This window comes from Choloepus didactylus, chromosome 3 (genome assembly GCF_015220235.1).
Source record: "Choloepus didactylus isolate mChoDid1 chromosome 3, mChoDid1.pri, whole genome shotgun sequence".
NCBI classification, from domain to species: domain Eukaryota; kingdom Metazoa; phylum Chordata; class Mammalia; order Pilosa; family Megalonychidae; genus Choloepus; species Choloepus didactylus.
In genome coordinates, this window is record NC_051309.1 from 117,686,639 (window position 1) to 117,744,156 (window position 57,518).

Sequence of the window (57,518 nt, forward strand, 5' to 3'; positions counted from 1 at the left end):
TCTCTTAACACACCTCTTCTTGCCTTCACCAGCTATAGTGACCTCCTTGTTTCTGGAAAACTCCAAGCACACTTTAGCCTTGGGGTCTTTACACTTGCTATTTCCTCTGCTTACTTGCCCCAGTATTTACAAGCCTTCCAGATGTTTGCTCAAGAGAGGCCTTCCTTATACACACATACACACAGAGAAACACAGATAGCAATCTTTACCTACATTTGTTTGTTTTTGATCCATCTTCTCACAGCAGAAAGTAAGCTTCCTTTTGTTTAACACCAGTGTCTAAAACAGTGCATGATAAATAGTATGTGCTCAATAAATATTTGTTGAATGAATGTATCCACTCAATAAAATACCAGGCAGTTGCACAAAAAGGATGAGTTAAATAAAAACTCATTGACAGGACAAGATTCTCAAAACACACTGTTCAGTGAAAAGAGCAGGTTATTGAACCAAATGCACAGTATGATGCCATATACGGGGGGTGGATCTATATACACACATATGAAATCTGGAAGAATTTTTGGTTATCTCCAAGAGGTAGAAAGGCAAATCTCAGTGTGTGTGTTGGGTGTGTGTGTGTGTGTGCACACACGAATTTAATAAGGAATTTGGCCTCCAAAAAGAGATCTGGCCTTTGTCCCAACTCCTGAGGAGTAACCTCAAAATCCTTGGAATTTTGGGAGTGATGGATGTGTCTTTTTATTCATGGTGGCCCCCCACACTTGATAGTTGATGCTAAGGGATGACTCAGGGTGGGAAACGCCCCACCTATAATCTCAGGGTGGGAACCTGGCCGTCTCAGAAAGGCCAACCATGTGATTAGGGGGTTGGGGCTTTGAGCCAGGGAATCTCAGCCCCACCCAGGAGAGGAGGTTACTGTAGATTGAGTTCAACCACATGAGCATTGAATCGCTCAATCATACCTATGTAATGAAACCCCATTGAAAACTCAAGACAATGAAGTTGGGGGTGAGCTTCCTTGGTTGGTAATACACATTGATGTGCCAGGTGGGTACCATGTCCTGACTCCACAGAGTTCACTGGATCCTTGGGTTTAAGACCCTCCCAGACTTCCCCCTATGTGTCTCTCCTTTGGATCCTTAATTACTTGTATCCTTTTTGCTATAATAAAACTGTAATGATAAGTATAGCGCTTTCCTGAGTTCTGTGAGTCATTCTACTGAATTATCTAACCTAAGGAGGGGGGACGGGAAGGGTGGGAACCCCTGAATTTGAATTTGTAGCTAGTCAGTCAGAAGTGCAGGAGGCCAGGGAACCCCTGAGCTGGGGGCTGATGTCTGAAGAGAGGGCAGCCTTTGGAGAACTGTGCTCTCAGCTTCGAACTTCGTCTGACTCCTAGCAAGGCTTGTGTGCCAGTTTGAATACATTGTGTCCCCCAAACGCCATTACCTTTGATGTAATCTTGTGTGGGCCGATGTTATCAGTGTTGATTAGATTGTAATTCTTTGAGTGCTTCTATGGAGATGAGCCCCACCCAACTTTGGGTGATGACTCTAATTGGATAATTTCCATGAAGTGTTGGCCTGCCCACTGGCTGAGCCTTGATCAGTGGAACCATATAAATGAGCTGACAGGCAGAGGGAACTCAGTGCAGCTGTGAGTGATGTTTTGAAGAGGCACTACAGCCAAGAGGGACACTTTGAAGAAAGCACAGGAACTGCAGATGAGAGACAGTTTGATGAGGGCCATTGAAAGCAGACTCTTGCTCTGGAGAAGCTAAGGGAGGACAAATACCCCAAGTGCAACTAAGAGTGACATTTTTGAGGAACTGCAGCCTAGAGAGGAACATCCTGGGAGAAAGCCATTTTGAAACCAGAAGTTTGGAGCAGATGCCAGCCATGTGCCTTTCCAGTTAACACAGGTTTTCCGGACACCATTGGCCATCCTCCAGTGAAGGTACCTGATTGCTGATGTGTTACTTTGGACACTTTATGGCCATAAGACTATAACTGTGTAACCAAATAAACCCCATTTTATAAAAGCCAATCCATCTCTGGTGTTTTGCATTCTGGCAGCATTAGCAAACTAGATAGAAATGTGCAACAATTCTACTTCTTTGATATTTATCCTACTAAAATAATCAAAGATGTGTATATTGCATATTGTTCATAATAGCAAAAATTTAAAATTACCTAAGTGTCAACAATAGGTGATTAGTCAAATAAATTTTGGAATACTTCTTAGATAATAGTCTAGATTTCTTAAACTGAAGGTCAAGTAATCGATGACCCACAGGCTAAATCCGGTTGCCATCTCTTTTTATAAGTAGTTTTATTGGAAAATAGCCATGCCCACTGATTAACATTTTGTCTTTGGCTGCTTTGCCACCACACCAACAGAGTTGTATAATCGTAACAGAAAATATATTGGCTGCAGAGCCTAAAATATTTACTATTGGGCCTTCACAGAAATAGGTTTCTGACTATAACATAGTAATTAAAAATAATTTATGGGGGAGTGACCTGGTAAATGTTAATGATATATTTTATGCAAATATTTATAAATATGTGAATTTGCAAATATAAATATTTGTAAAGATTTTAAATTATATATATTTATTTGCACACAATTATGTATAATGTATGAAAGTCTAAAAGGATATATATAGAAACATTAAAAGTAATTACCTCTGAATGGTAAGAATAAAGGGATTATCATTTCTTTAATTTTCTGCAAGTTCAAATTTTCCACAAAAAACACACTATGTATTACTATTTTAAAAATCAGTTCAGAAAATTGACTTTCAAATGTCTGGTTTGCCTTCAATATATTCTTGCCTAAGGGAGGTAACATTCCAATGTCCTTCATTACACCTGACTCCTTGTGTGACTTAGAAAAGAGGTTTCCTTTATAGACAAAGAGCCAAGCATGCTTAAATACACAAGGAAATTATAGCCTGTGTTAATTTTTTGAGGCAATGGGCTTATAATTTACTTTGCAAATATACTTTTTACTTCAAATTTTATTCACTAGAGGCGGGGCAAGATGGCAGACTGGTGAGCTGTAAGTTTTAGTTACTCCTCCAGGAAAGTAGGTAAAAAGCCAGGAACTGCGTGGACTGGACACCACAGAGCAATCTGACTTTGGGCATACTTCATACAACACTCACGAAAATGTCAAACTGCTGAGATAAGCGAAATCTGTAAGTTTTTGCGGCCAGGGGACCCGCGCCCCTCCCTGCCAGGCTCAGTCCTGTGGGAGGAGGGGCTGTCAGCTCCGGGAAGGAGAAGGGAGAACTGCAGTGGCAGCCCTTCTCGGAAACTCATTCTACTGATCCATACTCCAACCATAGATAGACTGAGACCAGACACCAGAGAATCTGAGAGCTGCCAGCCCAGCAGAGAGGAGACAGGCATAGAAAAAAAAAAAAATAACACGAAAAACTCCAAAATAAAAGCAGAGGATTTTTGGAGTTCTGCTGAACACAGAAAGGGGAAGGGCGGAGCTCAGGCCTTGAGGCGCATATGCAAATCCCGAAGAAAAGCTGATCTCTCTGCCCTGTGGACCTTTCCTTAATGGCCCTGGTTGCTTTGTCTATTAGCATTTCAATAACCCATTAGATCTCTGAGGAGGGCCCTGTTTGTTTGTTTGTTTGTTTGTTTTTAAACCTTTTTTCTTTTTCTAAAACAATTACTCTAAGAAGCCCAATACAGAAAGCTTCAAAGAATTGCAATTTGGGCATGTCAAGTCAAGAGCAGAACTAAGAGAGCTCTGAGACAAAAGGCAATAATCCAGCGGCTGAGAAAATTCACTAAACACCACAACTTCCCAAGAAAAGGGGGGTGTCTGCTCACAGCCACCATCCTGGTGGACAGGAAACACTCTTGCCCATCGCCAGCCCCATAGCCCAGAGCTGCCCCAGACAACCCAGTGTGACGGAAGTGCTTCAAATAACAGGCACACACCACAAAACTGGGCGTGGACATTAGCCTTCCCTGCAACCTCAGCTGATTGTCCCAGAGCTGGGAAGGTGGAGCAGTGTGAATTAACAAAAACCCATTCAGCCATCATTTCAGCAGACTGGGAGCCTCCCTACACAGCCCAGCAGCCCAGAACTGCCCTGGGGGGATGGCACTCACCTGTGACATAGCACAGTCATCCCTCAACAGAGGACCCGGGGTGCACAGCCTGGAAGAGGGGCCCACTTGCAAGTCTCAGGAGCCATACGCCAATACCAAAGACTTGTGGATCAGTGGCAGAGACAAACTGTGGCAGGACTGAACTGAAGGATTAGACTATTGCAGCAGCTTTAAAACTCTAGGATCACCAGGGAGATTTGATTGTTAGGGCCACCCCCCCTCCCCGACTGCCCAGAAACACGCCCCACATACAGGGCAGGCAACACCAACTACACACGCAAGCTTGGTACACCAATTGGGCCCCACAAGACTCACTCCCCCACTCACCAAAAAGGCTAAGCAGGGGAGAACTGGCTTGTGGAGAACAGGTGGCTCGTGGATGCCACCTGCTGGTTAGTTAGAGAAAGTGTACTCCACGAAGCTGTAGATCTGATAAATTGGAGATAAGGCTTTCAATAGGTCTACAAACCCTAAAAGAACCCTATCAAGTTCAGCAAATGCCACGAGGCCAAAAACAACAGAAAATTATAAAGCATATGAAAAAACCAGACGATATGGATAACCCAAGCCCAAGCACCCAAATCAAAAGATGAGAAGAGACACAGCACCTAGAGCAGCTACTCAAAGAACTAAAGATGAACAATGAGACCATAGTATGGGATATGAAGGAAATCAAGAAGACTCTAGAAGAGCATAAAGAAGACATTGCAAGACTAAATAAAAAAAATGGATGATCTTATGGAAATTAAAGAAACTGTTGACCAAATTAAAAAGATTCTGGACACTCATAGTACAAGACTAGAGGAAGCTGAACAACGAATCAGTGACCTGGAAGATGACAGAATGGAAAATGAAAGCATAAGAGAAAGAATGGGGAAAAAAATTGAAAACATCGAAATGGACCTCAGGGATATGATAGATAATATGAAACGTCCAAATATAAGACTCATTGGTGTCCCAGAAGGGGAAGAAAAGGGTAAAGGTCTAGGAAGAGTATTCAAAGAAATTGTTGGGGAAAACTTCCCAAATTTTCTAAACAACATAAATACACAAATCATAAATGCTCAGCGAACTCCAAATAGAATAAATCCAAATAAACCCACTCCGAGACATATACTGATCACACTGTCAAACATAGAAGAGAAGGAGCAAGTTCTGAAAGCAGCAAGAGAAAAGCAATTCACCACATACAAAGGAAACAGCATAAGACTAAGTAGTGACTACTCAGCAGCCACCATGGAGGCGAGAAGGCAGTGGCATGATATATTTAAAATTCTGAGTGAGAGGAATTTCCAGCCAAGAATACTTTATCCAGCAAAGCTCTCCTTCAAATTTGAGGGAGAGCTTAAATTTTTCACAGACAAAGAAATGCTGAGAGAATTTGCTAACAAGAGACCTGCCCTACTGGAGATACTAAAGGGAGCCCTACCGACAGAGAAACAAAGAAAGGAGAGAGATATGGAGAAAGGTTCAATACTAAAGAGATTCGGTATGGGTACAATAAAGTATATTAATAGACAGAGGGGAAAAATATGACAAACATAAACCAAAGGATAAGATGGCTGATTCAAGAAATGCCTTCACAGTTATAACGTTGAATGTAAATGGATTAAACTCCCCAATTAAAAGATATAGATTTGCAGAATGGATCAAAAAAAATGAACCATCAATATGTTGCATACAAGAGACTCATCTTAGACACAGGGACACAAAGAAACTGAAAGTGAAAGGATGGAAAAAAATATTTCATGCAAGCTACAGCCAAAAGAAAGCAGGTGTAGCAATATTAATCTCAGATAAAATAGACTTCAAATGCAGGGATGTTTTGAGAGACAAAGAAGGCCACTACGTACTAATAAAAGGGGCAATTCAGCAAGAAGAAATAACAATCGTAAATGTCTATGCACCCAATCAAGGTGCCACAAAATACATGAGAGAAACACTGGCAAAACTAAAGGAAGCAATTGATGTTTCCACAATAATTGTGGGAGACTTCAACACAGCACTCTCTCCTATAGATAGATCAACCAGACAGAAGACCAATAAGGAAATCGAAAACCTAAACAATCTGATACATGAATTAGATGTAACAGACATATACAGGACATTACATCCCAAATCACCAGGATACACATACTTTTCTAGTGCTCACGGAACTTTCTCCAGAATAGATCATATGCTGGGACATAAAACAAGCCTCAATAAATTTAAAAAGATTGAAATTATTCAAAGCACATTCTCTGACCACAATGGAATACAATTAGAAGTCAATAACCATCAGAGACTTAGAAAATTCACAAATACCTGGAGGTTAAACAACACACTCCTAAACAATCAGTGGGTTAAAGAAGAAATAGCAAGAGAAATTGCTAAATATATAGAGACGAATGAAAATGAGAACACAACATACCAAAACCTATAGGATGCAGCAAAAGCAGTGCTGAGGGGGAAATTTATAGGACTAAATGCATATATTAAAAAGGAAGAAAGAGCCAAAATCAAAGAACTAATGGATCAACTGAAGAAGCTAGAAAATGAACAGCAAACCAATCCTAAACCAAGTAGAAGAAAAGAAATAACAAGGATTAAAGCAGAAATAAATGACATGGAGAACAAAAAAACAATAGAGAGGATAAATATCACCAAAAGTTGGTTCTTTGAGAAGATCAACAAGATTGACAAGCCCCTAGCTAGACTGACAAAATCAAAAAGAGAGAAGACCCATATAAACAAAATAATGAATGAAAAAGGTGACATAACTGCAGATCCTGAAGAAATTAAAAAAAATTATAAGAGGATATTATGAACAACTGTATGGCAACAAACTGGATAATGTAGAAGAAATGGACAATTTCCTGGAAACATATGAACAACCTAGACTGACCAGAGAAGAAATAGAAGACCTCAACCAACCCATCACAAGCAAAGAGATCCAATCAGTCATCAAAAATCTTCCCACAAATAAATGCCCAGGGCCAGATGGCTTCACAGGGGAATTCTACCAAACTTTCCAGAAAGAACTGACACCAATCTTACTCAAACTCTTTCAAAACATTGAAAAAAATGGAACACTACCTAACTCATTTTATGAAGCTAACATCAATCTAATACCAAAACCAGGCAAAGATGCTACAAAAAAGGAAAACTACCGGCCAATCTCCCTAATGAATATAGATGCAAAAATCCTCAACAAAATACTTGCAAATCGAATCCAAAGACACATTAAAAAAATCATACACCATGACCAAGTGGGGTTCATTCCAGGCATGCAAGGATGGTTCAACATAAGAAAAACAATCAATGTATTACAACACATTAAAAACTCGAAAGGGAAAAATCAATTGATCATCTCAATAGATGCTGAAAAAGCATTTGACAAAATCCAACATCCCTTTTTGATAAAAACACTTCAAAAGGTAGGAATTGAAGGAAACTTCCTCAACATGATAAAGAGCATATATGAAAAACCCACAGCCAGCATAGTACTCAATGGTGAGAGACTGAAAGCCTTCCCTCTAAGATCAGGAAGAAGACAAGGATGCCCGCTGTCACCACTGTTATTCAACATTGTGCTGGAAGTGCTAGCCAGGGCAATCCGGCAAGACAAAGAAATAAAAGGCATCCAAATTGGAAAAGAACAAGTAAAACTGTCATTGTTTGCAGATAATATGATCTTATATCTAGAAAACCCTGAGAAATCAACGATACACCTACTAGAGCTAATAAACAAATTTAGCAAAGTAGCGGGATACAAGATTAATGCACATAAGTCAGTAATGTTTCTATATGCTAGAAATGAACAAACTGAAGAGACACTCAAGAAAAAGATACCATTTTCAATAGCAACTAAAAAAATCAAGTACCTAGGAATAAACTTAACCAAAGATGTAAAAGACCTATACAAAGAAAACTACATAACTCTACTAAAAGAAATAGAAGGGGACCTTAAAAGATGGAAAAATATTCCATGTTTATGGATAGGAAGGCTAATTGTCATTAAGATGTCAATTCTACCCAAACTCATCTACAGATTCAATGCAATCCCAATCAAAATTCCAACATCCTACTTTGCAGACTTGGAAAAGCTAGTTATCAAATTTATTTGGAAAGGGAAGATGCCTCGAATTGCCAAAGACACTCTAAAAAAGAAAAACGAAGTGGGAGGACTTACACTCCCTGACTTTGAAGCTTATTATAAAGCCACAGTTGCCAAAACAGCATGGTACTGGCACAAAGATAGACATATAGATCAATGGAATCGAATTGAGAATTCGGAGATAGACCCTCAGATCTATGGCCAACTGATCTTTGATAAGGCCCCCAAAGTCACCGAACTGAGCCATAATGGTCTTTTCAACAAATGGGGCTGGGAGAGTTGGATATCCATATCCAAAAGAATGAAAGAGGACCCCTACCTCACCCCCTACACAAAAATTAACTCAAAATGGACCAAAGATCTCAATATAAAAGAAAGTACCATAAAACTCCTAGAAGATAATGTAGGAAAACATCTTCAAGACCTTGTATTAGGCGGCCACTTCCTAGACTTTACACCCAAAGCACAAGCAACAAAAGAGAAAATAGATAAATGGGAACTCCTCAAGCTTAGAAGTTTCTGCACCTCAAAGGAATTTCTCAAAAAGGTAAAGAGGCAGCCAACTCAATGGGAAAAAATTTTTGGACACCATGTATCTGACAAAAGACTGATATCTTGCATATACAAAGAAATCCTACAACTCAATGACAATAGTACAGACAGCCCAATTATAAAATGGGCAAAAGATATGAAAAGACAGTTCTCTGAAGAGGAAATACAAATGGCCAAGAAACACATGAAAAAATGTTCAGCTTCACTAGCTATTAGAGAGATGCAAATTAAGACCACAATGAGATACCATCTAACACCGGTTAGAATGGCTGCCATTAAACAAACAGGAAACTACAAATGCTGGAGGGGATGTGGAGAAATTGGAACTCTTATTCATTGTTGGTGGGACTGTATAATGGTTCAGCCACTCTGGAAGTCAGTCTGGCAGTTCCTTAGAAAACTAGATATAGAGCTACCATTCGATCCAGCAATTGCACTTCTCGGTATATACCCGGAAGATCGGAAAGCAGTGACACGAACAGATATCTGCACGCCAATGTTCATAGCAGCATTATTCACAATTGCCAAGAGATGGAAACAACCCAAATGTCCTTCAACAGATGAGTGGATAAATAAAATGTGATATATACACACGATGGAATACTACGCGGCAGTAAGAAGGAACGATCTCGTGAAACATATGACAACATGGATGAACCTTGAAGACATAATGCTGAGCGAAATAAGCCAGGCACAAAAAGAGAAATATTATATGCTACCACTAATGTGAACTTTGAAAAATGTAAAACAAATGGTTTATAATGTAGAATGTAGGGGAACTAGCAGTAGAGAGCAATTAAGGAAGGGGGAACAATAATCCAAGAAGAACAGATAAGCTATTTAACGTTCTGGGGATGCCCAGAAATGACTATGGTCTGTTAATTTCTGATGGATATAGTAGGAACAAGTTCACAGAAATGTTGCTATATTATGTAGCTTTCTTGGGGTAAAGTAGGAACATGTTGGAAGTTAAGCAGTTATCTTAGGTTAGTTGTCTTTTTCTTACTCCCTTGTTATGGTCTCTTTGAAATGTTCTTTCATTGTATGTTTGTTTTCTTTTTAACTTTTTTTTTCATACAGTTGATTTAAAAAAGAAGGGAAAGTTTAAAAAAAAAAAAAAAGAAAAACAAGGAAAAAAAAAAGATGTAGTGCCCCCTTGAGGAGCCTGTTGAGAATGCAGGGTATTCGCCTACCCCACCTCCATGGTTGCTAACATGACCACAGACATAGGGGACTGGTGGTTTGATGGGTTGAGCCCTCTACCATAAGTTTTACCCTTGGGAAGACGGTTGCTGCAAAGGAGAGGCTAGGCCTCCCTATATTTGTGCCTAAGAGTCTCCTCCTGAATGCCTCTTTGTTGCTCAGATGTGGCCCTCTCTCTCTGGCTAAGCCAACTTGAAAGGTGAAATCACTGCCCTCCCCCCTATGTGGGATCATACACCCAGGGGAGTGAATCTCCCTGGCAACGTGGAATATGACTCCCGGGGAGGAATGTAAACCCGGCATCGTGGGACGGAGAACATCTTCTTGACCAAAAGGGGGATGTGAAAAAAAATGAAATAAGCTTCAGTGGCAGAGAGATTCCAAAACGAGCCGAGAGATCACTCTGGTGGGCACTCTTACGCATACTTTAGACAACCCTTTTTAGGTTCTAAAGAATTGGGGTAGCTGGTGGTGGATACCTGAAAGTATCAAACTACAACCCAGAACCCATGAATCTCGAAGACAGTTGTATAAAAATGTAGTTTATGAGGGGTGACAAAGGGATTGGGAAAGCCATAAGGACCAAACTCCACTTTGTCTAGTTTATGGATGGATGTGTAGAAAAGTAGGGGAAGGAAACAAACAGACAAAGGTACCCAGTGTTCTTTTTTACTTCAATTGCTCTTTTTCACTCTAATTATTATTCTTGTTATTTTTGTGTGTGTGCTAATAAAGGTGTCAGGGATTGATTTAGGTGAATGTACAACTATGTAATGGTACTGTAAACAATCGAAAGTACAATTTGTTTTGTATGACTGCGTGGTATGTGAATATATCTCAATAAAATGATGATTAAAAAAAAAATTTTATTGACTAGCCATGTTTTTAATCAGAGGCCAAGTTCAAAGTCCTGAAAATCAACCTAAGATGGAGAATGTTAGGGGCTGGGTGAATCTCAGAATTCCTGTGTTACAACCCCTCAACTTTGCCAGATGAAGAAAACAAGTGAGAAAATTTAACAACTTGCTCATGGCAACCCAGTTAAGTTTGGGTATAGATCCCCTGTGTGGTTTCCATGACAGCTTCTGCAAAATAAAGGGAAGTAAAGGAGGGAGCATTAAAGAACAACAAAAATTTCAGCATAAATTTGGCCTACATAAAAATCAAACATCAGGAATTGGTAACAATAAAGCCAGGCTAACTGAAGTAAGAGTATTTTTAATGCAATTTTATTGAGATATATTCCCACACCATACAATCCAACCAAAGTATGCAATCAATGGCTCACAGTGTCATCACATAGTTGTGCATTCACCACCACAATCTGTGTTTATTTTTAAAGAGGAACGTTACTTTTTAACCACTTTTTCTTCTGCTTCTCTGTTTACATACTAAACCATTAATCAACTTTGTTACTATAACAATATATCATTTAACGGCTACTGCAGGCACACATCTTCAAACCTGCCAGGTCTTACTTCTCCGAGTCTCTCCCACCTCCCCTGAGATACTGTTTTTTATCATTTAGATTTGTTTCACTGAGATAGGATATATCAACAGTGAAATGTACTGTTCCAAAGTATATAGTTCCAAAGTGTACGGTTCCAAAGGTGTAGTTCCAAAGTTCAATCAGTTTTGACAAATGCTTATTCCCAAGTAACCTACATCCCGATCAAGATGTAGATTTCTATCACTCCAGAAAATTCTCATGTCCCTTCCCAGTCAACCCCTGCCCAGCACTATTCTGATTTCTATCACCATGGATTAGTTTTGCTGTTTTAGAATTTCATATACATATAATCGTTCAGTATGTACCCTTTCCTCAGCATAATGTGTGTGCGTGTTTTGTTTTGTTTGAGATTCATTCAAAAATTACCGATATTGGCATGTATCAGTAATTCATTCCTTTTTTATTGCTGAATAACATTCTACTAAATAACTGTATCACAGTTGTTTTTTTCTTCTATTCTTTTCTTAAAGGATACCTTGACTACTTTTTTAATTATGGCATTAAAAAATAATTGTCTCAATTCCAGCACCATTTTGTCCAAATAAAAAGACATTTTGGGAATTGAATTTTTTTACTTTTTAGTTTCCATGGATGCTCAAGCAAATACCATGCAACAGGCTGGCGTAAACAATGGGAATTTATTAGCTCACAGTTTTAAGGTTAAGAGAAAGTCCAAATCAAGGCATCATCAAGGTGATGCTTTCTTCCTAAAGGATGACATTCAGGCTGGTTGCTGGTGATCCTTGGTCCTTGGTTCCTCTGTCTCATGGCAATACACATGGTGGCTTCTTTTGGCCTCTCCTTTTCCTTCCCAATTCCATTGGATTTCAGCTTTTTGCTTCCTGTGGCTTTCTCTTTATGAATTTCATTTCACTTATGAAGGACTCCAGTAATAGGATTAAGATCCATCCTGACTGAAGTGAGACACACCTTAACTGAAGTAACCTCATCAAAAAGTCCTACTTAAATGGATTCACACCCACAGGAATGGATTAAGTTTAAGAACATGTTTTTCTGGGGTATAAACAGCTCCAAACTACCACCTTACTTTTGAGATTCTGTCTTCCATTGACATTTAGATTTTTCAGATGTCTTTTCTCCCTTCATCTCCTCTCCATGTATACCACAGTACATACATGTAACAGGACAATAATGAAGTGGGTGTTCTGCTTTGCTAGAGCTGCTGATATGCAAAATACCAGAAATGAATTGGCTTTTATAAAGGGGGTTTATTTGGTTACAAATTTATTGTTCTACAGTCATGAAAGTGTCCAAACTAAGGCATTAACAATACGGTACCTTCACTGGAGAACAGTGATGGTGTACGGAAAACCTTTGTGCTGGCTTCTGCTCCAGGGTTCTGGTTTCAAAATGCCTTTCTCACAGGACATTTCCTTCTAAGTGTCTGAAGGTATCCTCTTAGTTTCTCAAAGGCAAACTCTGGGCTACCAAAAGTCTAGTTTCAACGGCCATTTCCAAAATGTCTCTCTCAGCTGCGGCACTGAGCTCTTTCTGTCTGAGCTCTTAGAGGGCTCCAGTAAACTAATCAAGACCCATGCTGAATGGGCAGGGCCACCCCTCCATGGAAATAATCTACTCAGAAGGTTCCAACCTAATCAACACTAATACATCTGCCCCCACAAGATTGCATCAAAAACATGGCTTTTTCTGGGGGACATACTATATCCAAACTGGCACAGTGGGCAATATTGAACATGAGCAAGTTTTTTATTGATCATCCACGGTATAAAGGCTGAATATACAGAACGATTTAATATCCTGCCAGTCTCAAAATCTATACTTGAAAAGGGCTGGTAAAGCTGCCAGGGATGAAAAAGGGGCAGCAAAGTGCCAATCTGTAGAGAGAGGTCACTCTGGTGGGCACTCTTACGCACACTTTAGACAATCCTTTTTCGGTTCTAAAGAATTGGGGTAGCTGGTGGTGGATACCTGAAACTATCAAACTACAACCCAGAACCCATGAATCTCGAAGACAATTGTATAAAAATGTAGCTTATGAGGGGTGACAATGGGATTGGGAAAGCCATAAGGACCACACTCCACTTTGTCTAGTTTATGGATGGATGAGTAGAAAAATAGGGGAAGGAAACAAACAGACAAAGGTACCCAGTGTTCTTTTTTACTTCAATTGCTCTTTTTCACTTTAATTACTATTCTTGTTATTTTTGGGTGTGTGCTAATGAAGGTATCAGGGATTGATTTAGGTGATGAATGCACAACTATGTAATGGTACTGTGAACAATCGAATGTATGATTTGTTTTGTATGACTGCGTGGTATGTGAATATATCTCAATAAAATGAAGATTAAAAAAAAAGTATTATTAGGGTCCGAATGTTTATTATAATTACGTACTTATTAAGCATTAACTAAATGCTAGACATTGTCCTGATTATTTCATTTAATCCTTACTCTTGATGTATCCCAATTTCAGATGAGGAGGCTCAGATAGTACACAAAGAATTACTTATTTTATAGGAGACACTCAAAGGAGTATATGAGAAGCAAATTATAGGAACTTAAAGGAAATGAAAGGGTTAATTTTTAGATGGCTAGTGGAATTGTAAGAGTTGTGAGGCATTTACCTCCAGGGAATTACAGACCAGCTGGACAACTGCAGTTTTACAAATAGAGTAATTTAACACTACTCCTGGTAACAAAATAAAAGTACTTAGATATTTTGGATATACTGTTACCAATGATTTTGGCCAAAAGCCATGTAGTGCAAGAAGGATTTCAATGGGAAAGTGAGTGGTTTAAAATAATCTTTGGGGCCTCAATAAAAATGATTTTTTTTCCCTTAATGCTCTCCTTGTCTTCCTTCCACTTCTCCCTGCCCCAACGACCTTTTAGTATTCTCTTTTACTACTACTAATTATTATCTTATTTACCTATTTAAAATAGGAAGGATGGAGCATAAAGTATTCCAGTGTCTGGCAAGAAAACCCTGAATGTAATTTGAGGAAATTCACCCCTAAAAGCACTGATTAGCTATGTGGCTTTATGTTTAAAATAATTTATCCATAGTGTTATAAACAATGAAGCTTTCTATCTGCCTCAGAGGTTTACTGAAAGAAAATAAGAGAATATTTGGAAAAAAATGCTATGATTTGAATTATATCCTGCACAGTAAAGCAGGTGTCTATTAGGGTTGTTAAATTAGTCACATCTTCAAATATTTTAAGTGCATTTTTTAATTTAAGCAGCTTGTAAGGAAAGATGTTAATGGCTCCTATTTTAGAAAGCAAGGCTATGAAGAGAAATCAGGTGACATGTTGAAGACCATATCTGCAAACAAGTGGTTTAAATTTTAAAATTCTCTTCTTTAGAATTCAAAAAAGAAGAAAAGTAACTTGGCAATTGATGGCAAATTATAGTAGAGATGAGTTGTTTCTTTTCCTTTTGTTTTGTTTCTGGTAAGCTTAAAATAACTAGTGAAGAGCATGGCAAAAATAGTACTAGGAGTACAACGTGGACTTGAAATTCAAGATAGCCTACTGGCATCACTTATTTATAGAAAAAATTACAATGTATCAGAATGAATAAAGAGGACTCAATGCTTTTATAAGAACAGATTGTTGTTCGTAATTTTTTAATTGTGTGGAGGAAAATTGTGCCGATCAGAAGAAACCTGGGCAATGAACATATTTGTTCATTATTATCTATTAGGTTGACTCATGAAACTGACCTTTTAGTAGAAAAAAATGGTCAAAGATAGACAATTCCACCTGTCTACCTAATATAAAGGGAAACCAGAAGATTTAGCCTGTATAAGATGGAAACGGAAGTACCCAGGGAGGGGCCGTTATCACAGAAATTAAAGTACTTTGTTATACATTACACACTTACTATCTTAGCCTCAACATTTCACGTTTGTAATACAGTAATAATAGAGTCGCCCCTCCCCCACCTGATTAATTTTCCTCTCATACTATTAGACGCTTATTCCCCCAAACAAATTCGTGTTTTTCAATACCTGGATTACAGCTTCTGTTTTATACTACGCAGAAATGTTCTCTTAACGTTCTCCCTTTGCATAAAGGGTTTTTTTTTCTGCCTCTGGCAAGTTCTAAAAGCTGCCCTGGGTCCCCCACGATCCTTTCCGCAGCGTTGGCTGCCTACACCAACAAATTCTACATCTCGTTGATTTCCCATCATCCTGCTGCCTCTGGGTGAAGGAAATGGTCCGTTCTTCCTGCGAATCCTGCTTTGGAAAAGAAATAACCCTGTATTTTTGCAACCGCGTCCTACAGCAAAGTGACGGCGGCGTCTCCCCTTCCCGATCCTCTTTTCGGGGTAGGGTGGGATCTTCACGCTCCCAGGTCAAGGCAGAGATGCTAGTGTTGAGGCTGAGTCATCTCAGGGGCTTGTTCACCGTAGTCTCTCTGGGACCGTGCAAAACTTGGCACGGTTTATGCGCTCAATCACCATTCGTTCGTCAACTGATTATTGACTCAAGGAAATCCGACAGCCAATCAAAGCGCAGGGTTTATGTTGCAAGCATCTTTGTCTTACGCTCGGTCACCACTAACCCCGACCCCGAAGAGGGGCACAAAAGAGTTTCAGAGGCAAACTTCTGGACTGCGCACTCTCCTCTTTGGCTGACCTCTCCTGCCGGGTGGCGGGGCGCTTACCCCAGCTCCGCTCAGGCGTTGCTGATTGGAGGGGAGGCGGGAAGAATGCGGTAGTTGCAGCCAATCCGCCGCGGCCCCTGCCTCGGGCTTCTCCACCCCGGACTTTCCACTGTGGAGTAGGCAGCAGGCGGCCGCAGGCGGGTGTGTGCGTGCTTGTCTCTTGCGGTCGGCTAGGAGAGCCCAAGGGTTGCGGGTGTAGACGTCCTCCCCGGTGCACTAGCCATGGCCTCTACCGGGGGCCCGCCCTGGCCTCTGAGCCTTCTGGGCGCGCCTCTGGGGCTGCTGCCGCAGGATCCTACCGGTGGCGCGCTGCTGCTTTTCGGCCTCGCAGTGCTGCTCGGCTGGCGCTGGCTGCAGTGGGACCGGGAGCGGAACATCCCCCCTGGGCCCAGGCCCTGGCCACTGGTGGGCAACTTTGGTCACGTGCTGCTGCCGCCCTTCCTCCGGCGGTACAGCTGGGTGTACCGCAAGGCGAGGGTCGCAGAGCTGGAGACCGCGGCCCTGTGCCCGCAGATGCTCCTGGACAACCTAGCCCGCTTGTACGGCAACGTGTTCAGCTTATTCATCGGCCACTACCTGGTGGTATTCCTCAACGACTTCCACAGCGTGCGCGAGGCGCTGGTGCAGCAGGCCGAAGTCTTCAGCGACCGCCCGCGGGTGCCTCTCACCTCCATCATAACCAAGGGAAAGGGTGAGCAGGGTTGCGGGCGGGCTGTGTGATCGCGCGATGCCAGGGATGAGACTCCAGGTGCGCCCGGGCTGCGGCTCCAGCCACCCCTTCCAGGCGCGCTCAGCCTTTTCAGCCTCACACCCGCATCCTGCGCCTAAGAGGGGTAGTGGTGGCGGCGCCTCCCCTTCGGGATACCTCTAAGATCCCATCATGGATGCGTGACTTGTTCAGATTCCTGGATCAGGCGTAGGAAGCCCACTGGGAAATTGAGAGGGGATGGACGAAAAGGTGTGAAGCCAGGTTCCATTCTTCCTGAAGTATTTGCTACTTCCCAGACGGATCCTTCGCCCTTCAGATTGTGGCCCCGGTGAGAAACTTTGGTGTCACTGGAAAGAGGGAGTGATATTCTTCCACCGTTAGTTTTGAGTGCAAGAGTTTGAGATCTTTTCCTTTGAGACAGAAGGTCCAGAAACTCTGAGCCCTGTTAGCAAACCTAATACACTGGTTTTATAGCCTCTGTGATTCTGGCTTATGAGAGTCTAAAACTGGGCTTTTGTGCAGGTTGGAAAACATATCTGCTGCAGTGGAAAATCAAATTTGCCCTTTCCTTAACTCTTCGCTTTTTTTTTTCTTTTTCTTTTTCTCTTTTTGTCAGTCCCTTTGCCTTCTTGCCTGGGATAGGTCCCAGACTTCTTTGTCCAGGTCACTCCTCCCCATCAGGTGTCAGTTTAAATGTCTTTTCCTCAGGGAATCCTTTTATTGCTGACTCTCCAAGTAGGCTAGGCTCCCTTAAGAGCCAATTTCATTGCACTATGTACTTTTCCTTCCCTGTACTTATCAAAACTGAGGTTACATAATTTTGTAACTTCAGCCTGAATGTGGGTCTTCACCACTAGACTGACTTCTAGGGACAAAATTATTATTTGTCCTGCCTGGCAACATAGTAGGAGCTCAACAAGTATTTATTAAGTAAATGAGCTGCTACTTCCCAACCCTGTAATGTGGCATAAGGAGAGCCAGGCTTTTTAGCATCTGATAAGGCCAGCATTTTGCATCAGGATTTTAGACACGTAATAGTAATGGTGATCATAATAATGCTCTAAATGTCCCACTGAGAAATAAATGTCACTGTTCGTACCCTCACCCACTCCCAATGCCTTCATACATGCTGCTGCTTCTACCTAGAATTCTCTTCCAATCTCTTCACTGTCTGGAGAACTCCTATCCACTTTTTAAATTGTGCTTAGGTGTCATCTCTTTGAGAAAATGTTCTTTGAGCTTCCCTTCTCTTTATGATATCACTGTTCCATCACAAGCTGCACTCCCCCTCATCCCCTTTCCAGTTAATCAGGTCTTGTCAATTCCTACAAATATATGTCCTGCATCCATCTACGTCTCCCCATCTCCACAGACACCACCCTCATCCAAGCTACCATCATTTCTCACCTAATACTTCAAGAAGTGTCTTAAGCAGCCTGCCTGCTTCCACTCTAATCTTTTATTCACACAGCAGCTAGAAAGAGCTATTTTAAAAATTATGAATTAAATCATGTCACTCCCCTGCTGAAATTAATTGCTTCTAACTCTATAATTGTCCTATTGTGCCCTGAAGGATCTCGCCCCGTCCGCCTTTCTGATTTTATCTCGTTCTACTCTCCCTTTACTTGTACGTTTCAACCTGGCCTTTCTGTCCTAGATGTGCTAAGCTGATTCTTGCCAAGCTTGTACCTGCCTCAAACTATAGTGTTTGTCTTCCTTGGACCTGGAATAATTTTTCACTTGGCCAACTCCTTGTCATTCCTCAGGACTTGAAATCCAGTTGTCCCCTTTTAGTCCTGTGTTAGTCATTGCCCAGTACCACACCTTATTTCATTCATTGAGCACTTTGAAAGTACTTAGTCTGTCCTACCCCTGCTTGCTACTAGAATGTAAGCTCCCTGAGGACAAGGATTTTGCTCATCTTGTTAACCACTGTACTCCCACTGCTTGTCACACAGGAGGTAATCAAGAAATGAATGAATACGTGCATGTATGCATCTTTTGCTGCACTTATCACATTGTATTGTAATTTGTGTTGCACATCTCATTAGACTTCTTGAAGGTAAGAATTAAATGTTCTTCCTTCATGTCCTAATAGCACAGTGCCCAAATGTTAACACAGTAAATGTTTGTCAAGAATCTATATTAAGGCAATCTCTAAGCATTAGTTGGATCACTGTTTATCCTTAGCTCTCTATTTAGGATGGGGGCTGGGAGCCTGAGGTAACTTGGTGCTTCAGTATCTCAACAGAAACATTCATTCCTCTAAGAGACAGTTAGGATTTGTTAGGCAACGCTGCTCTGATACTCTAAGAGATATGTGCTGAGTGAATGTGCCATGAAAGAATTTCTGTGTCTTGTGAAGATGACTGACAAGAGAAGGTAAAGCAAGAACCATATGTCACAAAGAAAATAGTTATGGACTTAACTTGGAATAACCATTGCTCAGCTGAGAAAGAAAATAGAGATAGTTAAGGAATTTATTTTTTAATTAAATTTTTTTGATAGCAAGAATAAAAGGGGAAAAATGTGAGTTTATTTCAAGATGCCCATCAATGGATGAAGTAGCAGAAGATTTAAGAGTAGGCTTCAAACAAACCATAACAAAGGAGTAAGAAAAAGACAGCTAACCTAAAATAACTACTTTACTTCCAACATGTTGTTTGAAATGTTTTTTTTATTAATTTTTTGATATAGTTAATTAAAAAGAAGAAGTTAATTAAAAAAAAAATGAAAAAATATCTAGAGCCCCCTGAGGAGCTGGTGGAGAAGGCAGAGGTATTGGGCTTCCCACCTCGATGGTTCCTGATGGGCTCACAAGACATAGGGGACTGGTGGTTTGATGGGCTGAGCCCTCTACCACAGGACTTGCCCTTGGGAAGACTGTTGCTGTAAAGGAGAGGCTAGGCCTCCCTATAATTGTGCCTAAGAACCTTCTCCTGAATGCCTCTTTGTTGCTCAGATGTGGCCCTCTCTCTCTGGCTAAGCCAACTTGAAAGGTGAAATCACTGCCCTCCCCCCTACGTGGGATCAGACACCCAGGGGAGTGAATCTCCCTGGCAATGTGGAATATGACTCCTGGGGAGGAATCTAGACCCGGCATCGTGGGATGGAGAACATCTTCTTGACCAAAAGGGGAATGTGAAAGGAAATGAAATAAGCTTCAGTGGCAGAGAGATTCCAAAAGGAGCCGAGAGGTCACTCTGGTGGGCACTCTTACGCACAATATAGACAACGCTTTTTAGGTTCTAATGAATCGGAATAGCTAGCAGCAAATACCTGAAACTATCAAACTACAACCCAGAACCCTTGAATCTTGAAGATGATTGTATAACAATTTAGCTTATGAGGGGTGGCAATGTGATTGGGAAAGCCATATGGACCACATTCCCCTTTGTCCAGTACATGGATGGATGAGTAGAAAAATGGGGGCAAAAAAAAAAAAAGCACCCAGTGCTCTTTTTTACTTTAATTGTCACTTTAGATTTTCACTTTAATTTTTATTCTTATTACTTTTGTGTGTGTGGTAATGAAAATGTTCAAAAATTAATTTTGGTGATGAACGCACAACTATGTAATGGTACTGTGAACAATTGAATGTATGCTTTGTATGACTGCATGGTATGTGAATATATCTCAATAAAATTGAATTAAAAAAAAAAAGAGTAGGCTTCACAGACTGAGAAATGGACAGCACAGTTACCTTGGAGAAGTGAGGCTGTTGGAGCTAAGGCCTAGGTGCTGAGGTTAGCAAGAGTTAAGGACAGCCGGAGGCAGCTTTGGCTACTGTTTTCATTGGTAAAAGAGTAAAAAGTGAAATTGCCCTGAAACAAGAGGCATGGGCCATAATAGAAAAGACGTAATTAGGGATTAAAGATCAATAACTTTGTTAAATATTGAACGCAAGGTATTTTTGAAGAATTTCCTGTCAGAAGCTAGCAGAGAAAGGGATATTTCATAAACTGTGCATAGAAAGGCTATGAATAATTAGTTTGGCATATTTGCCAAAATGTTCTAGAACATGGAAAGGTTATTATATTTGGATTTTTCAAAATTTCATGATTTGGTCAGTATTCTTTTAAATCCATAAAAACTATGGTAAGCCAGATAGGCCATAAAGATATTCAACACCAGCTATGATCAACAACCTCATTAATCTACCCGATTCTTTTCCTGGGCAGGAAGAGAAAATCAGAGGCAAGGCTACTAAAGCAGTGCTTCAGTCTAAGTGTGGTCTATTTCTTATAAAAGATTTGTGCACATCACATTTGTTTGAAATGCAATTTTATTGAGATATATTCACATACCATACAAACCATCCGAAGTATGCAATCAATGCACATCACATTTTTATTATAAAATACTTCAAATATAAAGTTCAGAGAGCAATATAAACTCATTTATCTACCACTCAGATATTTTTAAGGTCTATATAGCAGGATTTTTGCCTGTTTTATTCTCTGTTTTATCACAGTGTCTAGAATAGTGATTAGTTATAGTAGATGTTTAATAGATATTGTTCAATCATTAACTTTTGCTTCTATTAAAATTTTCACTTAATTTATTTGAAAATATTTGAAAGACATTAAATATTATGCTTCCAATATTTCACATAGTTTTTAATGACTACAATAACATTCCATCCCCTATCCATTCCCCTATTGCTGGACATTTGTAACTTCTATTGTCTTTCTGTTATAAACAAATACTGTGGCAAATATATTTATAACATATAGCAGAATCTTCACATATACCTCAGATTAATTTTACAGGATAATGCCTAGAAGTGGCCAAAGAATTAATTATATGGCTTTTTTTTTTTCATTTTTTCAATAATGTAAGATAAGATACATACATAAAAGTGACAACTTTCCAAGTGCATTTAACAAGTAGTTAGCAAATTTCAAAGAATATTGTAGGTTATAATTCCAGTTTCAGATATTTCTTTATTATGAAATATATATACAAAAAGGTAATATCTTTCAAAGTATGATTTAACAAATAGATATATAGGAAATTTCTAAAGTTATGAGTTATAGTACTATAGTTTTAGCCATTTCCTTATTGTGAAATATAACATATATACAAAAAGGTATAGCTTTCAAATTACCATTTAACAGGTAGCTATAGAACAAATTTCAAAGGATGCTATGGGTTACAGTTCCACCATTTCATTTCTTTCCTTCTAGCTATTCTAACACCATAACAACTAAGAAAAAGAAAATTATTTGAAGATTCAGTATTCATTGCCCTTTGTTAAATTCTATTTTGTCTGTTGCTACCCCTTCCTCTAGTTCAGTCACTTTCCCAGTCTTCAGGGATGCCTAGGCAGTGACCACCCTAACCTGTTCATGTTGAAAAGGGGTGTCAACTTTATGAGCAAAGGGGACACATCTAGTTGATGTTCTTGAAGAGGCTGTTGCCTCTGGGTTTGGGGGCTTAGCTAGCATATGAGCACTCTGAAGGATCTAAGTTTCTGATGAATAAACTTAGTGAGTGAAACCTTTTTTAGAGTTTCAGATAGGGATCCAGGTATTCTTTAAGGTTTTTGGGACTGTTGTTCATTTGGGCCTATCTATTGTGGTCATTTGGCATATGTAGGTGAGGCTTGCATATGAGTAACCTCCAGGACAATCTCCTGACTGTATATGAATTCTCTTAGCCACTAAAACCTAATTTTGTTGCCTTTCTTTTCCCCCTTCTGGTCAAAAAGCATTCTCAATCCCTCGGTGCCAGGGTCAGGCTCATTTCTGGAATCCATGTCCCATGTCGCCAGAAAACTCATTCATCTTGGGTGTCCTGTCTGACATTGGTGGGGAGGGTGATGAATTTATTTGCAGAGTTAGGCTTAGAGAAAGAAAGTCCACATTTGAGCAACAAAAGAGGTTCTCTGGAGGTGACGCCTAGGCATAGCAACAGGTGAGCTTAGCCTCCTCTCTACAGCCATTAGTTTCACCTGAGCAAGCCTCAATATCGAGGGCTTGACTTATAAAGTAGGGGGTTCCTAAGTTCACATAGCATATGTTATATCCACAATAATCCATCCATATCTCACATTATCATCACTTAGTTGTACAATCCTCATCACTCTCCATTTTAAACAATTCTTGTGACCCAAAACATCTCATAGCTCTTGTCAGCCCTTAATTATTTGTCCCTAATATTTGTGTAGTACTAGTATGGTATTCCTATTAATTATAGTCCCTAGTGTGCAATATGTAGATTTTTCCCATATACCCTTCTGATGTCAACTCTCTGTGCTGGTGTCATACCTTAGAATTATATCATGCAAGCTCCTATCTATATTTGTGGTGCTGATCTGTGGGAAACAGGCCTTTAAACAACTCCTTTCAATCCTATTCTCAATACAACTCTGATACTTTTAATCCCATTACCATACCTTTGAATTCACCATCGTTAACATTTCTGAACATATTAGATTATCATTCCCCCTCACTAGCTTCTATCACTAGGGCCCCAATTTTCTTGTAAGGCATTGATTTTACATTGTTCAGATAGTTCATAGAAGTCCACCAGTCAGATTTGCTTCCAGATCCATAAACAATAGGTAACTTTATTTGGTATGTTTTTATTAAAACTTAAATATCAGTGCTACACGCCGCTGGCATCCTCACAGAGGCATCTGCTCCCGCCGGCTTGGAGAGCCCGGTGGCCGGGCTGCAGGTGCTGGTGCCCCACCCACCTCTGCTCTCTGCCTGGGGCTGCCCAAAGCCTCACTGGAGAGCAGCGTCAGGTGGCCCCGGGCCTCTTTCCTTCTTTCTTGCAGTAGCCAAGCACGTAGTAGGTGCCTGGTAGACATCCTAGAACTTAAAAAACTGAAAAGGCCTAAATTTAGGGGATAATGCTAAGGGACACTGTGAAAGGGTGGAATGACAGCCAGTCAGATTTCTGTAGCAGTAACCAAGAAAAGAAGAAGAGATGGTTTGGGGAGAAGATGAAGATGATTTGGAAAAGGTGATGGATTTAAGTGATCTGCCCACCTTACTTTGCTTGCAGTGTCCATGAAGCAATGTTTAAAGTACAAGAGAAGGAAAGATTTGAAGCACTTTTTACCCTCTATGAAGACCAGGTTACATTTCAATTGTTTACAAGCTTTAGAAAAGTTGGAATAAATTTCAGCAAACCTGAAGCAGCAGCAAGAGCTCAAATAGAACTTCATGAAACAGACCTACAGGAAAAAGCTGAAGCTGTGTTTTGCACAGATACAGATGTCCAGTGAAACACTAGGATGTAATGCCTGTTACAAGTAATGGTTTATTCTGTGCTGTTTCCAAATTGGATCCAGGAGAGAGATGTGAACTACATGAAGAAACGAAATCAACCCAAGTGCGGTGTGTTCACGTCTGTGAAAGTGAAATTGAAGAAGAAAACACAAAAATCCCAAACAGAAAATTACCCAGACAAGGCACCCTGAACCTCCAATCACAGCACTGAATCAGACCCAGACCTTCGGTTGTGCACTGTGAGGCCTCTGATTCTGCATACGAGGCAGCTGCCCTTGGTGGGCTTCTGTAGTGGAGATGGTGCCCCTTCCCTGATGCATTGCTGCTGAGAGCGTCCGTGAGACTGAGTGAATGAAACACAGGGTTGCTTTTCACCAGACCTCTACTGCAAACATGATAGTATAGAGTAGCGAAAGACTTTACTTGTTCAAACATTTTAACTGATATTCTAAACAGCATTTTAAAGAATGAGCCCCCAATGTGGCAACTCTTGACCGTTTTTAAATGGTAGTAAGTTCGGGTAATGGTTCCCCGCCCTCCCCTTCCCCCACACAGTGTTAGTTTCTCCAATTCTGTTTAGCATGAGGCACCAAAAACTGGAACTATAGTTATACTCAGCCAGTACAGTACTATTTTTATGAATTTAAAAATAGTCTTACAATTTTAATAATCTAGTGTAGGTATTTTTGTACTGGTATATTATCTTTTAATCTATTGATCACTATATTAAATTTTGCAGGAAAAGAAATCTGAAATATAGAATAATTCATAGAAAATTATTTTTCTCAAGTTTTTTGTTTTGTTTTGTTTTGTTTTTTTGTTTGTTTTTTTAGCTTTGGGGAAGAAATGCAAAATTCACTTTGACCATCAGAAGCAAATGGCACACATCTAGGTGCATGTTGTTCTCTTCCCTGTAATTCTTTCTTGGAAGTTGGAGGAAAGTGATGCACAGACCTCTATTCCTCATGAGGCCTCCCTCCCAGAGCTAGGCTGCCCAGAAAGAGCTGTTACCTTGAAAGCAGGCACATCGCTCGTGAACTTGACTGCTTGTGATTTCAGGTGGCTGCTGTGTTCTGCCATTTACCACTTTATTACAGTTTTTTATCCTATTACCTTTCCCAATGTTGTGTTAACCACTAGTTCTTGAGTTTTTCTATGCTGTATATTCTTTGCCGATGTCATTCATTGACTTTAGGTTAGAAAAGATAATAAGATTTTCTGAAAACCATTTAAAAATTATCCATTAAAAAATTTTTCAGCTTACTTTGAAGGAAAAGTTACGCACATTATTTTTCTATGGGCTAAGGAAAGGGGGAGATCACTTATTCAGTCATACTTTCTTTTTGGTGAAATTTTTTACCCTGACTTGAAGTCAGTGTTTTTAACTAAAACAGTTGTTTCTCACTCATGTTTCAGATTGCATATTTGAGCCTCCTAAAGTAGGAGTAGCATTTTTAAAATTCTTTGTGGACTATGCAGACGTTGAAGACCCTTTTATAGAAAAGCCTTATAAACTTAGAATACTTGCTTTTGATCAGGTGGGACAGCTGGCTTCCTACTCATTATGCTGTTTTTTTGTTTTTTTGTATGGCAAATGTCTGGGGTATGTGAAGGAGTTGGGATGTATGTGGAGGAGTCGGAATGTATGTGGAGCAGTTGCACGTTTGAGTTAGAACTAATAAGCCAATGTGGCTGCCGTTAAAAGAAAGAAAAATGCAGAAATTCAGGCCATGGTATTGGGTACATCTTTGGTGCCGTGTTATTGTGTATTAGTTGTTCTTGTATAGTACAATTTATTTGAGGGTTTAAACTACATTGCAAAAAACTTTGTTTATATATTTTTCTTACCCTTAAATACTCTGAAATGGTAAACTCTTTTCTTTTTATATATATCTACCACTGTTAAACTTAATGTAAACTCAGTCAAAATCTATCATGCCATAAGCAATTTATTGAGTTTAGATCGTCGTTTGGCAGTTGAACTGCCAACCACTTAATACATTTACCCTGTAGGTCTGAACTCAACATTGTGCCAATTTTTGATCTTATCTAGTTGCACTAACTTGTCATTGCAGGAAGGAGTCTGTATATCAGGAAATAAAGGTATTTTTGACAGTTGGGAATTTTTAAAATATCCTTCTAGGTAATCTTGATTCCTTATAATTTTCTAAGTGATCAAAACCCATTATTTTTATTTGGTGTAGCTTTCATTCTCTACCTGCCAATTAAAGAATATTCTATCCTTAACACAAAAAACTTTTTTTTTTAAGTCAAGCAGTGCAAATTACCTGATATTTTTCTTTATCCTTTTTCTGGGGGTGGCAGGGGGTGAGGGAGGTATTGAAAAATGAAGAAAAATTTAAGAAAAATGTAAACCTGATTGTTGATGCCTTACCTTGGACACTTTATGGCCTTAAGACTGTAACTGTGTAACCAAATAAATTCCCTTTATAAAAGCCAATCCATTTCTGGTATTTCACATCCTGGCAGCTTTAGCAAACTGGAACAGGAGGTGAAAGCAAATTTTGAAGAAGTCTAAAAGTAGGACTGGATCAGTCAGTACTGGTTACGTCAAAGGGGAACAAGATGCAAAATGAAATTAAGAAATGAGGATAAATAGAAAATGAAAGTTCACCTCGGGAATTTGAAAATGTATGAGGAAAACAGGATAACTGAATATGCAGTGAAATATGTATTTGGAATAGTTACATGCTCTTATCAAGAGGGCCTGACTTTCCATTAATAGGAACGATTTTATGACCTTATGCAAGGAAAGGGGCAAATGTATCAGTGCAGAACACTTTCTCTGCTTCGGGAGGGAGAAAATGTATATGTGATCAATGTAGAATTGAATCAAATTTGATGTTTAAATAATTTCATTATTATAGTAATACATGCTTGTTGAAAAACGTAACACATGGAAAAGGGAAAAAAGATTAAAAATCATGTGTAATCGGTATTATTTTTAGACAGACATTATTGACATTATTTTTATGTATTGCCTTCCAGTCTTCTATATGTACATGTATTTTTTAAAATGTGTTTGTTTTCTTAAAATGGAATCATATTCTTCATACTCTTTAAAATTGCTTTTATCACTTAAAGTATTGTAAACATATTTTCATGTTATTCAATATTCTACAAAATCCGTAAGAGCTATGTGATAGTCCTTTGTGAGAATGTATCATAGTCCATTTGGTTTATCCCATATTTGATTGGAGGTAGGTTTTTATGTAAGCCTAACACTCATTCTTCTGGAAATAGTATTCCCTTCTTCTGAGGTGCTCTTTGTCTCCCACCACCTCTCACACCCATTACTATAGTTTGAGCACAACCTGCCATATCTTTACGTGAACTTGCCTCCCTGGTCCATAGTGGTAAGTCCAGGGATGGACGTCTGATTAAAGGTGGATTGATAAAAAACTTATCTCTTTGCAACAGTGATTAGTCTGGTGGGTGAGCACGGAACTGAAGATTTCATAACTGCATATCTGTTGTCAAGTGATTTATACTCATGACATCAACCTCAAGCCACACAGTAAACTTAAGGGACCCCAAATTCATATCACTGTGGGTGTCTGGCTGGATTCATTTGAATCTTTCCCCAGAGTTTTTCAAGTTGGAGCTGAGGAATAAGGGCTTTTCTCTCTGTTGGTGAAACTGGGGAAGTAGGCATCTCAATGTAGCTCCTCTGTGGATAAATTTGGTTTGCAGTAGGAAAGAATGAAGGCAGTCAGGCAGAGATGTGAAAAATAGGTGTGAGGAAAAGAGTTCTGTGGCATTTTGTCTTAGACATTGTGACACCTGCCCTTCCTGTTGTGTGGTTCCATGAGCAAATTGCCCTTTATTACCTAAACTAGTTTGAGAATATGTTTATATCATTCCCATCCAAAAGAGTCTTAATGATTGCTTTGAAGCCATTTTTATTTTTCAGTGTTATTATCCTTCTCAAAGTGAAATATTTGTACACATCTCTGCGTACTGCGACTTTTCAGGGCTAAGGATGAAGAAGATGTCAACAATTGTAGGCTGGATCTGAACCTCTTCCAACACTCCTAAGATCCTAAGCCATTCTGGCTCCAGTGCATGTGTTTTGCAAAATTTGAAACCCTAAGGCAATTAATTCTGTCCATGCCTCTCATCCCTACCATTCTCAGGCAATCCCTCTTTGGTCCCCTCTTCTTTCTTGTACTTCTTCATTCCTGTCAGCTCATGGTCAAAAGCCACAGTTCTTGAATCTTAGCACCTTCTGAGAAGGTTTTCTCCATATCCTTGCCTAACCTAAAAAACCTGATTTCTATTCGAAGATAATTTAGCCCGTCTTGAAACTACGCTCTTTGACTTTGCTCAAGTTCTTCTATTGACCCAAAATGTGTCTCCATGTGCATCTGTATTTCAAATGAATTATCAGTCTGGAAGTCATCTGTTCTGAGAAGCACTGCCTTCCCTCAGCTGACTGGGTGCTCTGCCCCCTATGTCTACACTGCAACTCAAAACACCTCCAGCATACAACAGTGTGTAAGATTTGTTGGTTTACCCAGGTCCTCACAAGACTATAAGTATCTTAAGAACAGGGACTGTTTAAATCTATGTGCCCTTATTATCTGTCATATAAAAGACTCTAAATAAATGTCAGAAAAACTGATAGAAGAATGGTATATTGCTTGACAACAATATTTTTATAATACATAAGGTCATACTACACAAATGTGTAGTTTAGAAGATGGTGAACAGATGATATCTGTATCCTAACAAAGGAAATATAAAGTTCCTTGAGAAACTGTAGGAAATAGGATAAAGCAAAGATGTCATATGAAAGATCTCAGTGAGAGTATAGTTAAAATTACCATCAAATTTTGAAGTTGGCCTGAGAGACCACATCTGTTCAAGAAAAAAGGAGGAGGCCCTGCAACATGTTGCCTCTGAATACTCCACAGGAAAAGACCTGCCCATGGTTAAGGACAATTCTTGAAGGGCTTAATCTGGGTGAAAATGTGTGTTAGGCAAAGAACACACAGCAAACTTGGTCATCAGCAAAAGGAAACAAGGAAATTTGTTTTCACCTAGACCCTGGCAGAGAACATGTATTTTATTTTACATGTAGATACATACATAAATATATAGATAGAGATAGATTTAACTCCCCATTGCCCCTTCCCCCATTTCTCTTAACCCATACTCTACTTTTCATCTCTATGGTCATATTCTCTGATAATTTCTTTGTGTTTACTGTGGGGCTTAAAATTAACCTCTTAAATCCATAACAATCTTGTTTTTCTTTGACACCACCTTCATTTCAATAGGACATATAAACTATGTTCCTATACTCCTCCATTCCCCCACCTTTATATAGTTGTCTGAAATTATATATTTTACGTTGAATTCAAAACCACTGATTTGTCATTAGAGTTTGTGTATTTTATATCATGTAGGAAGTAAATACTGGAGTTACAATTCAACAATTATTGATTTCTATTTGTATTCCATTGTGGTTGGAGAATGTGCTTTGAGTATATTCAATTTTTTTTTTTTTAATTTATTGAGGCTTGTTTTATGTCCCAGCTTATGGTCCCTTCTGGAGAAAGAGCCGTGATCGCTAGAGAAAAATGAGTGTCCTGGTGATTTGGGATGTAAGGTTCTATATATGTCTGTTAAAATTCTCTATATCTCTTTCTCCTTTCTTTCTTTCTCTGTCGGTAGGGCTCCCCTTAGTATCTGAAGTAGGGCAGGTCTTTTATTGGCAAACTCTCTCAGCATTTGTTTGTCTGTGAAAAATTTAAGCTCTCCCTCACATTTGAAGGAGAGTTTTGCTGGATAAAGTATTCTTGGTTGGAAATTTTTCTCTCTCAGAATTTTACATATATCATGCCACTGCCTTCTTGCCTCCATGGTGGCCGCTGAGTAGTCACAACTTAGTCTTATGTTGTTTTCTTTGTATGTGGTGAATTGCTTTTCTCTTGCTGCTTTCAGAACTTGCTCCTTCTCTTCAGTATTTGAGAGTTTGATCAGAATATGTCTCGGAGTGGGTTTATTTGGATTTATTCTATTTGGAGTTTGCTGGGCATTTATGCTTTGTGTATTTATATTGTGTAGAAGATTGGGGAAGTTTTCCCCAACAATTTCTTTGAATACTCTTTCTAGACCTTTACCTTTCTCTTCCCCTTCTGGGACACCAATGAGTCTTAAGTTTAGATGTTTTATTTTATCTATTGTATCCCTGAGATCCATTTCAATTGTTTTGATTTTTTTCCCCATTCTTTCTTTTGTTCTTTCATTTTCTGTTCTGTGGACTTCTAGGACACTGAGATGTTGTTCAGCTTCCTCTAATCTTGTGTTGTGAATATTCAGTCTTTTTAATTTGGCCAATAGTTTCTTTTATTTCCATAAGATCTTCTATTTTTTTATTTACTCTTGCAATGTCTTCTTTATGCTCTTCTAGGGTCTTCTTTATGTCACTTATATCCTGGGCCATGGTCTTCTTGTTGTCCTTTAAATCCTTTGCCATGTTTTCATCCCTCGATTGTAGTTCTTTGATTAATTGTGCCAAATACTGTGTCTCTTCTGATATTCTGATTTTGGTGTTTGGGATCGGGTTCTCCATATCGTCTGGTTTTATCATATACATTAAGATTTTCTGTTGTTTTTGGCCTCTTGGCATTTGCTTTGCTTGATAGGGTTCTTTCAAGTTGTAAAGAAAAGATACCAATCTAATTTTTCAATTTGGTGGCGTACGCTTTCTCTAACTAATCTGCAAATGGCATCTGTGAGTCACGTATACCCCTCAGGTCAGTTCTCAACCTTGTTCCCACGGTGTGTGGGGGAATGATTCTTGTGGGGTTCAGTTGGAGAACTCAGTTTGGGTGTGTTGCCGGAGCTGTCCACCCTGAATGTGGGGCGTGTGTCCGGGTGGCCAGGGAGGAAGGGCAGCTTTAATATTCACATCCCTTAGGTTCCCGGAGATTCAAGGCCACCGCAAGAGTCTAAGCCTTCATTTCATTTCAGCCCCAGATCCTCTCTCTCGCTGTCCCACAAACCACCGGACTTGGCATAGTGTCCCTGGGTTCTCCAAGTGGGTCCCCCCTCCCAGCCGCGATCCTCCAGGACCTCTGCCGAGGGAATGCCGTACTACATCACCAGTGCATGCTGTCCCTCAAGGGAAGCCCCAGGCCACTGGGCCGGGCAGGGGCGCTCTCAGCCTGATGCAAAAATGGCTGAAAGGGGCGTCTCAACCCCTCTCCTCACACAGTTCCTCCTTCCCAGCTCCAGGACAACTGGCGGGGCTCTGGGCTGTGGGCACTGCCCCGGGCAGGAGTTTATCCAGCCCTCCGGGGAGCCAGCTGCGAGCCGCGGGGTTTCTTTCAGCTTCCGGCTCTTCCCTCTGCTCCCCTGGCACCGAGGGTGTCTGCAGCGGGCTATCCTCCAGGCCAGACACCGAGAGGCCGGCCCAGCCCCCTCTTGCTGTATTTTACTGCGTGGTTCCCACTATCGCAACTGCAGCCGCTCCTGGGTTTTCCCCCTTTTTTTTTTTTTAAAAGAACCAGTCAGTCTCCAAATGCCAACCCCTGGCTTCTCCAGACTACCGCGCGACTGTGGGTCTTCCAGCCAGCTTACTCACTTGTTTCAGAATGCAGACTCCCGTTTTCACCAAGTATACGGCCCCTGTGGAACTAGGAGACCTCGTCCAGCTGGCGCATCGCTGTAACTGGTATTCTGGGTCACTCTCTGGTTTTTATCTAGTGTTTTTCACAGAGATGTTTTTTTGCCCTGTCTCACCTAGCCACCATCTTAGTTTCTCCTAGAGATAGATTTAGATACAGGTATTTGCATGACATAATTTCTAAGGTATCTGTGAACGCAACTAACAAAATAGTTACCAAATTAATTATCTCAGATGACACTTTTCAAATAATTTTCTGAGATTTAAAACCATAGTTGACTTTATGTAATAATTGATATAAAAAATGCTTTCATTGTTGTCTAGTTATTTACATATACTCTATAATTATATATAGTTACATATAATGACGTCTAACATATATAATATATGTAATTGTATATAATTAGAAAGAAAAATTAGGTAGATGTAATAAATTTGAAGCTCTTTTCTTTTTAGCAAACTAGCATACTTCAAGGTTTTGCATTCACTTGGCACATATTTCTGCATCTGAAGACATTCCAACTTTTTCTCATGGGTACACTTTGTATACTCCATTTTGGAGAATTATGTGGCAATGTCTTCTAATATTGAAGATGTACATGTTTTATGACTCAGAAATCTGCTCTTAGCAGCAAGGCCTTCAAAATTCTGAGATAAAAAGTATTGATCAAGTGCAAAAATTAAAATAAATATTTTCATTCATGCAAAGTCTTAAGAAAGTTACCTCCCAGGCATCTCTTCTCAAGCAAAGACTAGAGGATATGCTTCATCAAAATTAGGGAGTAAAACAAGAAAGAGGAAGATACAGGATCCAGGAAACAAGGGTTCCAAGTCAAAAGAAATTCCTAAATTATGACTAATGGAACTGATAAAACAGTGTCTGCCCAAAAGGCTTAGCGAGTAACCAGTGTAGATTTGAGCAGAAATGTGGAAGGTACCAGTGGGGATCAGAGGGAGAAAGTAAAGTTGGTAGATTGTCTGACACATTTGACCACATGGATATTTAATTTAAGAGGCATTTATAGAGTATAAGAGATTGTAAGAAGAGTTAACCATTGAGCAGTTTTTAAAAATTTCATTCACATTAAAGACTTTTTTTGTCTAATTCTCAACTGTATCCTCAATACCCCAATGCCTTGCAAGTGGTAGACATTCAGAACTATTTGTTGAATGAATGGAGCATGTCTTTGAAAGTAGCAAAAACAAGATAGGTTAAAAGTGAAGAAAGCAGGAGAACTGGCTGAAATGATAAAAAACACAATGGAAAATAGGAGGGTGAAATAGGTGAGAAGAAACAGGGAATGTTTGAGAAAACTCTTGATGTAATATCTGGGAGCAATTTTGTTGGGTTCAGTGGTGGCAGATGTATAACATAATATACGAGAATCAAATAAGATATAGTTGCACAAGACATTAATGAGTTCAGATGTTTTAAATGTAGGGCTATTGCCAACTACAAAAGCTATTGCCTTTTAGATTACCTACTTAGTTATTAGATTCCAAACTGGATGGTCAATGGTTCTAATCCAGTTGGGCAGTTCATTTATTCTCTTAATATTTGACAAGCTCCTCCTGTGTACCCAGCACTATGCCAGCTGCAGGGATTTTAATTGTGAGCACAATCAGAACTTGTTCCTGCTCTCGTGTGTGTGATCCATTACTATACGTATCTTCTGTTCTTAATGTTTAGAATGTGGGCATCTAGAATATGTTTAGAATATGGGCATTTCTGTCCTGAAATGTTTTCTAAGCCTGGAGTCGCTCTTATAAAAATATAAAGTTTTGAAATTCACACTAATTTTGGAAATTGAAGCTCATTGCTTTCCATTTCACCAGGAATCACTATCTATAATAATAGCCTTTATAACAAATTTTCTTAATTGGATATGACTTTTGTTGTTATTAGAAACATATACTACCTTGATAATTAAATTTTGCTTAATCGTTCTTCTTGGCTGGTGGTCTTTATCTGTGACCCTGTATATGAACTTTGCACAAATGACTTAAGAAATACAGAATATCCTTCATGGTAGGTCATATTCAGCATTATCCGGTATCACTCTCTCTTACCTTGTGTTCTTGGTGTCCTTTTGTAGGGATTGTTTTCGCACGTTATGGGCCAGTCTGGAGACAACATAGGAGGTTCTCCCATTCAACTCTTCGTCATTTTGGCTTGGGAAAGCTTAGCTTGGAGCCCAAGATTATTGAAGAGTTCAAGTATGTGAAAGAGGAAATGCAAAAGCATGGAGGAAAACCCTTCAGTCCTTTCCCCATCATCAGCAATGCTGTCTCTAACATCATTTGCTCTTTGTGCTTTGGCCAGCGCTTTGACTACACCAATGGTCAATTTAAGAAGATGCTCGGTTTTATGTCACGAGGGTTAGAAATTTCTCTGAACAGCCAGGTCCTCCTGGTCAACATATGCTCCTGGTTTTATTACCTTCCATTTGGACCATTTAAGGAGTTAAGACAAATTGAAAAGGATTTAACCATTTTCCTTAAAAAAATCATCCAAGATCATCGAGAGTCGCTGGATGTAGACAACCCTCAGGACTTCATTGATATGTACCTTCTTCACATGGAGGAGGAGAGGAAACATAATAGCAGCAGTAGTTTTGATGAAGAATACTTATTTTATATCATTGGTGATCTCTTCATTGCTGGGACTGATACCACAACCAACTCTTTGCTTTGGTGCCTTCTGTATATGTCACTGAACCTCGATGTTCAAGGTAATTAATAGATATTCATTTTATTCACAGCAAAACCAAGTTATTTAAATCAAGATCAGCAACCTCTGTGATCCTCTTACTCCCAGGACTAAGAGATATCTTCAACCTGGAAAATGAAATGGAAATACTTGTATCTTATAGGAACTGGTAAGGCATTAACAGTGAACCCTTATGTTCCAAGACAATGAGACTAATGTCATAAATTTCTTGTCCCTGCTTTAAATTTCTACAGGTCTGATGCTCTGTGAAATCTGTGATGGAGAAAAACTTTAGAGAAGGATAGCATTTTAGAGCTGAAGGGAATCACAATTATCATCTTATTCCTTTCATCTTGTTTTGAAAATGGAGAACAGAGGCCCAGAGAAGCTATGTGACTCTCACAAGGTCATTATGTCAACACCAATAGGTAGTAAATGGAAGTAGCAGTTCATGGAGGATGAGTACAAGGAAGGATGGTGTATTGGTTTTCTACTGATGCTGTAACAAATTACCACAAATGTAATGACTTAAAACAATTCAAATTTATTATCTTATAGTTCTCTAGGTTAGAAGTTCAACACAGATCTCACCGGGCTAAAATGTAGGAAAGAATCCATTTCCTTGCCATTTCCAGCTTCTAGAGGCTGCCCACATTCCTTGGCTTATGGTCTCTTTCCTCTGTCTTCAAAGCCAGCAACGTTGCATCTCTCTGACCATTTTTCCGTAGTCACATCTCCCTCTGGCTGAACGCTTAGCTAAGAAGGACTCTCCAATTTAAGGACAATGTGATTAGACTTGGTGCACCAGGATAATCTCCCCATCTCGGGGTCCTTAATTTAATCACATCTCTGTAGTCCCTTTTGTCCTGAAGGTAACATATTCACAGGTTCTGGGAATTAGGGTATGGATGTCCTTGGGGGGCCATTATTCTCCCTACCACAGATGGGATTTTGCCTACCTGTAGTAATTATCTATTTCTAAGTAACAAATCATCATAAAATTTAGTAGACTAAAACAACAAACATGTATTACTCATGAAGTTTCTGAGAGTCAGGAATTCAGGGGCAATTTAGCCTGGGTGGGTTCTAGCTCAGGGTCTCTTATGAAGTTGGCAGTCAAGATGTTGGCTGGAGCTGCAGTCATCTGTAGAAGTGACTGGGGCTGAAGGTTCCACTTCCAGAACTGCTCACTCACATGGGTATTGGCTGGAGGCCTCAATTCCTTGCCACTAGGAACTTTCCTTAGGGCTAGTTGACATGGCAGTTGCCTTCCCCCATCACTACTGCCTTATTCACATAGATCAACTGGGTACAAAGTGGGAGAGCACTGTACATAGATGTGTATGTATCAAGATGTGGGTATCTTTTGGGGCCATCTTGGTCTACCACACATCGCCATAGTCTGCTTAGAGAATCAATCAGTGTTCGTAAGTGTTTTGGTTTGCTACAGCAGATGAAATGCAATATACCAGACGTGGACTGACTTTTAACAATGGGGATTTATTAGTTTACAAATTTATAGTTCTAAGGCCATGAAAATGTCCCAGTTAAGGCATCAATGAGATGATACCTTCTCTGAAAACCGGTTGCTTGTGAGCTTGGGCTCCTCTGTCAGATAGCAAGTCACATGGCAACATCTGCTGGCCGTTCTCTCCCAGGTTTCCTTGCTTCAGCTTCTGACTTCTCCATCTGTGGCTGTTCTCTAAACTTCTCTGGATGTTTCTCTGTGGGTTTCTTTTAATTTCATCTCTTCGCTTCTGTATGTGTTTCATCTTATAAAGTACTCCAGTAAGGGGAATAAGACCCACCTTGAATGGGGTGAGTCACATCTCATTTGAAATAACCTAATCAAAAGATCCCACCTCAATAGATCTGCACCCACAGGAATGGATTAAGTTTAGGAACGTGATTTTCTGGGGTACATAACATCTTCAAACTGCAACAATAAGAGAGGATGATTCACGGTGCTCCTGAATCCAGAGCACTTTCACTTTTGCCCTTATCTATCTCTGCTGCTATCCTCCTACAAAGTCAGAGTGGAATGGGGTCTTTGGTGGTAAATGTCTCTACTGGCAGGATCTGACCAATGTTTCACTTCACTCATGCTGAATCAGGTAGGTACTGCCAACTTATCAATAGTGCATAAGTGGAGATGGGAAGTATGCAGGCAAAATAGTCTCAGCTCTCTTCTGGGCTTCCCTTCCCTATTTTATTTGTTCCTTTTTTTTTTTTTTTTGTATAGAAAAGGTTCATGAAGAAATTGAAAGGGTCATTGGCCCTGACCGAGCCCCGTCTCTCACTGACAAGGTCAAGATGCCCTACACAGAAGCCACCATCATGGAGGTGCAGAGGCTGGCTGTGGTGGTGCCACTCTCCATTCCTCATATGACATCAGAGAAAACAGGCAAGTCCGGAGACTTCCTCCTCTGAACACCCTTGAGGAAAGCACAGCCCCTAATCCAGTGGAGACGAGGTGTGCTGCCCATTACCTACCTTGGTCCTTTTGAGGGTTTAGGATTGCATTGTGGAGAAGCAAACGTACAGGAAAGGTTTCAGCCCTCAGTTGTGCATTATTAGTTGTATGGGCTTTCCAGCTCTGCTTTGTTTTATAAATAGCTCTTCTAGCCCTCAGAACGTTATGCTTACACTGGCAAAACAAATCATGCTGCAGTTTCAGTTGGTCATGTTGGCAGCAACTCCAGAATTGATAAAAGTGCCTCTCTGTACTCCTCTGGGCAGGGTGTGGGGGGAGGTTCAGAAGAACTGGTCTAAATGTGGAATAAGGATTTTAGCTGGGAATAATCCTACTTCAATTTGTATAATTCTTCATCAGAAACAAAATGTACTGAAAAATTACAGGGGACCATCTGATTCTAAGGTCACATGTTTCAACCTCTCATCTTCAGTGAAAGGTTTCCATTTGATCCTGTCCTTGATGAATAACCATCCAGATACTCTTTAAACATTCCTAGTAATGGGGAATTTACCTCCTCTGGAGGCTGTCCATTACAATGTTGTTTGAATCCAGTAATAAGCCAGCTGTCTGAGACAACCCCTTGCAAAGGGGACTGGATCAGGTAACAGTATCTTTGGTGCAAAGCAGATACACTTTCTTTACGGTATCTCTTGGGAACAGTTTGTAGTACATATTAACTTGCCAGCTGCTGAGAGCCTGTGATAACTTCCCTGTATATCCCTTTATCTTAGTTTACCTTCCTCACCATAGTTTTGTGGACATAAAAGACTTTGTAAACTGTAGAAATTTATACACATATTGGGAACCTAACTTGAATTTTTAGGGAAAATCTACCTACAGTGACTTATTATTTGTTTCAGTTTTTCTCTTAATTGCCGTGGTTTTATGGTTTGATTTAATTCACTCATTCAATGCTCATTTGAGTACTTCCTGTGCATTGTCTCAGGCTAGATCCTGAGAAGGTGAGGAGAGAAGGATGCCAGTTGATAAGACTTGTAGCTAGATTTTTTTTTTTTTTTTTTTTTAGATAATGATGTTTAGGGAGAATTAGTAGAAATGGCATGTTGAATGACATTGTGTGTTTTTTGTTTGTTTGTTTGTTTGTTTTAGTGCTCCAAGGTTATACCATTCCTAAAGACACAATAGTCTTACCCAACTTGTGGTCAGTACACAGAGACCCAGTCATTTGGGAGAAACCAGAAGATTTCTGCCCTAATCGATTTCTTGATGCTCAAGGACAACTCATTAAAAAAGACACCTTTATTCCTTTTGGAATAGGTCAGTTAAATTTTTTAATGGCATAATTTAAAAAGAAGTAGAACTAAAAGAATCTTTTATTAATTCGTGTTGTTTTAATAATGTTTCTTTTCTTTGTACTCTAATTTAAGAGATGAGATAAATAATTTAGGTAATGTATCTCCGTTATGTTCATTTCAGACCTTAAAAATAAAAGGAGAGCAGTTGGTTATAAATTCTGAAATATTACTAGAAATCTTTCTTTCTGAGCTGCCCAGGTGACTCTTTGGGTCCTAGGAAACTGTTGGAGTTCAGAAAAATTTCTGTCCTGCTGAGTTGGTGGGTGAGAGGGCAAGTTCTCTAATCTTACCAGCCCCTCTTTTTGGTTATTGAATTGTAACATTTGGATTTCTTCTATGGAAAAGGAAAGCTCCAAAGATTATTTTCTTCTATTAACTTATCATTTTATTATGGGGAATTTCCCCTTCCCCCTTAATCTTCCACATGAGTGGGAAGGAAAGAGATAAGTAGGCATGGTGGAGACAGGGTAGCCTGCCCCACTGAATCTGGTAACTAGTTCCTGTCTAGGGTGAGAATAGGTTTTCATGAGTAGGATTTAAAATATGAACTTGTTATTTAAAAATTTTACCAGCATATATTGTGAGAAGCCATGTGGAAGATGTGGCAGTTTTATTTTGAAATCCTCTATCTGCATCTAAAACACTCAAATTTAGATATTTCCTATAAATCTGTCCCTTTTGAAATAGGTAAAGGAATTGTATTATAATCTTTCCCCTTTTTTCTGATCTCATTTTTTAGGGAAGCGGGTATGTATGGGAGAGCAACTGGCAAAGATGGAATTATTCCTGATGTTTGTGAGCCTAATGCAGAGTTTCACATTTGCTTTACCTAAAGACTCCAAGAAACCCATCCTGACTGGAAGATTTGGTCTAACTTTAGCCCCACATCCATTTAATATAATTGTTTCGAAGAGATGAAGAAAGTTTCCAAGCAAAGACGGTGAACAGATATATAAATATGTGTCCTTCTGAACAGATTTTTCCTTCTTCAGTTGACTGCAGATCTAGCAATTCAGCATCTTCAGAGTAGGCTTAGATTAGGGAGAGATTGGAAAGAGAGAGGATAGAGCACACAGGAGCTCTCATCTCAGAGGATTCCTTAGCAGGATACTTCAGCCATTTTAGCAATGTTTGTCTGTAATTGAGAGACAAGATCCACAATATTGGATTGGAAAGCAAATGATCTGGATTTAGTCCCAGTGGCTTCCATCAATGAACATTTCTTCTCGCCGTTTGGAAAATGAAGATAACACAACTTGCTTTCTCTCTACTTCTAAGCACAAATGAAGGAAAAATGCCTCTTACCTTTCTGGCATCACCCAAACACTGTTAGGTTCTGGAGAGAAAATTCAGAAGTAGAAGGAAGACCTACCTGCTGGCCGTTTAAGACTTCTGACCATGAGAAAGTGGTGCTCAGACTTGAGCACTTTGTCACAGAGGGAGGTGGGTTTAGGTTAATTGAGCTAGAGCTTTTCCCAGCACAGATCCTGTGTTGGTTTTTTTTATTTTGTTTTATTATGTTACCTTTTTGTTTATGATTTTAGGTTTTAATCTTTGTTTTTGTAGACATGGGAGGAAGTGGACCCTTGGCCAGTTAGTTGAGGCAAAAAGAAATCAGGATTTTTAAAAAAGCCTCCTGCAAAGTTCTTATCTGAATTTACATGACTGCCTTCTACTTGGACTACATGAACTTAGCCCACTGAAAAAGTGGCTTCATGGCAGAATTCCTTCCGGCTGAGTTTACTTGCAAAGATGTAGCTTTGCTTTTTGACTTAAGCCCTGCTTGGTGAAGTTGGGAATTTTGATACTGGGATTCATCAGGAAAGGTTTCTTCTTCCAAACTATACTGAACATTCCTTTCCCATTCTTCCCGCCTCCAGGCCTCATCCTTGCCTACTGTCAAAGTCAGGCAGGAATTCCTATTCTTCATTAACGGAATTAAATTGTCTGCAGTTGTCCATGGGGTAGTAGCTGCCTACAGGGGACTGTTTGCAAATGTGCAGCCATCAGCAAGTTTCTGCTTAACACACGGATGGGGGGACTACCGGCCTTTTGCTGCTATGGGGGCCAGGATGCTAAATTTCCTGCAGCATTCGAACAGCCCTAGACAATGTTGAATTGTCTGCCCAGATGCCAATATTGCCCCCAGTGAGAGTACTGCTCAAAAACACCATGCTCCAAAGAATGAATTGCCCTTTTCTTTGCTTACCTACAGTACTACTCTGTATAGAAGTAATCATGGTAAGAATATGAGCGACTGTGTTTTGAGCCCTTTTTCAAGCTGGCACCATACTCAATGCTTTACTTGTATGCTTATTTAATCCTAACAGAAACTCCCATTTTGCAGTTGATGGAACTGAGGCTTAGAAAAGTTAAGGCACACGGTTTAGACCCTCTCTGGGTTTCAAACCTACCAGTCTCTGTAGCTGGAGCATGCTTTCTGAACCGCTTCTCTCTATTGCCAGCACTTGACCTCAGAGCAGTCAACTCCTCCTGTGTGGGCTGTTCTCCATCCCAGTCTGAGCTCTGAGGCTGGGCTATCCTGCTGTTTGCCTCCCTCACAGTGCCTAGCACAGTGCCTTGCTCCTAGTGGGTGCCCAGTAACATGTGAACGACTTAAGGAGTGTACTTAAGGGCAAAAGCCTACCCTGTTTGAATAATTAACAGATTGTACTATTGTTTCTTAAAAATTAGCATGTGTCATTTGTTAATGTTAATTAAAGCCAGTTTTTAAAAATTACTGGACATGCATGTCAGATTCCAGAAAAAGAATCTAGTATATAGGAGGAATTTATGACCTAGGGACCCCACAGCTTATCTCAGAAAAACCAGTTGCAACACAAACTAAAGGATAAAGGCTGTTCAAGGCTGTTCCAGCTGTGGTGGCGCCTCGACCCCCAGGGGATGGATAAGGCAAGATCAATATGCCCATAAGATGAACAACAAGAAAGGCCTGCTCTTCCTAGATAGATAACACAGCTGCATTTCAAAGAACAATACATCAGAACCCTAGCAACCTATCAGCCCAGAAATTGATAGGCACTCACCCAATCGAGGCACAGGACACACTCAGCAGGCACCCTTCCCCCCCAACGTGGGTTTTTCCTTTAAAAAATGCTGCTCTCATATAGAGAGCTGGAGCCATTTTCTTGCTTTCTTTTCGCTGGCTCCCATCTGCTTTCTTCCTCTAGTAAACCTTAAACTCTCTGCTTAAACCATGACTCGCTGCATTGCATGGATTCCTAAACGACTCCAACCTAACAATGCACTCATCATTTAAAACAACCATCCATCTCAAATGAACTTAGAATGATGCCTTAACAGCTTAAAAAAGAACCTAGGATGCAGGCTCCCAGCAACTGGAGACTAAACCACGGCCATAGGCCTCTTGTTTGCTTTCCTAAAGTGGGGGAAGCAGCTAATGCAGCTGCTACTGGTGGGGAAGAGAGCAACAAAAGACACGGAGTGGTGAATTAAATGAAAAGGAGAAGATGAAACTCTGAATGTGATCACTTCAATTATCAAGGCCTCCTGTGACTCACCTTCCCTTCCTTGCCCTGTTTTCCAGTCTAGTCAAAACTGCTGACCTCTCCGATATCTAATTTCTTTATCAGTCGATTGTTTCTCTTGGGTAGTCAAATTGTCTTAGTCTGTGAATGGCAGTCCAATGCAATTTTGAGTGCTAGGCAATGTTTTTCCTTAAACTTAGCACATTCCTAGGCAGACTTCTACTGCATACTTAAGGAATGGAAATAATATCTGCTTAATTAAAGCATAATAAGGGGAAGAACAAAAGAACTATATAGAATCAAAAATCAATTTTTGACTCTACTTACTTTTATTACTACTGTACTGCTCCTTTCCTTTTTATATATTTAATTAAGCATTTTCAATATAGGTAAATGAAATAAAGGCTAATTTTTAAGTGCCTTGAGGATTTTTGTTATATATGTTATATTCTACAATAAAAAAATAATTTAAAAAATGAATAAAATAAATGCAGAGGAACTGTAGGTGAATGGAGAGGTTGTTGTATAGCTTTTAGGTGAGTTGATACACATATGGATTACACTGTACCTTGGGCAGAATGCTTTTTTTTTCCGATACGTAATTTGTTTCATATGCTTTTGAATTGCACTGATGACTGGGCATTAGCAAGTTTATTACTCAATTTATGCAGCATTTTCAGCATAACCAAAGAGATTTTAGCATACTTGAGGAAAAAACTTCAGTTTTCTGTCAGATTATGTTGAAATTAGATTTGTATTAAACTTTTAAATGCAATGGTTCAAACTGTAGCACTTTAAAAAAATTTACATGGTAAATCACTGAAAGGACTGTTAATGATTCTTTCGCACATTTGGCATTTTACAATTTTGCACTTTATGGTCTATTTGAAACGTGGAACTAATTGTACTTTGTTTTATGAGTCTGCCTCATGTCTAACTTTTAGTCCTCATCTTTGACATAATTTTTGAAATTTTTATTAAAGTTTTTATTTGAACCAAGACAGTGTCAGGTCTGTTTTGTTTGTTTTTGTCTTTTTGAATTGCTAAGCAAAGTTCTGCTTTACTAGATGTTCCGGGTTGCTAATGCTGCTGTTTTGCAAAATACCGGAAATGGATTGGCTTTTATAAAGGGGGTTTATTTGGTTACAAACTTACAGTCTTAAGGCCATAAAGTGTCTAAGGTAAGGCATCAATAGGGTACCTTCACTGGAGGATGGCTGATGGCGTCCGAAAACCTGTTAGCCGGGAAGGCACGTGGCTGGCGCCAGCTTGCTCCTAGGTTGCGTTTCAAAACGGCTTTCTCCAAAATGTTGCTCTTGGGGTGTTTTGTCCTCTTAGCTTCAGCTCCTCTTCAAAATGCCACTCTCAGTTGCTCTGAGTTCTTTCTGTTTGTGAGTTCTTTTTATAGGACTCCAGTGAACTAAGCAAGACCCACCCTGAATGGGCGGGGCCACATTTTCATGGAAACCCTCAATCAAGAGGTCACACCCTAATCAAAGGTGTCACTCACAGTTGGCTTGGTCACATCTCCATGGAAACCCTCAATCAGAAGGTGCCAACCTAATCAACACTAATATGTCTGCCCCCACAAAATTGCATCATAAAACATGGCTTTTTCTGGGGGACGTAATACATACAAACTGGCAGAGTGGCCATCACCCAGCCCTCACCTACCTCCACCTCCTTCTCTGGGGAAGTCACAAACACACACTAAGTGGCCATCCTCTGGCCTCCCACTCTCTCCACCTCCTTTTCTATTGTGTGCCATTCCACAATGTGGGGGAGAGGTTAAATCTAATGAAGAGGCCCAGCCTGACCTTAAACCTGCCAACCAGTAATAAGCAGCCCTGATTGTTTATCAGAGCAGGAATTCTCAGTGGCAGAAGCCCCTCCCCCTGAGATGGATGAAAAACCACATATAAGGAGTATAGATTTATCTCTCTTCTCTTCATTTGTCCAACAATATTAACTGATGCCTGTTCTGTATGAGGCATCATATGAGGTCTGGTGAGCCTGAACAGACAAGAGGCAGTCCCTTAACAACTTCCTGAACTGGAGATAGGAGGAATGATGGAAACCAAGGGTTTAAATAAACAAGGTAATTACAGATAACGATGAGGGTTCTGAAGGAAATAAACTAGCTGATGAAATCAGGGAGTGTATGGGAGAGGCCAATTTAGATAGGGCCTCTGAGAAGGTGACCGTTCGGCTGGGACCTGCAGAAGGAGGAGGAGTGTGCCATGGGAAGAGTCTGCAGGGCATTCATCCCAAGGCAAAAATGGGTTCCAGTGCTGGAAAGTTCTTCTCCTAAGCTGGGAAGTGCGAGAGACCAGTCTTCCATACTTGGCCACACTGGACTGGACTTTGACTTGGGCGGTAAGAAACTTGGACCATGATGCAGGCCAAATGGGCTGCTTTAGAATCATCGCCTCCACGTGTGGAGCAAGTTCTACACTGGTACATCGTGGTAACACTGGTTCAGGGCACAACAGAAACTTTCAGCAAATGACCCTTTTATTACACAGAATAGAGTCCAGAATGGGCAAATAAACTCTTCGTTATTTACACAGCACAAAGAGTCCAGAAGAGCAGGGGAAGAAGTTTCATTATGGCCAGTCTCCCAGGATGGCTGAAAACTGCTCCAGATGCAGGTCTAAAGATGGCAGCTCCTCTTTGCCCTCTTGTCAAAAATCAGTTGGCCATGTATGTGAGGGTTGATTTCTGAGCTCTTAGTTTGATTCCATTGGTCTATTTGTCTATCCTTGTGACAGAACCTTGCTCTTTTGATTGCTGTGGCTTTGTGATAAGTTTTAAGATTGGGAAGTGTGAGTCCTCCAACTTCATTCTTCTTTAGCTATTCAGGGCCCTTACCCTTCCACATAAATTTGATGATTGGCTTGTCCATTTCTGCAAAAAAGCTTGTTAGAATTCAACCATTGAATTTTTTTGTGTGGGAGAGGACTTGTTCATTTCAGGCTCTTTATTTACATGTGATGAAAATAAAGAACAAACATCTTTCTTTGCTGAAAAAGTTATTTGTGAAGTTTACCTCTGAAAACAGAAGTGATTGGCAAATAGTTCTGAGACTGTTTTAGGCTGCCATACTACCATATAAGAGAATGATTCAGATTTGACCTCTCAGAAGAATATACATACCAATCTTTCCACCAATAGATTCCCATAAACATTGTAGTACACTTCTCTGTCAGCATTGTGGATCTCTCCTCTTGGCAATTATCCAGAAATCTTTTCCAAAGGCATGAAAAGTGTTTTTTTGTATTCACATATTTGTATAATTTGACATTACAGAGAAATGAGAAATAGCCCTGATGATTAACCTCTAGCTCCAGTCCCAATTTTCTGAAACAGGCAGGAACACAAAATATCATCTTACCCATTAACTAGCAATTAGAAAAACATTTTATTTTCCTTAAGTCATTTAAATCAAACACTATTATATTATGGAATGGAATGAAAAGTTCACAAGAATTTTAAAGGTAAAACATGAGACTTCAAAGAAATCCCTTGCTCCAAGTTGGGGTCACTTTGGTCTCCCCTTACCCCACCTCTGTGGATGGCATTTGGCCACAACTATCTCTTTCAAATTTTATTCTTCACTGTCTCTGGCTCCACTCACCCCACTTCCAGCCATAGTATTCAAGTTCCCAAAACACATGTTTGACACTTTTGCTCCAGCTGTATGTTTTGCCTGTGATAGCTTACATGTCTGTCTATCTGAAAACCCATGGTCCTGTACATATTGACATAAAAAAAAAATCTAGGTTTCTAACATACACTACCTTTATTAGTCTAGTTTTATGATAGTTAGCCATGAAGTCAAACGCTGAATTTTAAATATTTTTTAAAAAGGAAAATAACAAGTTTTCATACACTGCTGTTGGCAATAAAGACTGGAAGCACATTTCTGGAGAAAACTTTAAGAACATGGATGAAGATTTTTCAAGTATTTATTCCTAAATGCAACATGAGATCCTAGATTGGATTCTAGAAAAGAATGACGTTAATGAAAAAACTGATGAAATCCAAATAAAGTCTGTACATAGTTAGCAGTATCATACCAATGTTAATTTCTTAGTTTTCATCAATGTTCCATGTCAGATGTTAACATTAGAGGAAGCTGGGTGAAGGGAATATGAGTAGGCTCTGTATTATCTTTGCAGTTTCTATAAATCTAAAGTCACCCCCTCCTTCCCCAAATTTTAAAAGTATTTATCCCATTTGGCCAATAAATTCTACTTCTAAGAAATTAATTAAGGAAAATAACCAAAGATAAAAATTATTTTGGATAAGTTAGCCATTGCAGTGGTATGTTTGATAGCAAATGAGAAAAGAAATGGAGAGAAAAAAAGTAAATAATCCAAATGCTCAACACTAATGGGTCCCATTCGTTTATACATAAAATAGCTATTGAGAACCTTTGGAGACATTCAGTGAACAAAACTGAGACCTCTGCCTTTAGGAGTTTAATTCCTGAGGGGTGGAGACAATGAATAAAATAAGTAAAATATGTAGCCCCTGGGAAGAGGCGGCAAAATATCAGCAAGGGGTTGCAATTTTAGGTGGGGAGGCCAGAAAAAGCCTCACCAGGAAGGTGATTTTTAAGTGACACCCAAGGGAAGGGAGGGAGTGAGTCCTGCAGATATCTGAGGAAAGAACATTCTACAAAGAGGCAAGGTCCCAAAGCAGGAGTGTGCCAGGAATGTTTGGGGAACAGAAGGTTAACAGTCTGTCTGGAGCAGAGTGAGCAAGAAAGAATAGTAGTAAAGGGGGAGATGACAGAGGTAGAGGAAGGGAAGGCAGATCTTGAAGACTTTGGGTTTTATCTGAGTGAGATGGGAGCCATGGGAGATTTTTAACCAGAGAAGGGACATGATTTGATTTATGATTCAATAAGATCTGTTCTGACTTCTGTGTTGAGAATAGTCAGAAAGGATAAAGATGGAATAATAGAATATTATCCAATAATTAAATATTATTCTAAATAACATAATGACATGAAAATTGTTCAAAATATTACAAGATAATTTTTAAAAGGAAGACATAAATCTAGATATACTCTGACCCTTCTTTCTAAAAGCAAGTATAGACAACAGGATACTCATTAGTAAAATTATGGTTGATTTTTATTTTCCTCTTAATTCTTTTCTATGTTTCTCAAATTTTCTATTATGAACATCTATTTCTTTAAAAAATAACTAATGTTCTAACAGATTGTGAATTGTTCACATGTAAGCAATCGAGTTATGGTTCTGATTTTTTACAGCATAGGCCCCAGTGGTTCAAGATACTTCAATATTCATCTGTAAAATGAAAGCCTCAACTCTTAATAAAGCATGCTGAAAATTTTAATTGAAAACTTCTTTATTCTAAAATGATGATGGGATAGGTTTTTAAATTACAGAATTTTAGAGCTAACGGGAGTTTAGAGATGATCCAGCTTCGTCTGGTAATAGATGAGATGGAGGCTCCAAAGGGAAATGACCATCCCAAATTAGATACTGAACTAAAGCCAAATTTTCTGACCTCTGATCTAATTCCACCATATTGACAAGGAAAATTGGGACCACGGTGCCAAATTTTAAAGCAATCCTAGCCACCTAAATCAATCAAAGGCAGGATTCCCACTTACTATTGTTTCAATCACCTAAGTTATTGGTATCGTTTTAAAATACCTGTCTATTTCAAGCTGTTCACTTTTTCACTTAAGAAATATGTTGAATGGCTAGTATGTGCCAAGCATTGTTAAGAATTTTAAATGAAGAATTTTTCCTAAAAGAAAAGCCATGCTTTTAGTTTCTTCCCATATGTACATTTATTTAAAAAAAAAAAAAAAAGCCCAAGGAAGTTTCTTTAACAATAAAAAGTGCTATCAACATCGGGTTTTAAGCACGCTAGAAATAAACTGTGTAATGAAAAAGCTCTTTGCTGCTCTCTTGTGGAAGAAAAAAGATTTTCCTATTAAAAATCTTAAAGGCAAGAGTTACAATGGAAGTTATAAGTCTTTTCTCTTTGGTGGGCCTAGGATTAGCGAGTTAGGTGAGAAGCCAGGGCTTAATACTACTTAGTTGTATGAGCTGTAAATTCTTTCTGCTCAGTTAATAAGAAATGTAATTATGAGGAAAACAACAGAGGCTTGCTCCTTTCAGGAATCATCCCACAAGGTATGTAAAGGTAAACTGAAGAAAGAAACTCCTAAGGAACTGAAGCTCGTGGCAAGAGCTACTAACTCAGGTAAGTGTTGGCAGGTAGAAAGCCAGACAGTGGGATAATAAGAACAGGATTAGGAGGGTGGCAGATCTCAGAGCCAGGTTCTCCCTATGCCACTAACTGGCTATATGATCTCTCTGGGCCTAGATTTCCTCATCTGTTAAACATTTGGAAAGATGAACTCTCAAGTCTCTACCTAGCTTCACCATTCTGTCTTTTCAGCCTCCTACCTTGAGCCTGTTGGTTAAGTGCATGGACTGGTAATCTAATATCCCTTTGACCCCCTCAACCACAGCAGTTCCCAAGTGTAGGGAGTCAGAAAGTCACAGTATGTCCCATCTCCCTGCTTTTTCTGCTATTTAGCTACAAGACTAAATGCAGATGGTGGAAAGAGTACTGGACTGGGGTGCAAGGCCCTGCATTGACCCTGGATCGGAGCCCTGATTCTGCAAATGCCCCTCTGTGTAACCTTAGGCAAACACTTAACTTCTCTGGTCCTTAATTTCCTCAGTTGCTGCAGCACAGACTTCAACTAGATCGGTGGTTATCAACTCTGGCAGCATTTTAGAATCACCTGGGGAGTTTCAGAGAAATATAGGCTCCTTCCCAAACCAATTAAGTCAGAATCTTAGGTGGGTCAGACGTGAGCATCAGTAGTTGTAAAAAGTGCCAAGGCTAAATAAAGTGTATTTATAAAAGCAAAGGGTAAAGATAGGCCAGTCAAACTTGAAATCAAGTATGAAAACTCCTTATAGAAATACAATAAACAACAGACATGATATTGGCACAGAGGTAGACAGGTAGACCAAAGGAACAGAGCCACACATAAAAGAGCACCTGATTTGTAACCAACATGCCACTGCAATATGGTGGGGAAAGGATGGAGTTATCAATAAATGGTGTTGCACCAATTGGATATCAACATAGATAGAAATGAACCTTAAACCCCTATTTCGTACTATATATAAGAAACAATTCCAGATGCATGGTAGACCTAAAGGTGAAAAATAAAACAACAAATCTTAAAAAGAACAAAGAAATCTTTATCACTTGGGGTAGTGTGGTAGCCAGACCCCAAGATGACTCCTAAGGATCACTCTGTGTAGTTTCCTTCCATATTGTACAGGGCTGACCTGTGTAACCACTAGGATATTGAGGAAATGAGAATGTGTAACCTTTCAAACTAAGTCATAAAAAGCATTGTGGCTCCTGCTTTGCTTTCTTTTGGATCACTTGCTCTGGTGGAAGCCAGCGGCCATGTCATGAGGACACTTATGCAACCTTAGGCAGAAATCCACATGACAAGGAACTAAGTCTTCCTGCCAACTGCTAGTGCTAACACACTATGTGTGAGTGAGCCACCTTGGAAGTGAATCCTCAAGCCCCAGTCAAGCCTGGCTGACATCTTGAGCTTAACCTCATCCAAAGACCCTGAGCCAGAACTGCCCAGTTAAACTGCTCCTGAATTTCTGACCCATAGGAAAAATGAAATAATAAATGCTTGCTTTTAGCCACTAAGTTTTAGGGTAACTTGTTATGCAGCAATAGATAACTATGACAGATTTTGGTACTGGAAGTGTGGTGTTGCTGTAACAAAAACTGAAAATGTGGTGGTAGCTTTACAACTAGGCTGTGGTGGAGACTGGAAGCACTTTGTGGAGGCTATTAGTGAAAGCTGGGGTTGTAGCACCATAATTGAATCTGTAAATGGCAATTCCACTGTTCTATCAATTCAGCTGCTTTAGGATGATGGGGAACATGGTAAGACCAGATAATTCCATGAGCATGTGCCCATTACTGCACTTCATTTGCTGTGGAGTGGGTTCCTTGATCAGAAGCAATGTTGTGTGGAATACCATGACAGTGGATAAGGCATTCTGTAAGTACACAGATGGTAGTTTTGGCAGAAGCATTGTGTTCAGAGAAGACAAACCCATATCTAGAGTAGGATGTCTTTTCCAGTTAGAGCAAAATGCTGCACCTTCCATGATGGAAGTGGTCCAGTGTAATCAACCTGCCACCAGGTACGGGCTGATCACCTTGGGGAATAGGTGCCATGTCAGGAACGGAGCGTTGCTGTCTGCTGTTGGCAGACTGAGCACTCATCAGTGACTGTAGCCAGGTTGGCCTTGGTGAGTGGAAGTCCATGTTGCTGAGCCCATGCATAACTTCCATCCCTACCACCATGGCCACTTTGTTCATGATCCCATTGGGCAATGACAGGAGTCATTGGGGAAAGAGACCAACTGGTATGCACAGAATGGATCATCTTATCCTCCTGATTATTAAAATCTTCTTCTGCTGAAATCATTCTCCATTGAGCATTTACATGGGATGAAAATATCCTCATGTTGTTTGCCCACTCAGAAAGGTCTTTCCCCCAGACCTCTTTGTCACCAATTTTCCAATCATGTTCCTTCCAAGTCCCCAACCATCCAGCCAAACAAAATCATTGGCAACAGCCCATGAATCTGTATACAAGAATACCTCTGGACATTTCTCCTTCCACGCAAAACTAACAAGTTCTGCCCACTGGGAGTCTGTGCTTCAGGTATGTACTAGAAGGGGGCTGTAGTGCTACAGCTGTCCACTTTCAGGTGGTACCTGTATAACATGCTCGAGTTTTCTCATCCTCAGTCAATTCATCATAAGGAACTCTCCAAGAGTCCATACCTGTGGTCTGGGAAAGAGAAGGTAACGTGGGCAGGAGTGAGGGGCATGGGCATTTGGGCCACTTCCTCATGTAACCTGTGCTTTCAGGACCTGCTCTAGTCCTATTTTGTATATACCACCACATTTTGAAGATGGTTGTTGAAAGCTGACATTTTGGAGAACGCCATTTTGAAATGCAACCTGGGAGAAAGCAGACATCAGCCACATGCCTTCTGAGCTAGCAGAAGTGTTCTGGATGCCAATGGCCTTTCTCCAGTGAAGGGTTGCAGGAAGAAATTAGATTAGAGACAGCCACTGTATTAGTTAGGGTTCTCTAGGGAAACAGAATCAACAAGAGATATCTATAAACATAAGATTTATAAAAGTGTCTCATGCAACTGTGGGTGTGCATGAGTATAAATTCTACAGGGCAGGCAGCAAGACTGGCAACTCCAATGAAGATGTTCTATGGACTCCTCAGGCAGCAAACTGGCAACTCCGATGAACGTGTTTGATGAACTCCGCAGGAAACACTTTGCTGGTTAGATGAAGAAGTGAAGGTGCTCTATCTGTCTCGCTTAAAAGTCTTCAACTGATTGGATTAAATCCAGCTGATTGCATTCTCTCATTGTGGAAGACACACCTTTCATTGATGTAATCAGTCACAGCTGCAGCCAACTGACTGATGATTTAATAAACCAGCCTTCTGGTTTATTAACCAGCCACAAATGTCCTTGCAGTAACGGTTAGGCCAGTGCTTGCTTGACCCAACACCTGGGTACCATCACCTGGCCAAGTTGACACATGAACCTAACCATCACAGTCCCAGCTGGAAGAGATAAAGGTGGTCAAAGGGAGCCTGGAGGAATTGGAAGTGAAGAGGTGGGACACTATTCCTTTAATCTTTGTTATCTCACTGGCAAAAGAAGCTTGTCTTTATAATGCCTTCCAATAGTCAAGATTTTACTGGGGCCTCAAACCATTTCTAGAGCAATTCATTAGAGAGTATACATTAAAAAAAGATGCTCTAGTAACCTAGAAACCTATTAAATATCCAAGATTCTAGGAAATGCAGTGAGGTAGGGAGAAGCAGAAACATTTATTGAATGATGAATGCATCTCTTCCCCTAACTCATGTGCAATACCCCTTCCATTGTGTATTAAATTCCCATAGATTTGAGGCTATAGTTCTGGATTATATTCTAATCCATTGATCTTTCTCTCTTCCTGTACCATATTGTTTTTGCTTTATTTCATACTGTTTTAAAATTATAATTTCACAATATTTTTCAATATCTGATATGGCTAGACTAGGTCCTTCCCACCATCACTACAATTTTTTCCTAATTTTTTTTCTTTTAATTTCAAACTTGTGGGAAAGTTAAAAGAATAATATGATGAAATCTCATATTCCCTTCACCTAAATTGGCAGGTAGTGGCATTTTTAAGTCATCACTGTCTTTGTCCTTTTTTAGTTCCCAGAGTATACAGAATCCAGTCCTGAACACAGGGACACATTTGTAGCCTTCAAAGAATGAATGGCTGGCTGTCTAGAGAGCCATAAAAATAGCTCAGGGCTCAGGTGCCATTATCCTCACAACATTTAATATGGTTTTCAAATAAAAGCACAAAACGAGATGCACACTAAGCCTATAAGAACTGAACTTTCTTACTTGTTTCAGTAGTTAATGATCTGAATATTCTGAAAGGCAGACCTTGCGTGACATGAAAATGCTTCTCAGCCAACTAGTTCTCTAGCCAACTCTTTTTCCTTCTTGTAAAAAAAGTTGGATAAAGCATGGTATTAGCATAGATTTGGGTCCTAAGAAGACATGCTGGTAATGTTACTCTTGCATTATAGGTATTACAACCATAATGTTTCCAAGATTCCGTATTTAACTAATGGCTCTGGGGGACTGACGTGTACCACTTTTCTTTTGTGTTGATTTGTAGAACTTACTTAGCTTTGTCATTTCCCCTAGTAAGTCCAAGGTAGAATCAGGAATCTTCAGAAATGAGAGCTATGAGCAAACACATATTAAAATTCTAATGTGATTGGAACAACAACAACAACAACAAAACCAACTCTCATCCAGAGCCTTGCTTCTTATAAGCATTTGAGTAGCCATATCCAGTGGTGATATTTTGTGTATCTCTATTGCCAATGCACACATGAATTATGAGTAACATCTTGATTGTTGGAAATAGAGTCATTAGTGCCTTTGAATCCAATCAGACTGGAAAGCCAACTCCAAAAACCCCAGAACAAACTCACATATCTCATCCTTAAGATTCTGTTTCTTAAGAACCACTTCCAGTACCGAATCTGTATTAGTCAGGGTTCTTAGAAAAACAGAACACACAGGAGATACATATTTTAATCACATATATATACATAGATACATATTTCCGTGCTCTTAATTATGTTCAAAATGTTGTACTACCGTCACAACCATCCGTTACCGAAACATTTTCCTCATTCCAAATAAGAACCCTGTACATTTTAAGCCTCAACTCCATGTATTAGTCAGGGTTCTCTAGAACTGACAGGAGATAAACATACGTGTATGTGTGTGTGTGTGTGTGTGTGTGTGTGTGTGTGTGTGTATACACATATATATAGCATATATATGCTATGTAAATATTATGAAATTTTTTAAATAGGAATTGGCTCATGCGACTGTGGGGATGAGGAGGTCCAAACTCCATAGGGCAAGCTGCAAGCTGAGACCTGACCCCTATCTACATTTCTAATTTCATCTTCATTCACCTAAAAGAACACTGTGCTTTGGTTATTCTATACTGATTGTATTTCTAGACCCCTCTCTGTTCTTTCATAGTCTACATACACATTTTCCCCTCTATCGGAAATATCCTTACAACTGTTTCTCTTTTTGGAAACTTTCTAATCATCCTCAGGTCTCTGCTGTATTACCTCCTTTATGATGAAGCGGTTTAGCACACCGGTTAAGAGCAACAGCTTTGCAGTCAGGTAGATTTGGGCTCTTAACCTGATCCTTTGTTTCTTAGCTATCAGGCCTCGGGCAACTTACTTTCCTCTCTCAGCCTCAATTGTGCCAAATGCAAAACGAGGATACAAATAGTGACATTCTTCATAAGATTGATGGGAGAGGATGACAGGATACATAAAACACTCATCACAGAGCCTGCCACATCAAGCACTCATTAAACATCAGCTGTTCTCCTTGCCCCCTCCTTCTCTGCCTATTCCCCAACTTGCTGCTGCAGCCAGCAACCCCCATTTGCCCCTCCTATTCCCTTCTGGAAAGCATTTACAACACTGCTGAGTTAGTTACATTTCTCCTTCTCCTCATACATCACGTGTGCATGAAGGGCAAAGACCACATTATACCAACCCCTGACATTTCCAGCACCTAGCATCATGTCCAGCACATGAGAAGGACAATAAATGTTTCTTGCTTTAATAAAACAATAAAGAACTCATCTATTTCCAAAATAAATGATTTTATTTTTAAATATTAAACAGAGATTCACTATCAGTCTTCTTTAACTCTGAATATCTGACTGTGAAGAACTTTTGAAAATGATAGTTAATTAAAACATAGTATAGTGCCGGGCTAGCTTTTAACTTTCTTACAGATAAACTGGCAATTCAGTTCTTTATGAAAGAGAACTTCGCAGTTAGGAAAAGCAATTTTGGTTCTTTGTGGCTTGAATTTAGGGAACTTGGGAAGGAGGGGAAGGAAATAGATGAGTTTAGAGTGTTGGGGTCAGATCCAGAAATCTGGTTTTTATTCCTGTGGATAAACCTTCTAAAGGAGAGGAGTAACATGATCCAGTTTGTATTTTGTGCCCACCACAAGATACAGGAATGTGGAGTATTGACTGGAACAAGGACATTAGTTACAGCAAGGCACATGGGGGAGGAACAGTCTCTAGAAATGAGATGATAAGGGCCTGAATAAATGTCAGCAATTAGGATAGAGACAAAGGGAAAAATGAGAGAGGGAGCCATTTCCAAGGTGGAATCAAAGACATCTGAAGACTTTTTGGATGGAGATGTGGTGGTTGAGGGGGAAGGATGTGGCTCTTGGTTAGTGGTCATGATTAACTGAGAGAGCAAATGGAAAAAGAGGTGGAAGGTGTTTTTTGGTGGTGGGAAATAGTAGGTTCAAATTTTCATAAGTTACATTTGAAGTAGCTGAGAGGTTTCCAAGTAGAGGTGTCCAGGAGGCAGTTAGAAATGTGTTTGTTTTTAAGAAACTTGAGTCTACCTACTGGAAATTAGATGGTTTCCAGAATGAAGCTACTTGCAAAGTCTTCAGGTGTAGACATTAAGAATCACTTGTGAAACTTGCAGCTCTATGGTTTATTAGCAAGAATGTCCAAAGGTCCTTGACCTTTATGACGATATTAATATACAGTCAAAGCTTCAAATGAAGACATATATAATGATCACTGGAGGCACTAAATTTTTTTTTTCCTTCTAGCAGGGACAGTTTATAAGGAATATGGGGTTATGGAAAGTGTGGGAGCTTTTAGATCAGAGTGTGTTCAAATCCTAGCCTGGCCATTTACTAGATGAATTACATTTTATAAATGACGTAACGGTTCTGAACCCCAATTTCATCATCTTTAGATGAGGATAGTAGTGGCAGCCTTAGGGTTCTTATGAAGAAAGGAAGAACAGTGTAGTGGTCAAGAACATGAGCCCTGAAAACAGACTTTCTTGGGTTTGGATTCTGACTGTGCCATTTATTAACTTTATGTCCTTTATAAGTTTCTGAACCTCTCTGGGCATTATTTCCATACCTATTACTACCAATCACATAGAGTTATTGCAAGGATTTAATAAATTAATTCACACGAAGCATCTAGAACAGTGTGGAACATAGTAAAGGGCTGTCTCTCTCTCTCTCTCTCTCTCTCTCTCTCTCTCTCTCTCTCTCTCTCTATGTTGGCTGCTATTATATGCAAAACCATTTAACATAAGTGAGTACTATATAAACATCACTCAAAAGGATAACCATCATTATTCTCATTACAGTTAAGGTTAGTAAAGGATTAGCTTTAGATGCATAAACTTCACATCTGGAAATTCTAAGAAAAATCAAAAGGTATGATTTACGTGAAAGGATGTATTCTATGGTTGTTTTTCCTGGGGGTTGTAATGGATTTGTACTAGGCTATTCTCATTGTCCCTCTTAGCAGTTCTCATGATCTGAAGCAATTGTTCTGGAGATTGCTGGCTAAGTTAGAATACTGGTCCATTTGCAATAATTCAGAAATCTCATTTCCTCTAACACAGAAGGAGAATCTTGACTTGAACTCAATTAATCTCACAGTCATTAATGTTTATACAACCATTTCCTTTCATGTGTAAAGTCTGTGCTTTTTGTCTCCTTAGCAGTAGAGTCCTAATAATCTCTTATCAAGATCGTGGAATATGTCTAAAACTCTGATCAAGATCACAGCAGCTGTTCTAGACACTACCCACTTTGTCAAAAGTAGGATTTCATACAAATGTTTGTTTTGTGGATTGGGAATGCTATCATGCTCTTGAACTGAGAATAAAGTTTTCCAAGCAGGGAAGAAAATCTAGATGGAAAACAGCTATACTGGGATGCTTTCTAGTATGACAGGAAAAACTAGGAAACATATCCAAAGTCTGCCATGATACATTTTTTTTTCCTAAAACTCAAGAAGATAAAATTTTTGCAAAATTGTTCAGTGTTTGGGGGTTATTAGAAATCTTGTCATATATTTTAATATGTAATTCTGAGGGTGTGTTTTAGTAGGATATACAAACACATGACTGTGCCCTTTTCAAACTAACTATATGCCTTCATTATGCAAACCATGGATTATTTCCTTGAAAACACTGCTGATAAGAGTGGCATTATCAACCCTCATTAATCTTGCAGTAGTTAACCTTTTGGTTGAACTTTTTGGACTTTGCTGTTGTGCCACTTTCAGTTGCCATGGCTTCTGGTTTTCTGCCATGTGAGATCTAAAAATTGTTCAACACAATAGGAGAGGCAGCATTAATTTTTTTCACTTTTTTCCCAATAAGCCAGAAATTATGAATTTCCCACACACAAAAAAGGAAAATTCAGACTTAATCAATGCATGCCACTTCCATTAATGCTCCTCCTTCATTGTTAATACACTCTGTTCTTGTGGCAACATGTCTGTCACACAACAGTGTAAAGACTGGGTGTGAGCTCAGCTCCCCGCCTGTCTACTTCATAAATTGTGGTGACTAGAAAGTCTTTTTTTCTGTCCACTGCCGCTTTGCTGGAGGCAAATGTCCTACCACACTCCCTTCCTCTGAGGCTCTCAGAGCCCACCACCCTGCATTTCTTCAAATAATGCTTCATTGATATCTATTTTTAAAGCATTACAATTATCCATTTACAGGACAAAAATAAAAGCTATCATTACTTCATTCTCTGTGCCAGCATTTTCTTTGCCAAAGCACTTGCTGTCTCTGAGTTGGCTCAGTGACCAGGGTCATGCTTCCTAAGACTCCATTTCTTTCTGCAGAGAGAAATGAAGTATGGCCCCAGGAACAGAGTGAAGGTGCAAATCAGGCATCACAGAAATCTTTAACTGTGCTCCAAAATGTCCAAGGCCATGTTTGGGGAAAAGAATTGCTGTTCTGGCAGAAGAAAAATGATTCTATTGCACCTGGGCAGGAGGTGAGGAAGAAGGCTGTAAACGCGAATTAGACTCTGAGTATGAAACTGTTGGAAAATTGTTTGTCCATCCATTTCTTTGGGTGGATGAGGACATTGGAGTCCAGAGATAAGGTTAAATGTCTTTCAGAAGATCATACAGCACACTAGTGGCCAAGCCAGGATTCCTAAGTCTCACTACAGTGCTCCTTTCTTTATTTACATCAACTTTACATGATGTAG

At 39.7% G+C, this 57,518-nt stretch overlaps 1 protein-coding gene and 1 pseudogene across 1 annotated transcript; both read left to right on the forward strand.

Moving 5' to 3' along the window:
• Positions 1-16,220: 16,220 nt before the first annotated feature.
• On the forward strand, positions 16,221-41,346 carry LOC119529747 (cytochrome P450 2U1). The gene is made up of 5 exons (XM_037830424.1): positions 16,221-16,806; positions 33,822-34,457; positions 36,678-36,839; positions 38,022-38,189; positions 38,967-41,346. The coding sequence occupies exons 1-5, from the start codon at positions 16,338-16,340 to the stop codon at positions 39,143-39,145; spliced, it is 1,614 nt and encodes a 537-aa protein (XP_037686352.1). The 5' UTR covers positions 16,221-16,337; the 3' UTR covers positions 39,146-41,346.
• Positions 23,687-24,399, forward strand: LOC119529748 (annotated as a pseudogene).
• Positions 41,347-57,518: the final 16,172 nt, after the last annotated feature.

Coding starts and splice junctions, on each gene's coding strand:
- LOC119529747 (XM_037830424.1), top strand. CDS start 16,338: ATGGCCTCTACCGGGGGCCCGCCCTGGCCTCTGAGCCTTCTGGGCGCG. Junction 16,807..33,821: donor CATCATAACCAAGGGAAAGG/GTGAGCAGGGTT, acceptor GTCCTTTTGTAG/GGATTGTTTTCGCACGTTAT. Junction 34,458..36,677: donor ACTGAACCTCGATGTTCAAG/GTAATTAATAGA, acceptor TTTTTTGTATAG/AAAAGGTTCATGAAGAAATT.